Consider the following 72089-nt stretch of genomic DNA (forward strand, 5'->3'; position numbering starts at 1 on the left):
TTATTTTGTAATGATAATATGTATTAATGACAATGTACAACCACCAATGTATAGTGAAGAACAATGATTATTGTAGTATACATAAATTCTACCCAACATACATAGATTGTACACGTAATCATTACTTTTATGTAATGGATTGCGGCAAGAGCTAACCAGCCTGCCATAGGGCATTTAATGTCTCTATGGTGGATGGTTCACATACATACTTCATAACCTGATTTTACAGCACATGCGGATTCAACCATATGACCCATACATCCGATAGCTCTATCTTTCCGACGTCCTCAGGCCAGAACAATCTGACTCAACTTTTCTAACATCCTGCCAAACCAATCTGACTTAACTGTTCTGACGCACGTAGTTAATGCAGTAAATGTAGTTGGTGGGACATATATTTCAAACTTGGCTAGCCAAGCCAGAAATTTCAAAATTTGAAATGAAATATAAGAGGGAGGACAACATAAAAAATTTAGAAATCCGCACCGATGACCCCACATATTGTGTTTTAGAAAATCAAAATCTGTAGCTTGGCTTACCTTCGCGACTAGCCAACGCCAAGCTGGAACATCAACAACTGCTGCAAGTTCCAGATTCCCATGTATTGGGAGAAGTATAATAGTCTGGTTCATCCACCTCTCTCGAGAAAAAAATCAAAAAGTGGAATTACTTGCACCGCGCCTGCTCTATAAAGAATAATGATATTCGTTGCATAGTTTCATGCAAAGTGAGTGATGAGAATTCATTGTGCCAAAAAGATTATGAGCGGAAAATCATTCAGAAAGCAGTGCATTTCATTCTTTTTTTTTATTGTGAACAAAGGAGTGTGTTCATAAAATACTTAAGGACCAGAGATTGTCGTTTAGCCATGGATCTCATCTCCCAAATCTCCTTAGCATTCTCATCACTACTGCAGAAGCAAATTGGAAGAGTTTCCCCTCTTTTCTCTTCAAAGGGGAAGAGAAGAGCTAGCCCAAAGCAGCTCATTGTAAAAGCTACAAGCTATAGCGAATAGAAATTTGGTTCAAGTAGCTTTTTAAATATTCATCACAAGTTTATCATTATTTTTCTGCAAAACGCCATGGCCATGATTGGCCCTCCAAACATTGTTGAATTGTTTTGAATGCATCCAACCCTAATATAGGTAAAGAAAATACGATACTTCCGAGGAAGAAAATTTTGGATCTCAAAATGTGAGAGAACCACCATACGACCATAGAGGAGTACATGGAATGGAAGAAAGAATGGAGGAGTACATACATGGGATTACAGAGCGTTCGACGACTGTACTAGCTATGCATACAAAGTGTCTAAAGTTTGAATTGAATTAAAGAGGGAGAAAAAGCCCGCCAATGATGAGGTGACATCGTCGTGTTTGGATTTAAATATTCAATTTGAAATCGACTATGGATTTTGGATTTAAGTGGACTAGATTGCAGTTCGCTGCTAGGGAAGACACATTTTCTAAGCCAATATTGTATTCGCATCCACTGCCCAAGCCACCAAACATAAATAGTACCTACATGTTTGGAGATGCATGGTGGTACCCTGCACATCTCAAGGTGTTTTTATGAAGGTGGGTCGCATGTGTTGAGGAGTTGGTGGAAACTATGTGAAAAAAATGTTGCAGCTAGGTTAGCCACATGGGAAATATTGTTCTGTGAGGTTGAAAAAAAATTGTAGTAGGGTGCCTAGTACGACCTTGAATTTTTACACTGATAGGCATCCCCCCTATGAGAATCAGCGAGTTAATAATTTTCTTAATTAATTTTTTTGATCAGATGGCCTGAATTGAAAGATGCCAGTATATTCTTGTAGTCGTCACTAAATCAATGGATGAAATTAGCTACAGTAACTTTCTTGCATGTCTAGAACACATACTTAGACCATACATAAATTAATTTTTTACAAAGCATGATTAAAAATTTATTGTGCCTCTTGTTGATAACCACGTATGTAGGATTAAGAAAAAATGAAATAAAAAAATTACTGTAGAACACCAGTCTTTCACAGTGGCTTTGAAAGTGTTCTCTTTGCATTCTAAAATGTATGCATGGTTGAAACATAAGGACATGTTTTGATCGATTACAACGACGGTTGAAGGATTTATGCCCAACAATCATCCATAACCATGACAATGAGGTATGTAGGCATAAATTCAAGTAATAAGGAGACATTTGATGCATTACAATGAGGGTTGAACCATTTGTGCGTGACAATCATCAATAACCATGACAATGAGGTAAGTAGGCATCGATCGATGAAACATTTCCTTAATTCAGTTAAGTACAGTCGAAATGTGAAACGTTCTGCCTATTCGTATTCTCCTCCACAAGGCATTTTGAGCTTTTAGTTACGTTACAAAAGTTCAAACCTCATATTATGGCCCATTCGATATATTATAATCAAATGGTCCATGGATGCATGCATTTCTTTCTTAGTGCTTAAGGTTGTTGGAATTGTTGAAGGATAATTAGAATACTGGCATCTCTCGGCTTCTATCTGGTAAAAAAGGTGGCAAATCTCATTGCGTTTTTTATTGTTTCGAAGTTGTCGCGGCTGTCTGTGATAATTTAGTGTAGTTCATGTCTGATTCAATTATTCCCTACTATTCTTTTAGGTTTCCGCATTGGAGAAACACTTTCTCAGTGATTGTCAAATGCTCTATGGATGCATGCATTTCTTTCTTAGCACTTAAGGTTGTTGGAATTACTATTTTTTCAGGTTTCAAAGGCATTCAAAAATTGATCTTATAGGTATGTACAGTTTTTCTTTCTGCGATATTTTTCCACTTTAATTCAAATGAGATGACTAGCCCGTGGAAAAAAAAATAAGGGAATCGATTGTGTATAAACCATTTACAAAGGAAAATGCCCGCATAAGCATACATTTCCGCCCTTCCATACAGCCTTGTCACGTTTCCCGAGGTTTAACCTCATTGCAATCGGCCATCGGTCATACCACGTTTGAATACGTATATATATGTATCTTCATCACCCCTTCCACTCCGATATGCGATATCGGAGAGTTAACGTGTGTTTTAGCATTAAACGACTTTAACTAAAATATATGGATTGCACAGGAAACCCGCTCCGAATCATATATATAGCGGATATCAAATTTTATAGATTCACCACTATATGCCCATCGTTCTGGGTCTCCAAGCCTTTCCATTGCGCACTTTGATCTTCTCTTCCTCCGATTGCGATTTGCTATCAGATCCTGACCGTCGATCCAATCTATGATCCGACGATTGAGATTAAGTCGTGCGATCGCATATTGCTCAAGCTCAATGCTAGAATCCTTCCGGTTCCATATGCCGATGTGATATCTTTACAGACCTGATAGGGATATAAACCATTCCCTATAATATTTCAAGTTCGGCAGTTGATTCCTACTGTGTTTTTCACCGTTTGTTTGTGTAATTGAGTTTTCCACTTGCGGGAGTTAAACTATATAATGAGCCCACCGATGTGATATTTTACCTTCCTAATTCGATCTGTGATCCAATGGTTCAGATTAACTCACGCGATTGCATATCGCTCAACCTCAATGCCTTCGTGATATCCTGGCCCGTAGAAAAAAGAAGGTTCTGGTCTTTTTTTTAAACGCTCTCCCAAAATTTATTCCTTCTCTGGCGTTGATCTTCTCCCTAAAGATCGGGACTTAAAACCACTTCACAACCTTTATAAAACCTTATATCACACATATATAAGCTTCCCCTTACAAAACCTTTGGTTACATATGTTTTTAACACATAAATCTCTTATCGGCGCATATTTCCTTATAAACAATTCACAATGGAAAATGCCCACATAAACATAGCTTTCCGCCTTTCCGTCTAGCCTTATCACGTTTCCCAAGGTTTAACCTCATCGCAATCGGCCATCGGTCCTTCCATGGTATATATCTATATATATATATATATATATATATATATATATATATATATATATATATATATATATATATATATATATATATGTATATATGTATGTATGTTCATCGCCCCTTCTGCTCCGATATGCAATATCAGAGCGTTAACGTATGTTTTAGCATTAAACCACTTTAACGAAAATATATGGATTGCATAGGAAACCCACTCCTAATCATATATATAGCGGATATCAAATTTTATAGGTTCGCCACTATACACCCATCAGTTTTGAGTCTCCAAGCCTTTGCATTGTGCACTCCGATATGCACTTCCTCCGATTGCGATTTGTGATCAGATCTTGACTGTCAATCTAATCCGCGATCCGACGATTGAGATTAAGTCACGCAATCACATATCGCTCAAGCTCAATGCCAGACTCCTTCCACTTCCATATGCCGATGCGATATCTTTACGGACCCGATAGGGATATAAACCATTCCCTATAATATTTCAAGTCCGACAGTTGATTCCTATTGTGTTTTCACCGTTTGCTTGTGTAATTGGGTTTTCCACTTGTGAGAGTCAAACTATATAATGAACCTAATGATGCAATATTTTGCCTTCCTGATTCAATCTGCAATCCGACGGTTCAGATTAACTCGTACGATTGCATATCGCTCAACCTCAATGCCTTCGTGATATCCTGGCCTATAGAAAAAAGAAGGTTCTGCTCTTTTTTTTAAACGCTCTTACAAGATTTATTCCTTCTCTGGCGTTGATCTTCTCCTAAAAGATCAGGACTTAAAACCACTTCACAGCCTTTACAAAACCTTATATCACACATATATAATCTTCCCCTTACAAAATATTTGGTTACATATGTTTTTAACACATAAATCTCTTATCGACACATATTTCCTTATAAACGATTCACAATGGAAAATGCCCACATAAACATATCTTTCCGCCCTTCTGACATCCTTGTCACGTTTCCCGAGGTTTAACCTCATCACATCAGCCATCAGTCCTTCCACGGTGATACATATATATATGTATGTTCATCGCCCCTTCTGTCGATATCAGAGCATTAACGTATGTTTTAGCATTAAACCACTTTAACAGAAATATATGGATTACACAAGAAACCCACTCTGAATCATATATATAGCGGATCTCAAAATTTATAGGTTCGCCACTATACGCCCATTGGTTCCAGGTCTTCAAGCCTTTGCATTGGGTAATGCGATATGTGCTTCCTCCAATTGCGATTTGCGATCAGATCTTGACCATGGATCTGATCCGTGATTCGATGCTTGATATTAAGTCGCACGATCGCATATTGTTCAAGCTCAATGCCAGACTCCTTCCACTTCCATACGCTGATCCGATATCTTTACGAACCTGATAGGGATATAAACCATTCCCTATAATATTTCAAGTTCGGCAGTTGATTCCTACTATGTTTTTTCACCATTTGTTTGTGTAATTGGGTTTTCCTTCCTTCTTAAGATCTTTCAGTAGAAAATGGAAAATTGTGTGTGGTAAATTATGTATTTATGTTACTTTTAATTTTATTCAACATTAAATTGTTTTGTTGATATTGAATGCCGTTTTTTTTTACTATTAGGTGGTTTCATTGTTTCATCATGGATCGAGCTATTTGGAGTTCTCTTCCATTCGAAGTTCTTGAACTTGTGTTGTTGTGGCTCCCTTTATCGGTTGTGATAAAGTTTGGCACTGTGTGTAAAATATGGAAGAATGCTTTGCAGGACCCTTCTTTCTTTTTACGTTGCAAGAATGTCTCAATGAACCAATTTGGATTTCTTGTTCACTTTCTCAATAGTGAAGACAATTATTTTGTTGTGCAATACCTTAATCTGAATGGCCACATATATCAATTTCACTTGGGATTCATATATTCAAGATACAGAGTAGAGTGTGTTGTTGGACCAATGGTGGTTTTATCCTTACCAACAGAATGCTCCCGAACACATAACTATTTTGTAGTGAATCCATTTACAAACGCATTTAAAAACATAGGGTTAATACGAATTGGAGACTCGGGGTTCTTTTCATTATTGGAAAATGTAAGCAGTAGAAAATATGACTGGGTTGTTCTAAACCATATCTATGACGAAATGCACGCTGAATTTTATGTTTGTAGTAGTCTTGATAAGATATGGCAAAGGGTTGGTGTTCCATTTGTTGGCACTTCACCCCCCACGAATGTAGTGTTTTATAAAAGTAAAATGTTTTGGTTTTATCTCGACAAGGAATATGAAGACTATCCTCGGTACAGGTATACAATATACTGGTTTGATGTAAGAAAAAATGAGTGGGGCTTTTCATTTGTTCCAACCACTAACATATTTTATGTGTCGTTAGCAATATACATGAATCAGTTTATATGCCTTGTCAATGATGGGTCCACTTTTGTATGGTCAATTGAAGAAATAGATCATTTCAAATTTGGTCAACCATGTTTGGAACGAAGAATTGACTACTTTGAAGATGATTAGGGTTTCAGATGGAAGTTGTTGGAATAAATTTCTGCAGATATAAATAGCAAATGTCCTGGATATCTTCCGTTCCAAACAGTCCATGGTTTGGTTCTTATGTGCAAGAGAAGTGAAGTTCCTTTCATATTATATGACATGGTGACTCACATATGTTTTCCAATAGATATTGATAGTTCAACTAATGGGTAGATGTGTCGGTTTTGGTACCCAACACAAGAGGACTGCAATGATCTGATTGAGTATGGAGATGTTTTTCCAATTGCTGCCCTTATGGATTCTGTTGATGAGATTCCACCATTGGATATGGTGATGGAATCTCAGGATATTAGTATTCTTGGGACTTCTTATAAATATTTCCATTTTATATACTCTCTGTGGTTGTGGAAAATATTTCCATTTTTTCCTGTATACATATTGTGTGTCTTTATGGTAATACATTAAAATTATGTTTGTATCGATCTTTGTGATGTAAAATATTTAATATTGTTTTTGCTAAATTTTTCTTATTTACATGTAGATGTTTCTTGATGTTATGCTTTTTTCTTTGTTTTTATAATGATAATTTCTATGATTTATGTTATACATTATATTTGTAATGGTTTTTGTCATTGATTCTCAAACAATTTTATATGTTTATGTTCATTTTAATATTTATATTTATATTTTGATAGTATATATAGTTCCAAAGTTTTAGATTCTTGTGTCAAAATAATGTGGGTTCCATTTTGATCATAATATGATACACGGAAATTTAGGCTTCTTTTTTTGTTTGGGCCATTTGGAAAAATTCATTTGTTTTTTTTTTTTGCCATTTTGAAACTATTTGTTTTTATTTTTAGGCATTTGGAAAAATCCTTATACATTTTCATAAGTTTCTATGCCTGGAAAAAAAAAAGATATACACTTTTTATGTTCGATGTTTATGATTGCATAATGAATAATTATTAATCATTGTAGACATGTCATCTGAAGGAACAAGCGTGCGTGGAAGAAAAATAATTTTGTCATCACAATCACATGAGAGGTCTAATGAAAGTCGTCGTTTGCAGTATCAATAAAATAAGGAAGCGATAAATGAGCATAGTAGAGCTGCATACAAGAGAAAAAAGAGTGAAGCCACTCTTCATAATGATTCTATAGTTCCTTGTAAGTATCATAGTATGGATGATATAATGGAAAGAACATTTCCTGTTGATATTTCATTATCAGGATATGCTCCTCCTCAGCATATCCTTGTTGTTCGATGCTCATCTCAAAAGGATCATAACATTGGAGAAACATCTTGCAATTGGGAAGAACGCCTCATCGATATTGTGCATGCAAATGTCCACCCTAACCCTTCCGTGTGTCCAATTGCATGCTCTGATGGCCAAAGGTTGCAAATAAGCAATGGTCGAGGTAATGATGACATTTTCTGTGATGATTTGAATGATAGTTTACTTGGCAATTTGTTTGATAATTTGGATTCAGCTGCTCAAAACAAAAGACCTTGAAATCTAGCTTCTCAAAGTAATGTCGTCCCACCAACAGAATTAGTCATCCTTAATAGCATTTCACGCGGAACAATGGAGGTAACATAGTTATATTTTGGTTTTTGCTCCAATAGTGGTTGTTCAGCTACATTTTAGACTGATGTAAATTTTCAGTGTTTTTTTATTTGCTTTTCATTTTTTAAATTTCTAATTGCTTAGACGATGAATTTTATTTTCTTTCAACGAGACAGAAGTTATTCCAATAGAGGCGTAGAAATTAACTCCGTAGATGTTACATCTAATGATGTTAGAAATGAAGAGGAACTATCTCATAGCATTCATCCACATCACCAAACAAATGTAAATGTTGAGTGGATTTGATATTTTTCTCATTTTCTCATTTACAATTGCCTTGAAATTGTGCTTTCTAACATTTCATGGAGAAACCATGATGTCATTTCGTTAGGTTGGCCAATTGGAATCTAAAAGATAAAATTGTAAAACTATTGTAGATGTATTTGATTTATTTTCATTTTGAATCTTTATTTTTTGGACATTTATTTTTATAACGTGTTTTATTTCTTTGAAACAAGAAACAACTCATTTGAATAGAGGCAAAAAAACTACATGCAAAAATGTTCAGTCCACTGTTCTTAGAATCTAAGAGCAACCATCTGATAACCCTCATCCACGTGAAGACAAAAATGTAAATTTTGAATGCATTTGATTCTTTTCCATTTTCTTCATTTATAGTTAGTTGCAAATTAAATTTTAAAGTCTTTTATGATAGAGAGACCTTTACATCCTCTCATATTTGCGAAATGCACACCATAAATTTGGAAAGACATTCTCATAGATGTATTCCACGTGGTCCAAATTTGCAAAGGGAATCTCATGTTCTTGAAGATGAAGTAAATGTTACAAGAGATTTTACACATTGAAATGGTTTTCAACATGGTTCGGCGAGTAGAGATCATATTGATTTTGATGAAAACATGATTGCAACGCATAAAAGGTTTCGAGCAAAGATAGATAGCTTGTCAGTTGTCCAGATGTGCCACATTTGTCAAGAATCATATCTCGGAATCATTGTTGTCAAACATTCTGAAGGACCTCTTTGCAGATTATATAAGAGTGAAAGAGGAGCCCATCGTTTTTGTCAGTATAATAACGTGGATCCTGGTGAGCAACCTCATATTTTAAGAATTCTTACTCAAGTTGAAGAAATGCTAATAGCACGTTTGAATACCATTTTGCAAGTGACACATGCTCGAGGTGGGAAATATAAGTATAGTAGTAATACAATTAGCTTTCCTCAAGATATTTCTACAATTGTACGAAGCCTTCCCCGACGTGTTGAAGATATTGGCTTTCTAATTGTGAGGAGAAATGGTGCTGAGTCTAAATATTATGAATGTTATGTCAAAATATCTCGAGTGATGGATGCATTGCTTTTCAAAATCCAATGTGATCAATACTATTGAGATGTTGTAATTGATTATGATTCACTGAATGCTCTGCCCGAATGTTTAACAGATGTCTCCTCCAGGCTTAAATTTGTCGATTGTCATATTGAAGAATCTGAGATCAATGAAACTAATAATGAAGAGTTTCATGCTGAGCATTTGCCCTCTCATCCTTCTTCCTTTGTTGCTCGCCTACCAAATGAATGGAGAGAAGTGGAAGAAATTAGAAATTTCCTGTGAATGAATATAATACAGAGGGGTTGCTTGATATGGCATTCCTGACATTGTTCCCCACTAGTGATGCTGATTGGTTTCAACCACGTGTTTGTAGTGTTGAACTTCATGAATATGCAATGCATATTCTTAGGTATTATGATCAGAGATTTGGAAGCCATCCTCTGTTTTGATATTACCTATTAAACATGATAACGCGGCATCGGAGCCAAGAAACTACTGCAGTTTTTGAAAAAAAACATTTACATGATAACTCACCTACAACAGTTGAGGAGTTGCGTCACCAACTATCTGATTTACCAGATAATAAGTTGGTTGAGCATCTTATGCGGTTTGGTTCTTCTTTGAGAAGTACAAGGGTATACTGGACTATGTGTCGATCTGAATTGACAGACATGATTACTCAGTTAGGATGTCCATCTTTATTTTTTAATTTGAGTGCAGCTGAGACAAAGTGGCCAGAGTTGCATAACCTAATGCCCATACATTCACATTCTCATTCTTCAAATGAGCATCATATGAAAATTGAGAATGTTATCTAGTACACCCATATTGTTGCAGCATTTATGCACCACAGATTCAATATTTTTCATGAGGAAGTTATCCAAAAATACCTTAAAGCTAAAGACTTTTGGTACAGGTTTGTGTTGAATTTTTCTTCTATACTTTTTCAACTTTTATTGTGGTTCTATTTATATTTTTTGTAGGAACTATATGTTCATTTATTTCAGATATGAATGGAAACAAAGAGGTTCAGCACATATCCATGGTTTCCTATGGTTAGAAGGTGCTCCTGACATGGAAATACTTGATTAGTCAAATAGTTCTAATGTACAACTTGCAAAGATGTTCTTCGACAAATATGTAACTACATGGAATCTGCGTGACATCCATCGTCGCAACATAATGGTTTCACGAGGCCTAAATGATGACCCTTGCCTATTGAATACAGGTCAGGTTTTCTCTTATGATCTTCATAATGATTACGAAGAATTGTTAAACCGTGTCCAAAGGCACACAAAGTGTACTATGGGTTCTTGTTTGTGCAAAAAGGGCACTATTCTAACATGTCGGTATAATGCTCCATGGGATCTTTGTGGTGAATCAAGATTTTTCATAGATGATCAGGGACGAAAAAAATATGAGCCAGCAAGAAATGACGATAGGCTTAACGTACATAACATTGACCTCCTAACAATATCGCGTGCAAATGTTGATTTCTAGCCAGTGCTTTTTTGCTACGTTGTGTTGAAATACATTGCTAAGTATGCATTGAAAGTAGAAAAAAGGTTTGAAAGTTATCATCATATGTTAACTAGAATTTCAAATTCTATTGGCCCTGAGGTTCCTACTTTATGTGCATATAGAAAGTTTCTTGCAGAAACGATTGTTGACCGTGACATTGGAGCACAAGAAACATGCCATATGTTGCTTAAGCTTCCTCTTGTTGTTTGTAGTCAGAAATTTGTTTCCTTAAATGTTGGAAGAAAGGCTTTTAGGAAAATATCAAGGGATGGCTTGCAATGTTCATCTGAGAATTCTTTTGTTCAACATTATCAGAAGGGACCTTTTTTCCTTGAACATCTATCTCTGATAGAAAAAACAAGATCTTGGACATTTGATAGCAAGCGTAAACAAGATCCATGGAAGCCTAGCGATGTTCATGCTATTGTTTGGGTTTGGCCACGGTTTTATTCTATTCCCGATGAGGCTTCAGAGGAATTTGAAACCTTTTGCTAGTCAAAACTGCTATTGTACAAGCCATTTCGTGACATTTCTACAGAAATTGGCCTTACAAGTGAAGTTATTATTGAAAGTTGGAGAAATTTTCAGTATCGAGCATGGCATGTTGATCAACAACCATCAACTATAGACAATGTTGAAGATGAAGAACACGGTGATTTTTCTAACCATGAAATGAATGTTGAAGATGATTTTCAAGAATGGCAGATTTTCTCTCATTTGGTTCCACCAAACGATGTGAAGGTTTCTAATCTTCACACCCTTGGTCGAAGGGACTTTGATATATCCTTTGACTGGGAATGTACAACTATTTCTGATAATGTTGCAGAGGAAGCTACTTATTTTATAAGGAATGCAAAATCAACGGCTGATATTGTTGACCTTTCAAACATAACATTTGCATCTCCAGATTCTTTGTCAGGAAAACAACGACTTGCTTTTGAGATTTTGTTAAGGAAGTTTGCTAAATATGAAATTCGTGAAGCTCTTCTTATGATTATTCAAGGCACCGCGGGCACTAGGAAGTCTTTCCTTATCCATTTTATTTTTGAAGCTCTTTCTAATTTGTTAAGTGATGGAAGAAGCCCTTTACTTCTTCTTGCGCCAACAGGAATAGTTGCTTTTAATACACATGCAAAAATAATACACTCGGCTCTAAAAATCCCAATTAAAGATATGCAACCATTACAGGGGCAGTCACTTGTAGTATTCCAAGAAGAAACGTGACATGTTAGATATATATTGATTGATGAAATGAGCTTTCTTGGATCAAGTTTGTTTATGCAAATAGATGCTCGATTATGAGAAGCATTTCCAGAGAAAAAGAATTGTCCTTTTGGTGGGAGATCGATCATCCTTGTGGGTGACCTTCGCAACTGCCTCCTATTAGAGATAAGCCTTTGTATGCAGGTAATACAGTAGGGAAATTCTTGTGGAACAAATTCAACATTGTTGTCACTCTTGATACAACATTTCGCCAACAAGGGAATAATCAGAAACAATCTTGTTTTCGTAGAGTCCTCAATGACATAAGAAATGTAGAACTTGTTCTTGAAGATTGGGACTTTCTTATGTCTCAGTTTGATATGAGGTTGCATCCTACAGAAAGATATTTATTTAATGCAGCAGTTCACATGTTTCCAATAAATAATTTGGTGTCCTTACATAATAGGCATATGTTAAAATCATTAAATTCTCCAATTGCATAATGTGTTGCTGAATATTCAAGGCGTTCAGAAATCGGTGGTGTTGATGATGATCAATTGGACCGTGAATTTTCGTTGTGTCATAGTCAGCGTGTTATGTTGACATGTAATTTATGGGTTGAAGCTGGCTTGGTGAATGGTGCACTTGGTTTTGGAAAGCTTTCAAGGCTTCTAGAATTAGATCACAGGTGGATTGGTAAGAGCTAGGGTTTACAGAAATAAATCAAGTGTTGGATGCCATGGAGGGGTGTAAGGGGGGGAGCACCACTCCCTCCTACAGTCAAGCAGTCTCCAGCCGCAACAAGAAACCGCTAGAGGCTGGAAAAGGTTTTTTAGGAGGAGGGAAACTAGACAACAGAGACTCATAGGAGCAGAATAATAGAAGGGAGGAAGCCAAAAGAGAAAAAGGAGAAGAGAAAAAGAATCAAGAAGCAGAAAACAAAAAACAAAATGGTCCATGTAAGCCTAAGACCATTATCACACCTAGAGTGGTGTTAAGTGATCCAACGTTGCAGGCGCATACGTATCACATGATGACTTACGCAATCATTTGTAAATTCATGGGGTTATGGCCAATGGAGAAGGAACTACAGGAACATATTAAAAATCACTGGAAACCTAAAGGGGACGTAGACCTACACCTTGGATCGAAGGGTCTCTTCACTATAGTTTTCACTAACATTGAGGATAAAGACAAGGTGTTTGAAGGAGGGCCCTACTTCTATGCAGCTACAGGCCTCTATATGTGGCCTTGGATTATTAATTTTGTCCCGGAGCACGAGACCTTCACTTCGGTCCTGGTTTGGGTACAGCTCTACTCCTTACCACTAGATTACTAGCAACCAGAATCATTATCAGCGATAGGAAACAAACTAGGGAATTTTGTTAAAATATCTAAGGCAACTAGAAGGGGAAAGTACACTTCCTTTGCCCGTATATGTGTGGATATGGATCTCTCTGGAGCTCTATCGGATGAAGTGATCCTGGAAGTTTTTGATGAAGAATGGGTACAAGTAATGGATTATGAACATGTTCCTTTCAGATGCCAAAAATGCCATGAACATGGGCATCTATTCAGGGACTACCCTCTCAACAATACAGAGAGCAGAAGTAAAGTTATAGTAGGGAAAGAAACTGATAGCTTTCACAAGGTGGGAAATAGAGGTAAAGGAGGGAAAAGGTTACAAAAAAAACAACAATGAGGAAAAGCAGACAAGCCAGAATAGGTACAAGGTACTAGAAGAAGAAGAGGAGTTAGAAAAGGAAAATTAGACCATGGAGGACAACCCAATGGAGAAGGAAAAGGAAGAAAATATGGAGGAGATACGGGATATTAACCAACTAAAGGAGACTATGATGAGCAACATGGAACTTGAAATGGACCAAGAAATGACCCCGAGTGAGGTGGAAATCGAGGATCATGAATTGTAGGATATTCTCGAAAGATAACATCTAGATCTGGAAAAATTCTTGAAACAGGGAACCACGAAAGGTATGTATTCATTACCTCAGGAGGAGTTTAATACAGTGCAGTAGTTGTTTCTATGGAGAACTCAAGCAAAAGGGTTGGGAGGTAAAAGAAACCTCAAGAGACAGGACAACGAATGGGTGAAAACCTTGAAAACTGCATCAGGACTCGTTCCCAGAAACCCAGGAAGGAAAAGGGGTAGAAAGAAATAGAACAAGTTACTAATAGAATGTGGAAAATTGATGATAGATTTAGGTAAGATGAAAGATCTAACCGGCTACTCTTTTACAAATCTTTCTTAATGAAGCTGACATCTTGGAATATTAGAGGTATAGGAAGTAAAAGGAAACAAAGGAATCTTAACAATAGAATGAAAGAAGAAACACCAGACATGATTTTCATCTAGGAAACTACATGTTCAATTCCAAAAATAAGAGAAATACACAGCAAATGACTTAATAGATATGAATTTCTAGAAGTCAAAGTAGACAAAACAGCAGGAGGTATTCTCACACTTTGGAACCCTGAAAGAATAGGCATAGTGGATGCTGAAGCATCTAGGAATTATTTATCAGTGGTTATTCAGCCTTTGGGAGACAGGGAAATTTGTTGAATTGCAAACGTTTATGGTCCACAGAAGCCTGATCACAAACTCAGACTACTTAATTCTCTAGAGGACCTAAGAGATAGACATTTAGGAATACCATGGATTCTGGGAGGGGACTTTAACATGATCAAATCCCTGTCAGAAAAAAGGGTGGGACCAGAACTCTAGGCAGAGACTCTATAGCATTTCAGAATTTTATAAACAACATGAAGCTAGTTGACACAGATACAAGTAATGGCCTCTTTACCTAGAACAACAAAAGAGGAGGAGAGTCTCAAGTAGCCTCAAAGCTAGACAGATTCATTATCTCAAAGGACCTTATGCTCACAGGCCTTGATATGACAGTGAGGATTCTCCCCTTTGGTGGCTCGGACCATTGGCCTGTTCAACTTGAGGCATCCTGTATAGGAACCCCAAAAAACAGACCTTTTCAGTTTGAAAATATCTGGCTCACCCATCCAGACTTTATTAGCAACATTGAAAAATGGTGGAAAGAAGATTTGTAGATCCAAGGGACGAGAATGTTTCTATTACACAAAAGATTGAAACATATCAAAATCAGGCTCAAATATTGGAATAAGAATGAGTTTGGTAATATTTTTGAAACTAAAATTGTTGTTGAAAGGAAAATGCAGGAAAATAATCAGACCTTATTCACCGATGGCTTTGATAGGGAAAGAAATGAACAAGCTAACAAACATCAACAGGAATGGGAGGAGTTATGTAAACAAGAAGAAATATTTTTGAGACAAAAATCAAGAGTACAATGGCTAAAAGAAGGCGATAGAAACACAAGGTTTTTCCACAGATCTACAATGGAGAACAGGTCTCACAACAGGATCTCAACAATCAAGGATTCTAGAGGCAACATCTCAATACCCACAAAGAAATAGAAGCTATGCTGGTTCAACATTTTCAAGGCATAGCAGAGGAACCTCTCTTAGATAGATCACAATTTATCAATGACTTCATAAAGCGCATTCCTAAGCTAGTAACAAGAGAAGACAATTATAATCTTAATAGGTTGGTGAATGAAGAAGAGGTTAGTGAATTCATCAACGATATGCAGAATGGAAAAACACCAGGCCCGGATGGTTTCAATGTAGATTACTTTAAAGCATGTTGGAGTATTGTCAAGCAAGATATACTGAATGTGGTCGAGGAATCTAGGAATAATAGAACAGTATTGAAGGCGCTCAACACATCCCTCATCTCCTTGATTCCAAAACAGGAAAATTCTATGACACCAGACAGATTCAGACCCATAGCTTTATGCAATGTAGTGTATAAAGTAATTTCCAAAATAATTTCCAAAAGACTTAAACCCCTTCTTCCCACTCTGGTTTCTATGGAGCAAACAGGATATGTGGAGGGCAGACAAATTCTCAATAATATCGTTCAAGCTTATGAGGTGGTTCACTCAATGATAAGTAAAAGGCAGGCAGGAATGGTTATGCAATTGGACCTAGAAAAGGCTTATGATAAGTTGAATTGGGCCTACATCAGGAAGGTCCTTCTAGCTTATGGATTTGACCACAACTGGGTAAGATGGGTAATGGCCTTGGTGACTACCTCTAGTTTTTCAATTCTAGTAAATGGTTCTCCATCAAAGACCTTTAATCCTTCAAGAGGCCTCAGGAAGGGAGATCCTCTCTCCCCCTTTCTCTTTATTCTTATGATGGAAGGACTAGGCCGAACTATCAAGTCTGCTAAAGAAGAAGGTAAGATCTAGGGTCTCAAACTATCTGAGAACAAGCAGGCTTTAACCCATCAACAATTTGTAGATGACACCATGCTACAGGGCATTCCCACAGTCAAGGAAGAACTAGCTTAGAAACAAATCCTGCGAGACTTTTCTATGCTGGTGGGTACAGAGGTAAGCCTCTCCAAATCAAAGATTTTCTTTTTCAACACTAACATTGCTATTCAAAGAAACATTTCTAGAATTCTGGGCTTTCAAAGAGATATGCTACTGTCCAAATATTTGGGAGTACCGCTCACAGACAAACCTATGAACAAGACAGTATGGGAGCCTGTGATTAATAAGTTGCAGGACAAGACTCGAAAATGGACAAGCAGGTCTTTGAACTTGGCAAGCAAGCTGGTGCTTACAAAATTTGTCTTTCAATCAGTTCCCATCTTCATGTTTTCAACCCTTCCAGCTCCAAAAGGAGTTATGCAACAATGCAGAAATATCCAAAGAGATTTTCTTTGGGGCAAAGGGGAAGAAAAGAAGAAATGGGCCTTGGTAGCCTGGGAAAAGATATGTAAACCTAAAACACACGAAGGTTTAGGACTGGATGATCCTGAAGTGCTAAACAAGATTTAGAGGGAAAAATTATGGTGGAGATGGATAAAAGATTTAGATGCTCTTTGGGCACAAATTTGGAACCAGAAATATGCAAGTAATTGGCAAGACAAGGACCATACAAGAATGTTTGGAATCATAAAAGGCTCCCACCTCTGGAATAAAGCTTGCGAAAATAGAGGCATAGTTAAGAAAAATAACTTTTGGGAAATTAGAGCTGGAGACCTTGCATGGTTTTGGGAGGATAAATGGTAACAGGAACCTAAGTTGTTAAGAGAAGACATTGCAAATCTCAAGCATGATACTTACACCAAAGGGTTAGTCCAAGTAAATGAATTTTGGGATCAGACAAATAGCGAATGAAAATGGAGAACTTGGAGGGAAATGGATTACATGGATAATGGCCCCTTGAAAGCATAGGCTGATGCTTTAATAGCCATCCTGGATCAAAGAAAGATCCTGATATTAGCTAATTCTGACCAGCTAAGATAGGGCAATAAGAGTGAAGGCACCTTTAACCTTAAAGAGGCAAAACGCATAGCCCTTGAGCTTGATTCTACAAAACTGGATGGGGTTTCGAAGAATCTTTGGAAGAACCAAGGATGGATGAAAACCAAGTTGTTCACGTGGCTAGTGCATCATAAGAAAATTCTGACCTATGAGAACATCTGGGAAAGGGGTGTTTCTGGCCCATCGAGATGCCAGCTATGTGAATCACAAGATGAAACTATGGAGCACCTTCTCAACCTCTACATATTTACTTCCATGTTGTGGGATGGAATTGCCTCAATATTCAAAAAAATAGATAGGGACAGAGGAAGCATTACCAACACCCTAAGGAATTGGAGGAGAAACTTCTCTGATTATAAAAGGGTAAACAAAGCTTGGGCTTTAGCTCCCAGCTTCCTAATTTGGGACGTCTGGAAAGAACACAACAATAGAATTTTCAAAAATCAAAAGAGTTCCTCCCAAAGTATCATGGAACACATTTTAAAACAACTCAAGGAGACGGTTGGGACTTTAATGCAAACACCCCCTAAGAACCCCCCCTCAAATGCTGATGTGCAGATACTACTTCAATTGGGTATACAGGGGCTTATTCCTCAGGGCAATAACAGATTGGTAGAGCAACCAATCATCCTCCCCCTTAGGGATATATGAAATGTAACATAGATGGGGACTAAAAAGGAAATCTAGGCATGGCTGGTTATGGGGGAGTGATAAGGGATGAAAAGGGTTGTATACAATACATTTTTCATTGTAATTTGGGAAGAGCCACAAACAATATGGCGGAGCTAATGGCCCTAGAGCAATGTTTAGAAATCCTGAAGAACAACAATCATTAGAACATCATAATTGAAGCAGACTCTGAGTTGATTATCAATTCGGTCAAGAGAATCTGTTGTGGTTCAGCTCTGGAAAAAGTCTCGAGACATTGGAGGCTTCTTCTGGTCTATCAAAGAATCCATCTCCACCTTTAGAACATGAGAACCTTAAGGTTCACACATGTGCGCAGAACTAGAAATAAATTAGTGGATATACTAGCCAATAAAGGCGCTCTCTGTGGTAAGAGCAGCAATAAGTATAGATGGAAAGAGGTTTCCCAGGGTATATTGAAGGATGATTGTCTAAGCTGGGTGATTTATAAACAATGCGATCTTTGATTATTCCTAAAAGACAAATAAGCATATAGATGGCTTACTTATCGAATAGAAAGATGCATTCATATAATGGTTACTTTGTTTAAAAAATTATACATACATATATATATATATATATATATATATATATATATATATATATATATATATATATATATATATATATATATATATATATATATATCGCTGATATATATCCTCTGAAATATAACAATTCTCAATCTTTAGAAATGATATGATAAAGAATTATTTGAGAAAAAATACATATATCAACAGTAACAATTTTTAAACAATTGTTCATTCACATAAGGAAATAAGACAAAAACATTGATAGAAGTAGTGCGTCCATTTGAATCCTTCCAGTGTGAACAACACTTCGATTCCACTTTTCTATTTGAGAAAAACCTCCAAAAGATGCAAAAGTGCAAGTCTTGAAAAAGCTTCTTGATAAAAATGTGAAACCTTGATGTAGTTTTTGATAAAAAAATATATTTAGAAGTACATTAGTGCAACTTCCCAAGTCAAAATTTTATAAAAATTGAGGACCCTTTCTAAATACGTGAAAGGGTCTTAAATAATAAAAATAAAAACTACTATCAACAAAAAATCGCTATAAGATGTTGAAACCGTGACATGAAAATTCGGGATTTGGTATAAAATTAGCAGTGCGATGGTGGTTGACCTAATCCATTGAATCGACTTATTCTCTTGTGCTTGCAGCTCACACATTGCTAGCATTGGCTGGATTTCCGGAGGCTGGCTCATCCTACAATGTAGTTGGGTTGTGTAGGTGGCATCGAAGAGTTCGAGAACCATGCAGTTGACCACGTCAGATAGGCATTTCATGGCCATTTGCTGGCTATGAGGCTTGACTGGAAGAAACTAGAATGCATCCCATGTTAAGTTTTGAACTTCTCTAATCTATTTTTCTCTGCTTTCCAACTCCTGTCTCCATTGATGTTCCAGTTCCTTTGCTTTCGGGAGTTTGCCTGGAGAGCAATTGGAAATCAAATTAGACATATATAAACTCTTATTTACTAATTCGATTAAAACATTCATTGTAGCTCTGGCTCTAGAAGTTGCCCTTTCGGGTTTCATTAGCTGAGATTTCCATTCCAAAAATAGGATTTCCTTGTGCGATTCTTGTATTTTTGGCAGATTTTCAACCATTCCTTCCTCTAAATTTTGCCAAGAGAGAAAGTTTGTAATTTTTTCATTTGATTTCTCCACTTCCAATCTCCTGTCAACTGCCTTGTCAATCAATGATGTAGAGATGTTGCATAATGGGTTGGCCAATGATATATTATGGGAAAGGATGTTCAATTGTCGGGACAAGGCTTTGGTTATCTCCAAGGCTTCTTGTTTGAATTTAGTAACCTGTGGATAACCCTTGTATTTTTCTATCTGTAATTGTAGTTGTGCAATTTGATCATCCTTAGCCTTGTTTTCTTGCTCAATCGTTATCTAAAGGTTGCTTAGTTCTTGAGATAACTTCTGTTGTTTCTGGAGAGCCTGCTTATCAATTTTCTGTTTCTCCAGATTAAACTATTCTTTGAGTTTCTCATTGTCTTGCCTTTGTTCTGCTAGTTGTTGTTCTAGTTGATTAGTCTTTTGCTATTCTTCTGCCGATTGCATCTTAATCTGAGTGATCCTTTGATCTTTATCCCTGATTAGTTGACTGACCTCTGAGGCTTTGTCCATTGTTGTTGCTGTATAAGCACCTACATACTAAGATAATTTAGTTAAATACTTGGAGGGATTGACTTCTGACTTTCATACCACATGCATCATTTCATCTTGAGGAGTTAAAAGAGGTCCTCGATCGGTTTACCTCTTTTTCCTCTGTCTTTTAACTACAGGCTTGTGTTTTAGACTATAGAATACATCAAGGGGTGGTATTTCTTCTATTTTTAGTACAATCCCTTCTGTGGGATTCTCGAGAATGATTTCTATATCCTGCTACATTTTGGGTGGGCCGCTTGTCCTTTCAATCGGCACACTAATAACCTCAGACTATTGTGTTGTGGGTGGTTTTGGTGTAGTGAGGTTTTGGGAGTCATTTTTCTTTGTCCTCTGCCTTTCAGGGATCTTCTGTTTTTCAGGAATCTTCCGGGTAGTTTTTCCTTCACTTTTGCCTTCATGTTGCAGCATAGGGGTGGTATTTAATAAGTCCATTAGTAGAGTTTGAAACCTCATTGTTCTGAAGCTTAGAAATGATTCTACTCCCTCTGCTCCCAATTTGATTTTTGCAAGTTGTTTTACTTGAGAAAATAACTCAGTTGAGGTGAACAAATCATCATAATCGTCTTTCTCATGTTTAAACCTGGCAATTTTGACATGAGATGTGAAGTTATAGGCTATTGCTTTTGGATCATATTGTCTCTTTGGAATGATTGCTAACTTTAGCGCTTTTATTTTCTCTGCTTCTTTCTCTGCATGTTTGAAGTCATGCAGTACTATGAAAGTACCACATCGGAGAGGAAATACAGGCCAGATTTGCTTTTTGGAGTAGCAGTGCTTCCAAAAATTCTAATGTAGGTGAACTTTTCTTCACCAAACCAATTACCAATTGATGTTAAGTCGGCAGTGGCTTCATCGGATAACCGAGGAGCAGGTTTATTGGATATAGCATAATGAACAGGCAAGACAAAACCATGACAGATTCTATAAATATGGTTTTTATAATGGGTTTGCCACAATTCCTTATGATAGATGTGAATAGGGTTTGGGTCTTGTGGAGTTCATTTTCAACTTAGAATGGGGTAATTGGAATTGAAACAAATAGTGTCCATAATGTAGGCACTCATATAAAACGGAGGTATTATCCGGGTAGTCATGAACCTGTTTCTTCAATAATTGAGGATATGGTTGGCCATTTTATCAGATGAAATGGTTGCACAATCCATAATATACGAGTTAAATGCTGCCTCCATTAAAGGAACCATTTCAATTGAAAACCTAGTGGAATCTGAGACTCCAAAGTGTCTACATATCATAGCACCAGCATAGTAGTAAGGAGATGTTAAGGAGTTAATGGAATACATACCCGATTATTCATGCTTGTGTTTGTTTGGGTAATGCCTCCACTACCTGATAGGATCTGATTCCATGTCATTTTGTTTGGAAAAGGCTTCGATAAATGCCTTATTGTAATGCTTCTCCGATTCTGCCAAATGGTACATATTTTTGATATCTTCTACTCTGAACAAGCCGAACATCCTTCCATCAGCCGTAAAAATTCTCTGTTTGTTATGTTGATGCTCTTGATTACCCATATAACTAAGTCATTGTGGGGTAATATTCTGGGGTGGACAGCTATTCTGTGGAGAAAAGAGCAGGCCAAATCCTTGAGAGTATTCTTTGATTTGTCACTAGAATCAGTTGTTCCCTTTTCTTCTTCAATTACTTCTAGATCTTCAACTTCCAATAAGTTGTAGATGCTTTCCCATGAAGCTTTTCCCAAGCCGACACAGGTAGTATCACGTATCAAGCCCTTATTTATCGGTTCCTCTTTGGTTAAGACTGGAATCTTTACTTTCTTTGATTTCTTCGACATTTCTCCTAAATTGATGAATTCAAACCTACTCTACAAAAGAAATAGATGATCGTAACATAGCAGAAAATCTGTTCCAAGATAATGCACAATACACAAGATTAACAGCAATTAAGGGCAATAAGTGATATGAATTTGATATATTATGTTACCACAGATGAAATCCTCGAAGGATTCAACCATAACTGCTTTACTAATGATTTTGGCAACTACCCATCATGATCATTAAATGCCATAATGATATGTCGCATCGCACATATTCATAATGGTTCTCTAAAGTAAATATGGTGAGTTTCCCGATCAACAATTAGTAATAATTGCATATCACAGATCGATAGGCCCAACTTTATGCTTTAGTCGTTTCCTTCGTATAGCTCCAATTGCGATAAAGATTGAGTTGTCTGTTGGCATTATGTTTCTGGTATGGCTATATGTTACAGATGTTGTACTTGATGGCAACTCCCGTGGCAAGGCTCTCAATTTGTTGAAAATTAAGAAGGACGCAGGAAATCAGTTCAGAAGGTGCGTACCCGCAGGTACACCATGCATGGACCGCGTCCAGATACGCAGGCCAGCCGTTCAGGAGGTGCGTCCCCCCAGTGCACACATTTCAAGGCAGAGAAAAGCACACGTGGGGTTTCTTATGTTTTACTCTTGGTATTTAGCCGACGGTATTGGGTTATTATGGTGTCGGCTCATGGTATTGTTCCATGATTTTAGGAGGAGCTTGCCTATATAAAGCAAAGGAGATCACTTGGCTAAGCATCTTTTGCAATTGAATATCTTTAGATCTGAAATATTGGGTTATGGTCTTAAAAGCTTGATCTATATGAAAGGGAGGTTGAAGGCGAAATTGTGAAGGGTGATCTCTCGAGCGCATGATCAGATCTGAGCAACTGTGCCACTCTGGTGGACTGCCTATTCGGTCCTAATCAGAAGGACGCAGGTGTTTAACAGAAGAGCTGCGTGGGTACGCAGTGCAGAAACAGGAGATCTGCGTGGGGACGCAGATCAGAAACAGGAGACCTGCGTCGGTACGCAAAGCAGAAACAGGAGACCTGCGTCGGTACGCAGAGCGACTAAGGTTCAGGGGCGTCCGTGCAGTAAAAGTACGCGGCGTGATAGTATTTCCAGGTGCGTCCGTACACGGCGTGATAGTATTTTGGGGTGCGTCCCTGCAGGAATAATACGCAGCGCGGTTCAAGGTACAGTGCATGGGCACGCAGTTCGGCAGAAGGATTCCTGCGGGTATACGCAGGAAAGCAGAAGGTGAACTGTGTCGCGACGCAGACCACAGAAGGGAAAACTGCGTATCTGTATTAAAATGTTCTGTTGACTGAAATTTTCTGTTGATAAGGTGTTCTGGGTTAGTTCTGTTATTGTTGATTTGATAACTCTAGTGGACTGTAACTTTTATGTACTTGATGATCATTTGATGCTTTATGAAAAGAAGTAGGGGGTTGTAGCTCCCTTCCAGGAGAGACTGGAAAACGAGAGAGAGAGAGTTGTAGCTCTCTGCAGGTTGCAGCCTGCGTACTGGTAAAGGACTGCACCAGTACAAAACCATTGTAAAAGAAGTTTCTAAGTTGAAAGAAGATAGAGACATATTGCAGCAGGTGGTTTTCACCCACATTGGGTTTCCACCTTACATCTTGTGTTCTTTGGTGTGACTATCTATTTTTCTTTGTTCATGCTCATTATTTTATGATACTGACATGCAAAAATAATTCAAAGAACAAATAAGGAAGATTTATTAAAAGAATTAGATAATACTGATTCACCCCCCCCCCCCCCCCCTCTCAGTATTATTTCGAACATTGTCATAGGGAGGTGGGATAATCTCTAAGAAATCAATAAATCATTTATTTCTCATTTACTAATGATTTATGCTCTTAAAACCTCCAAGAATCCATTTAACCATACTATTTCCACTTTATTGACAAGCGCGCCTTTATTTATGATGATGAAATCGCATCGGCGGATCTCAAATGGGCATTCGTTATATGTTTCGAGACCTTACTAATGCATGATTACGATCGACTTGTTGCATCGGCGGAGTTGTATGACCCCATGGAATGTTTCCTTAAGAAATTTGTGATATGCACTCTCCAATTGTGTTATCACATTGGGGAATGCCAAAGGAAACGTTAAGTCCATCTTTTAGCTAAAGGATGTGCACGATGCGATATGTTTCATTTATAGTTTATCTTATGACAAGGTTTTGTTTCATGTTTGCATTGGATCAGACCTCATCATAAGGATTTTCATGTATCATATGGATTTTTTGCAAAATGTGATTGTTATTGAAGTTATCCTTAAAGCAAAAAGACTTTTTATTTAGGACTATTGCTTTTAGCTAAGCTTATTAAAAATGGACCCATTTCTTGTTAACTTTTTTATATAAAAATTTTGAAATAGGGAGGGTTGTTGGTTTAATATTATTCCATTAGGTTCATAATCCCTTGGGCTTTTAGTATTAATCCCTTGGGTTTATCGTTCATTGGGGTTCTAGTATTAATCCATTGGGTTTATTGTTCATTTGAGTGTATAATATCAATCCCTTGGGTTCATTATTGCGTTTGGTTTATAATATCAATCATTGTAAACCATTGTCAATCATAGCCAAACATGGTCAATCATGGTTGAATGTCGCATTGTGACAAGAATTGTCTCACCATCAAAATAAACCATGTTTATTTTAGTGTTTGTAGTATTTATATTTGGGTTTACCAATGTTGTTTTTATAATATTAGTCCCTCGGTTGAATGTTGCAAATATTATTCCTTTGGGTTTATTATTCCCTTGGGTTTATAATCCCTTGGGCTTTTAGTATTAATCCCTTGGGTTTATTATTCATTGGGGTTTTAGTATTAATCCCTTGGGTTTATTGTTCATTTGGGTTTATAATATCAATCCCTTGTGTTCATTATTGCATTTGGTTTATAATATCAATCATTGTAAACGATTTTCATTCATAGCCAAGCATGGTCAATTATGGTTGAATGTCGCATTGTGACAAGAATTGTCTCACCATCAAAATAAACCATATTTATTTTAGTGTTTATAGTATTTATATTTGGGTTTACCAATGTTGGTTTTATAATATTAGTCCCTTGGTTGAATTTCGCAAATATTATTCCTTTGGGTTTATTATATCAATCCCTTGGGTTTATAATTCCCTTGGGTTTATAATCCCTTGGGCTTTTAGTATTAATCCCCTGGGTTTATTTTTCATTGGGGTTTTAGTATTAATCCCTTGGGTTTATTGTTCATTTGGGTTTATAATATCAATGCCTTGGGTTCATTATTCCATTTGGTTTATAATATCAATCATTGTAAACCATTGCCAATCATAGCCAAACATGGTCAATCATGGTTGAATGTCGCACTGTGATAAGAATTGTCTCATCATCAAAATAAACGATGTTTATTTTAGTGTTTGTTGTATTTATATTTGGGTTTAGCAATGTTGGGCTTATAATATTAGTCCCGTGGTTCAACGTTGTTGGGTCTATAGTATTAGGCGCTTCGGTTTATCATTATTCCATTGGGTTCATAATCCCTTAGGCTTTTAGTATTAATCCCTTGGGTTTATTGTTCGTTGGGGTTTTAGTATTAATCCCTTGATTTTATTGTTCATTTGGGTTTATAATATCAATCCCTTGGGTTCATTATTGCATTTGGTTTATAATATTAATCATTGTAAACCATTGTTAATCATAGCCAAACATGGTCAATCGTGGTTGAATGTCGCATTGTGACAAGAATTGTCTCACCATCAAAATAAGCCATGTTTATTTTAATGTTTGTAGTATTTGTATTTGGGTTTACCAATGTTGGTTTTATAATATTATTCCCTTGGTTGAATGTCACATTTTGACAAAGATTGACTCACCATGAAAATAAACCATGTTTATTTTAGTGTCTGTAGTGTTTATATTTGGGTTTAACAATGTTGGGTTTATAATATTAATCCCATGGGTTTAATATTATTTCCTTGGGTTCATAAACCCTCGGGGTCTTTTCCCACTTTTAATACAGCTAGAATGATTGTCGAGGCATACCCCTCATCGTAACTAGCAATCGACATTTCCCCATATATATATACATTATATCATTGATATGACAGACCTGCCACAGTCATGAAACGTAATACATAGGCTTTCAGGTCTAGCTTACCCATATCTCAATCGGCAATCATTTCTATTATAATATCTTTATAATTGAAATATATAAAATGCGCAATCATAAAAAGAATTTTCGACATGCTGAACCTAACAGGACTTACAACCATAATGAATATGCCTTTCAGGTCTGGCTCGTGATCGAAAATCACAATCGTTGATCATTGAATGCACCAACATATGTATTCAATGTTTTACGGAGCGGTCGGGCTGTTAAAACATAACGTAAATATGTTTCAGGGCTAGCTTACCCATATCGCAATAGGAAATCATTGAATGCACCAACATACATATTCAACGCCTTACGGACCCACCAAAATTTTAAACATAATGTAAATATGTTTCAGGTCCGCCACCATTAATTGCAATCAGAAATCTTTATATATGTAGATACATATAACTGTGGACCTGCCGGGACTTTACAACAAAATATAAATGTGTTTCGGTCCGCACTACTCAAATCGGGAATCAGTGATTCCTATGGTAATAACCTGCCTGCTGCACTTTTGCAATTGTGATTTATTTGCACTAGTAATATATATTTAAATGGACCAGTCCATATAACTTCTTATATTATGAGTTGATTTAATTCTTGCATGTATTCAACGCCTTACAGACCTGCTAGGCTTTTAAACATAACGTAAATATGTTTCAGGTCCACCACCATTAATCACAATCGACAATCTTTATATATGTACATACATATAACTGCGGACCCGCCGGGACTTTACAACAAAATATAAATGTTTTTTGGGTCCACACTGCTCATCGCAATCGAGAATTGGTGATTCCTGTGGTAATAACCTACCCGCTGCATTTTTGCAATTGCGATTTATTTGCATTAGTAATATATATATATATATATATATATAGATATATATATATATATATAGATAGATATATATATATATAAGGGGACCACTCCATATAACTTCTTATATTATGAGTTGATTTAATTCTTGCCTCTATTCAGCACCTTACAAACCTGCCTGACTTTTAAACATAACATAAATATGTTTCAGGTCTGCCACATTAATCGCAATCGACAATCTTTATATATGTACATACATATAACTGCGGACCCACCGAGAATTTACAACAAAATATAAATGTGTTTCGGGTCCACACTGCTCATTGCAATCGGGAATCGGTGATTCTTGTGGTAATAACCTGCCTGCTGCACTTTTGTGATTGCGATTTATTTGCATTAGTAACACACACACACACACACATATAAAAGGGGACCACTTCATATAACTTCTTATATTATGAGTTGATTTAATTTTTGCCTATATTATTATAATATTATATTATTTTAATATTATAATAATATAATATTATTATAATATTTATAAACAAATATTATTATTATTATTATTAATTTTTTTATAAGTTTATATTATCATATTATTTTGATAATATAATGATAATCTAATATTATTATGAGCTGTTCTTATTATTAATTAATATATATTAGGAGTTTATATTATTATTATAATATTTATATAATAAGATATAGAAATAATCTCGTTGTTAATATTTATATAGTTATTAATCATCCTTTATGGTTATTTATATAGTTATTAATAATCCTAAATATTGATAATAATTAACCTTATTTATACAAACTCTAAGAAAAATATTAAAAATACCAAAGAATAATAATAATAATTAGTATTATTATTATTATATAATCAAAATTATTATTATTATTATTATTATCAATATAAATATTGTTATTATTATTATTATTATTATTATTATAATACAATATAATTGTTATTATTTTTTTTATTTTATATTATTAGATTATTTAAATAATATAATGATAATCTAATATTATTAATAATCCTATATAGTTATTAATAATCCTAAATACTGATAATAATTAATCCTATGTATACAAACGCTAAGATAAATATTAAAAATACTAATATTATTATGAGTTTATATTATTATAATAATATTAATATAATAATCATAAATATATAAGAATATAGTTGTTATTATTTGTATAGTTATTAATTATCATAAATAATAAATAATTGGTCTTTATTGTTCTTATTATATAATATTGATTATATTATTATTATTATAATAATTATATTTGTATATTATTATAATAATATAATAATAATAATATAATATTATTATAATATTATAATCTATTATTATTTATTATTATTATTATGATATTATTTTTTTTTAATTTTATATTATTAAATTATTTTAAAAATATAAAAATAATCCAATATTTTTATTATTAATTAATATGCATTAGGAGTTTATATAATTATTATAATATTTATACAGTAATATATATAAATAATTTTGTTGTTAATATTTATATAGTTATTAATAGTTATATATCATTATTAATAATCCTAAATATCTATAATAATTATTAATATGATTAATATAAGTCTATCGGCCTATATCAACCACATTAAAAAATATGATTAATGTATATACTTAATATATGCTTATTGGTGTATATCAACTATATTTACCTTAATAAATATGATTGTGCTAGTATCTAATGTTAAACTGTGTGCATTCCTCCAACAAATCATATAATGATCTCATTAAATATAGGTAAGAGTTCACATTTCTCAATATTAAGGAAATTAATTGTTTGTTGTTAACCTCACTATATTTGACGTGTGATTTTCATAGCTACTTTGTCAAGTGTTATTTTCATACCTAATGCGTCTTGAATATAATTTTTTTTTTTTTTTTTTCTTTCTGATTCTGGATTACATGCATATACATTTCTCGTAACTAAGTTAATAAACTGTGGATTAATATTTAATATTTAATGTAAATCATTTAATGGACTCCAAATTCACAAAACTTACCTTTAAAATCTTAAATCCTCAACATTATAAAAAAATCAGATGTTATAACATGTTTTCATATTTGGAAATTAAAACGTAATATTAATCCTCAATTATATGGCAAATTTCCATTATTAAACTAAAATGAGGGGTTTTAAAGTGATAAATGTGTGCTGGTTTTGTTGTGAGGTGAGTGATAAATGTGTGCTGGTTTTATTGTGAGGTGAGTGATAAATGTGTTCTGGTTTTGTTGTGAGGTGATCGATGTTTTTGTTTTTTGTGAAGTAAGAGAGGCATTTATAGGTTTTTTTTTTTTAATTGTATTTTTTATATTTAAATGGAATCTATAAGAATTTTTTATAACTTTTTTCATTATACTTGTTATTAATTTTATAATATTTATATTATGTATATTTTTTATTGCTTAATTTAACAAATGTATGATAGTAATTTCTCTTTAACCACGTATATAAATGAAATTCAAATAAAATTTTATAAATTTAACACATTAATTTTAAAGAAATTTATGTAATATTTTATATAAGTTTAAATTTTATTTATATATATATATATTAAAGTTGCATATACTATTTTTAGTTTTGTGAATGTTAATTAATTAAAATGATGCATTTTTCTGTCTTTTAATTTGTTAGTGGGAAATCAAACCAATAGTATAGTTATATAGATTTTGTTTATATTACCAAATTATCCAAAATAATAATGATGTATGTTGATAAGCAGTTTTCCATAAGAAGAACTATTATAGAGGCTATATCTATAAGTAGCATGAGGAGAAGATTCATTGTTTAATGAAATTAAAACGAAATATCTTACTCAAAATTTGTTAATTGTCTTTTGATTCAACTTTTTATTTTTCATATATTTGGAGATCTAGATTTGCAATCTTTTTAGCTTAGTAGAGACACTTTGTTGTCCAAATTTTTTTATTTATAATTGATGTAGGTATTGTTTTTGGAACCATTACAATCCTTTGAAACCCCAGAACATGGTCATGGTCTTGAAAAGAATGTAAGTGAGATGGATGAAGTATATATTTAAATAATTCTTTATGAATGTTAATTAGCTTTTACATCTAATTTGGTTTGAGATTCATAATTATATATCTATTTACTATTTTGTGTCTAGAATAAGGAATATGCATCTCCTCAAAGCCATCCACATATAATAGATAGCTAGCAAGTGATGCAACCAAAGCCACATTGTTCGCAACCATTACGATGTTCAACTCCTCTTCAAGGGGATTTAGGAGAGGTAAGTTGTATACCCTATACCATAGCTCATAATACATTGACATATACTTTATTATACATTATAATTACATAGTTTTTCAATCCATTGTGTATTCTTCCATTTTGCATGGTCACCATCTATTCATTATATCCGAGAGGTAAGTTGTATACCCTATACCATAGCTCATAATACATTGACATATACTTTATTATAAATCTAGAGAAAATCCGGCAAGGATTTTTCTAAATTCAAGTTATAGCAAATTTATAATAGGAAAGGGGAAGAAGGTTGGCAGATTTTGGAGGGGGGTCTAAATGGTAAGTGGTTTGTGAGGGGAGGGGGGTGTGAAATAACATGAAGGTGACACGTAAGGGTGGGATCGATAGGGAGGAAACCACTTTTTAGACCCCCCGTGGATAAAGGTAGGATAGGTTGGGGGGCCGAAAAACCTTGTTGGCCATTGATCTGACGAGGAGTCCATCGAACCATCGGATGGAGCATAGAACTTAATAGATACAAAAATCACCTTTTGTCGCTTGTGGGTTTCATTATATATTAATTAATCGTGTTTAAATTACATGATTAACTTTATTAAAACAAAATTAATTTATGCTAAAACATAATTACTTTATCCTAAGGGCATATTTTGTCTTGCAAGCCCATTTCTTTACTTTTTCTATTTTTTCTTCGAAATAATTTGCAGGATGAAACATTATTTACATCTCTCAAACCCAAATAATCAAGTAAAACAATAACTCATCCTATAAAAGTTATAGGACCCTAACAGTGGCTCCAGCTAGGCATGATACTTTCCTTGTGAAGTGCCAAGAAAATCATAGACTAGTAGCGTGATCCATTGGGATGATCTCAAAACCTGCAACCTATTCTACCATAAAAGCTCTGCTACTTAAATACTCTCAAACTGAAATCAAATCCATTATGCAAAATGAAATTTGAAATACACACTGAACTGAAAGTTGTACTGCTATCTAAAACTGAAACTGACAATAATGCTTGAAAAATATGCTGAAAGTGCTCAACTTATTTGCACACTTCAACCTACTTGACACTGCTAAAAATTATGTTGAATCAAATAATATAAAAATTCCAATGAAGCCCGTCAAGTAGCTACTGAAACAAATGGGCCGCTTGACTGTTTGTTAGCACAATCAAAAGGAGAAACTAACTTCTTTTCCATAAAATCAAAGTTGTAAAGTGCAATGGCAACTATTGTTGGATCTAGTCATGAAAACATGATTGAACACTTGACCTGAAAAGAGCCTCCATGTAGTTTTTTATAGGATAAGTAAAGACATGATTAATTAGTTTACCTTGCAGGCCTTCATTGAACAATTGAGCATGGAAGATTTCATTAGTTGTATTCTCAAGGTTAAACCCTGATTCCCATTGTTCAGTTTCAACCTTGTACTCGAAAACATAATTCTCAACAATTTGTAAATCAAAAGGCAATACAATCTCATCTTGTTTTGGAGAAGGAAGATTTTCCAAGAATTGTTTAGGATCTCAGAAATTATAGGACTGAACCTAATAATCCAAAAGTTCAATATCATTCTCGAATATTTCAGCAATTAACTCAAGAAAAAAAAATTTACCTTCAGGAGAATTTTTTCTCGTTTTCATACAACAAAACACAGTCGTTGAAAAATCTTCATCAACTTGAAAATCAGCTAATTTATCCCTGAATTATTTTAAAACTTCACAAGACAGAGGATTTTCCACATAACTTGTCATATTGTTTAGCAAGAAATCTAATCAACTTGTAGTGGAGTCGCCATGAGCATTCTACAAATATAGATTATTTGACAGTGGAGTCACACTAAAAACTTTGAAGGTCTAGATACTTTGAACGTGGTGTCGCTAGGTGAATGATACAACCTTCTTGTGTCTAATCACTGTCCACCGTCAGTAAACAAATTTGGAACTTGACACACTTTTCTGAGGAATCTGAAAGGTTAGGTCCCTAGTATGGTCGCCACTATGTTGTCGTTATGTATTTTTGAGGTTGAGGGAGTAAACACATATGATCACATCAAAACCACTTTGGAAGCTAGGACCTAGCCCTTCCAGATTCAGAGACGGATCTTTATGTAAAATTTAACTATGTTTGATGTGAATTTTAGGCTAGTTATGATTGTACTGATTTATTTTTATTTGATTACTTGGTTGATTAAATTGTTATAATTCCATTGGGTTATGCAGTCTAAATATCAACTGGATTTGCATCAAATTTTGAAGGAGTTTCATAGGGAAAGCTAGGTTGCACTAGTTGGGTCTTTCAGAATTTTAAATGGATTATGACACAAAAGAGATGTAAGATTCAGTAGAAACTAAGGAGCAATGAAGGATTCCTTAATTTGACTTCAATAGAAAACATATAAATTACTAACTGCCAGAATACGGTGTTTTGTACAACATATCTTATTCATCACATTTTATGTTATGTAATTAAGATTTTCATAAATGACAAATAAAGAAGACAATGGTTAAACATATAAACAGAAGAAAAACTTCACCAATTCGTACACCACATGAATCATGTGAAGAATGTCCTTGTATTATTGATGCTTCCAGCAACTAGAAAATTACAATTCGCAGAAGAAATTATATTCAACAATCAACCTCTGTTACTTCAAATGATGAAGTATTTGTAAAAATCCTAAGCTAAAATATCTTGAAAAAATATCAAGATCTGTTACAAATATCTCCAACTATATTACACAAATAGAATTGAAATATAGGAAATTCAAAACTAATGAATCTACTTGGCACTATCTTTATGGATTTTTGGTGACAAAGAAGAGAAATTCAAATTTGATTTCAAATCTTATTTGATGAGGTGGCATCTGAGTCACTAATTGTCTTTGCACTTTTTCCTGCTAAAATTCTGAAAAATAGGGTCCTATAATCCCTTTGTATGTACCCAAACAAAATAGTTGTTAAAAACTAGGAGAGGTTTTTGTAAATTATGATGTTGGAAACAAAAACCTCTTTCAGTTTTTAAAAATTCATTTCCACCTGCTCGGAAACCGCATTTGAAAACACTAACCAAAAACAGGAAAATTCAGGAAAACATGCCTACAAAGATTCATCTGAATCTCCCAACCGTCAAAGCTATTAGAAAACAGAGAGAATTTTTGGTCATGAAGATGTTATCAGCAAAAACCCCTTTCACTTTTTGAAAATTCATTCTCAGTTTTTCGTAAACCATGCTTTAAATGACTGTGTTGTATATGAAAAAACATATTTTTCACTGACCATGAAACGAACATATGACGTGGAGGCGGGAGGTGCCATGGAGGTGGGGGATGATGTGGAGACATGACGTGGAGGTGAGCGGGGACAGAAGTCCAAGTGGCAGGAAGTGAGTGGTGTGGGAGTGACAATGAGGTCAAATGTTAATTACGTAACAAACATGGTCAGGTGTCAAGATAGGAGTGGAGGGGAGCACGCAGGAAGAGATAGCAGGAAAGGGGGAGAAGGTTGGCAGATTACGAAGGGATGTCAAAATGGTAAGTGGTTTGTTCCGGGGGGGGGGCGAGCGGCTGCGAAATAACATGGAGGTGACACATAAGGGTGGGACCGACAAGGAGGAAACCACTTTTCGGACTCCCCCGTGCGGATAAAGGTAAGATGGTTGGGGGGCCGAAAAACCTTGCCTTCCATTCATCTCACGAGGAGTCCATCGAACCGTCATATGGAGCATAGAACTTATCAAATACGACAATCTCTTTTTGTCACTTGCGGTTTTATTACATATTAACTAATCGTGTTTAAATTACATGATTAACTTTATTAAAACAAAATTAATTTATGCCAAAACATAATTACTTTATCCAAAGGGCACATTTTGTCTTGCAAGCCCATTTCTTTACTTTTTCTATTTTTTCTTGGAAATAATTTGTAGGTTGAAATATTATTTACATCTCTCAAACCCAAATAATCAGGTAAAACAATAAATCATCCTATATAATTTATAGGACCCTAACTAATCTGAATTGGATCCATAGAGAAGTGTTAAAGAGCCATGACTATGTCAGGTCAAGGACAAACACTAAGAATTCCAAAACAATGATAAAAAAACACCCCTGAACTAGTTGCAATGGCAGGTAGCGTGGAATGACAAGGACCTCGGTCAAAGCGTGCTGACCAAGGCCCATGGAGACTGCGCAGGAGGCTGAATTGGCCCCTGGGAGCCCCGGATCGGGAAATGAAGGTGGATTTTGATGCGCAATTAGCGCTAATCGCGCATCGCTGGTTGAAAATGGCCAAAATGGAGTGGCCTCGAGCACTCGGTCGTGTGGGGCGCCGGAGACCTGTAGGCCAAAAGGCAAAAAGGTTAAAGGACAAGGCGAGACCCGCGCTCCGAGAAACCGGAAGTATTGATTAGGGGCTCCTCAAACGGTAAGTGGTTTTGGACAAAATTGGAGCGATTCCACTCAACGATCGACGCGTGGCAAGAGGAGGGGAGAGAAAACTGTCGTTGATCGCGCTCTAAAGGTCGAGCAAGTCAAACGCATGAAACGTGCGTATGGCATCGGATCTAGAGGCCCTAGATCCAACGGCTGAGATCGCGCCCAATGGGGGAAGCAGAATCGATGAAGGAATGAGCCATGATTTAGAAGGATTTGGAGTCCGTTTTGACCGCCATGATGCAAGAAGACTTCATCCACGATGTAACCGAAGAATTGAACCGACGAAGCAGGTTGGCGCCGTTTACAGGAGAACATGTGGCCACTCCCTGAGCACTGATGATGACGTCGAACAGGGAACTCCAAGCGCAGCTGCAGAAGGCGATTCGATGGAGGCGGAAGAGGAACCGAACAGGCATGGGAACGAATGGCTTCAAAGCCATGAACAGAGACAGAAAACACAGCTAGAGAAGAGAGAAAGTCTCAAGAGGAGGACAAAAGACAGAGAGATCAGAACCCCGAGAGGAGGACAGAACACAAAGAACAATGAAGCAAAAGCAGAAGACAGAAGATAGAGGGCCGAGCTGACCAAAGATAACATCAAGCTCAAGAGAGCTTGAGAGATTCAAGCCATCCCAGAGAGGATCTGTCTGGACCGAACACCACATTGGGCTCTCTCCATTATAGACCAGAAGGTCACAGAGATGGTAGGCAATAGACTCTGTGCACTCCGGTGGCTTGGGGAATCCAAGAGCCACCCTGCCAAGGAAATCTGTTTCAAGTGACTCATATTGAGCTCCTGCATTATAATTCTCTACTTAAGACACAATAAAATAAGACCACCACCGAAAGCTGGACCGGAGATGTAGCCCTGAAGGATAGGTTGAACTCCTTATTAATTTCTTGTGTTCTTGTAATTGCTTACTGTATTTCTCTGTTGTCTTTCCATTTCAATTGTCTACATATTGGTAATCTGATCGATCTGTTGCTTCAATAACATAGACACACACACCAGAACATGAGTATGTAATACATTTATTTAATAAATCCTTAAGTGAGGTCACTCATAGGGTGATTATCAGATCACTAACACAATGACTCCGTTATGAGATCCGTCCGTAGCGGGTTCATGTCCTAGCGATGACACTTGTGTTGGATCTGATGTCTAGATCATATCAACTGGAGAGGGAATAATCGCTGACCCTGCCATCGCACTACCTTCCTTCGTCTTCGCGAGAGAGAGCACAAAGCTAAAGCTTATTTTTTTTTAAATATAAGTCTTCATTTAAACAATTTTTTTAATAAATCAGTCCATAGAAATTATAAAAAAAAAATAGTTTTGCTAAAATTGAAATAGTAATGTTTAATAATTTCAGTGTTAATGCTATCTGAACCTAGGGAAGGTAATTGAGTTTCCTATTTGATATCTTTATAAATATGTAAAATCTCGTTCGAAATGACTAAGGAGTTGAAAATATATAAATTTCATGGCTTGACATTATTATTCAAGGCCACCATTGATATCAACATATCAAATCATCGGCAGATTTCTACATCTCACCATTATTCTATTTTAAATGTTATGCAAAAACTCGAGATAATTAGGCCGATAGGCTTTCCCTCTATTTTAAATGTTATGCAAAAACTCGAGATAATTAGGCCGATAGGCCTTCCCTTTGAAAGAGACTTTCGTCGTCCCTTTCATTCTAAGGTTGACACCTGGCATTTTTTCATCTTTGCAGTTTCGCATTTGTTAATGACCCTGTATGCGCTGTTAATCCGTGGATTGTGGAACCTCTGCCCAACAACCTGCGTGTGGTGCGGTGCGGTGGATTGTCGAAACTCTGCCCAACAACACTCTGCAACCTGCAAGTTTGGTTGTCTCGTTTGCAGCTATACCGAGTATGTTGCCTGTTGTATATTTTGAAGAGATTAGACTTCCTGATTTTTCCCTCGTTGACGGTTATATCTATTTAGAAGCCCTAATTTGTTGCACTGTCAATGCAGGGGGTTCTTACAGGTTTCGGCCTTGCATCCACAGGTGAAGGAAAGGCTATGGTCAGCTTCCTTCCTCAGGTAATGGTTGGAAACCGTTTTCTCTGGAAACAGTATCGAATCCTTTGCAAGAGAAAGGAAACTGATAAATGCTTATGGCATTTAATTACAGAGTCTTGTTTCACTGACTCAGGCGTGCATTGTGACCCCACCACCACTCTACAGGTACTATATTGTTACAGGCCTGTTTTTCTTTACTTCTTTAACAGTCTCCGCTGGAATTTCTCTAACTTGACTCTTAAATCTGATTGCAGGTTAAGTATCGCCCAGCAACTCCTTTTCTCAACAGTTCGGAGTCCTGCAGTGGCAACCACTTATGATTTTTCTCTTCCATGCTCCAGGTTGGTTACTCTAGTCACTGAGGGTTTTTCTTTACGCAAAGTCACCTTTTGAACTTCCGGAGATGATTAAATAGAGTTAATCTATGGCCGGTCTTGCCGACATTTCAATTGATAATGTTGTTCTGCTTCTAGCTTAGGGTTACAAGACAGTAATTGTATGAACTGAGAACCGAATAGGTGATTCGGCTGCCATATTACTCTCATTACTGGAATGAGCAATCCTGTTGCAATGTCTTTTAAACAATACAAATTAATCTATGTTTCCCCTTCTCTATATGGTAACTTTTTCTGGGTTTAACCCCAATTCGTTCTTACGGGTTTTAGTTATAGCATGTATTAAAGTTTTTCATGCGTCTGAACATGAGAGCGGATTCTTGAAATGTTGAGGGTTCAATCCACATATGTTCGACTGTTTGAATGTAAAAAGTTTCCTTAGTTATCAACCACTGTCGTGAATTTACATAAAGCGCCATTGATATTCATGGAATTTAGTGGGCAAGTTTACCTGTGCGTCTGTAACATTTCTGAATTGGTTTCTGAGAATTTCTTGGCTGTACCAAACGGTGTTTTCGTTCCACATTTGTTTGTTTGTATCCAGAATCGAGTTTGGAAGAGGACCGGACCCGGCTTCTATTACCCCTCAGTTGCCAGGTCTCAACCTTTTCGATCCTCTGTTGTACAAATAATCCATAACATTGATCTAATTTCTATTTAATTTCTGCAATAGATTATTTAAGCATGCTGCTGGTAAATAGTTCTATTTTTTTATTTAGTTCTATTTTTTTTTCTTTTAAATTGTTTTCCACTTTTTTATTTTAGTTAACAAATTCCTAAATCAAGAAATTACTCGTTACCCTATCTTGCCAGCCTTGTTCTGGATCTGATGTCATAGATTTTACAATCTTTATGTTTATCCCTGTTGGGTAATCTTTTCCACCATTCCTGGGGGATAATTTTTAAAACAAGCTTAATAGGAATAATTTGATAACAGGGAAGAGCAGTCACCCAAACTTGTTCACCCAGAACTTTACAGGTTCTTTCACGCGTAATGTTTTCCCTTAGCCTAACTCAACAACCCAGTCTAATTGTTATCTGCTGAGGTAACTGTTTCCTTACTACGGTAATTAAATGGAAGATATTTTTCCGTTTGTTTCTAAGGGTCTCATTCTGGGCCTTAGCAGATGACCCACACTGCACTGCAGCAACTTAATTATTGTTCAAGATTATTACCTTCCATCATCCACATTATTAATTCTAGGATTAATAGAAATTTGCCATCTATAATCATTATGCTTATCTCAAAAATAATTCACAGAAGTAGGATTCCAGGCTTCGCTCATTATTCCATCTATAATCATTATGCTTATCTCAAAAAATCTCAAAAACATTTCACAGAAGGAAGTAGGATTCCAGGATTAACTCATTACTTCATTAAAACAAAAGTGAACACAAGAAACATAAGCAGCTACTACTTAATTGTTCACTCGATTCTCCAGAATTACTGTAAGACTGAATCTGATCGTCCCTACCTACTGTGAGAAGGGCAATTACGTCCTCTTCTCCCGAGCTTCCACTCCAGAGCAGTATGTACATCTTGTCAGACTCAAGAATCTAGCATCAGCACCACCGTCCAGCCAATACCATCTGAATATGATCTGTTCCGGAGTCTATACTGGCACATGCCCAGCACAGGAATTACTCCTTGGCAGCGTCCTCCCAGTTCCACAGACCTTTCTTTCTGTCCCCTTGGACTTTTCAGAAAGAAGAACCCTTCTTTCCCTTGAGATCCCTCTTTTATCAGCAAGAAGGGGGTAACTGTCATAACTGTCTCACAGTTGAAATTAGTTTCAACCAAGGGTGTTACAGACAATGGCACGAGACCAGATTAAGGTAAAGTTGTGCTTGACTGTTTCTGTGGTTGCACCACTCATCCCTTCTGCCATTTAAAATGTAAATTCTTCTGATTCCTTTTTCAAGAAAACAGTGGGAATTTATAGATTGTGTTTCTTTGTTTACATTAATGATAAAAGATCCAGACGAAATTCCCTGAAGGCTTGTTCTTTTTCAGGGTTTGAGTGAAAAATGTCGCTGCGTATGTATCCTACTTATGGAAAAGGGTATAAACAGTAAACAGTTTTGGGGCAGCAATAGCTTTTAACAGATCAGAAAAAGATTCCTCCGCTCCTCTTGCTTGTGAGCAGCCTGGAACCCGTTCAACACCTCTGAAAAGGAAGGCAGAGGAAGCCAATTTGGATGATGACCTCACTCAAGGTTTTCAATCTCCACAGTCCCTTGTACTCTCTACACCTGCCAAATCCGGTGAATGGGGTAACTCTGTGGATTCATTTAAGTCATCACCTTTGAGGAGGGCTGCAAATCCATTTGCCATATCGAAAAAGAATGAGAAGGTGATGCAAAACTCTACATATCCTCAGCATGATAGAAAAACATTCAGCTTGGAGAACACTCCAGTGAAAGGGTTCCCTAATACTCCACCCTTGCATGCTTCAAAGTTCAAAGCAATTCAGATTCGGTGTAGATGAATCCCAGACACTGCAAGTTGACACAACTAAGAATTGCTCTGAAACAAGCCTACTGTGCTTACGATCTCCTAAGAAAAGCAATGCTGAACCTTGCAAGCTGGACATTGGTAGAGAATCGAATGTTTCAGAGCCAGCTGAAAAGACAAGTAACAATATTCAGGAGGCTTGCAAGATACATATCGATGGAATGTCTCAATCAGATCAGGAAATCATTGACTCCATCATAATGCCAGTGTTGCAAGAGGTAAGTTCTTGTCATTATCTTTCGTGGTTTTACTTTGTTCATAATTAGTTGATTCAAGTCAATGACATTAAATTGCTTTTCAGACCAAGCTTTACCCCATGTTCGTTAGTGCCTTGGAAATTGCATTGGCATATCATGTCAAATTGCAATGACTTTTCTTTGTGATGTTCTTTGTAGTTGCTAATACTTTATCTGCTCTGGCTGATTCTGGGTTGGTTGCATGCTGTGTTGTAAACTGAATGCATGTTATACGTCAAAATATATTGTAGCAGAGATCATACTGCAGGTCACTTTGAAATTGTAAAGTTTTTTGAGCTTCTGAGTAAAATTTTCCCCTTTGAGTACTAAAGACTGTTTGTAACTTTGTAGGTCTATGAAAAAGAGTTGAAGACGATAGAGGAGTGCAAGTCGGGTGTATCTGCTGCTAATATGCGTCAGCAGATGATTGGATGCTTAATATTTTGTACTCGCAGGTGAAGTTGAGGAGCAGTTGCACCTCCTTGGACAAATAGCTCCTGAATGGATTTCTGGAAGGATAGCTTCCACTGGTGACTTTCTATACAGGTATGCTATGCATGAGTTGATTGAGATAAATGGAATCAACTAAAATGTGAAAGGTATTATTCTTGTGTTATGTATAACTCGTTTTAATTTTTTTACTTGGGCTCAGTGTCAAAAGTAACATAGATCTGTCAATGATCCATGCAAGAATTGCAAGCGCCTTGTAAACACATGCACTATGAAAGCTGGTGGGAACATGGAATATGTGTGGGAGTGCTAAACTACGCAGGCCAGTCTTTCAGACTCTGCAGCTGTACTCGTTGAAGAAATGCTTTCAAACATCACTTCTGTGGATTGGTACTGTCATTTATATCTATTTTTGATAGAAAGTGAGGTAACCTCTCCAATGCTTTTCCATGAGAATAAGGATTGCCTTGTTAAACACATGTTTTGTCACTTTGCCATGTGGTTGGAAATTATTATCAGGATATCCTTATGTTAAATATTTAAGTTGTCATTATTGCAAATCTAGGCTTGTAGTGGACGTGGCCGACCCACACTGGTTAAAAGAAACATATGACTTGCTTCCAAATTTCTATTGAGCATGTAACTGAAAAAATCATGAGAGAATCTGCCCATATTGCAGCTAAAAGGAAGGAGGGGTAACTGTTTAATAGGCAGTTTTTCATGCAGATGGTTTTTTTTTTCATCAAAATTGAATTGTGGCAAGGGAAAGAAAGCACTGCACTGTTTCTAAAAATTTAGTGTTGTGAGAAGACTATAGGAATGTTGAAAAGAGCAAGGGAGACTCTGCCTTGTGTTATAGTCCTCCCAGTTTTAGTCATGTAAACAGTCTATTCTGTAAATACTGCCAGTCAGTTGTGTTCCTTGCTTCCGTTGTTTGGTTTCCCTACATATTTTCTGCCAAGGTCGCACTGTTAGTTTCTCAAACAGAGTCATTATCATGACATCCAACCTTAGAGCAGAGCACTTGCTTGCTGCATTGTCTGGCCACACAACAATAAAAACCGCAAGAGAGAATGTCATGCAAGAAGTATGCACACGCATTCCTGGACTCTGTGTATGCATCTTTTTCATATAATTTTATCACGAAGTTGGCTGCGGTGCTTTGACATGCCTTTGAATATTGTTGCAGGTTAGAAGACATTTCAGGCCAGAGTTATTGAATAGACTTGATGAGATAGTTGTATTTGATCCTCTTTCTCATGATGAGCTCAAGAAAGTTGCTAGACTACAGATGAAAGATGTAGCAATTCGTCTTGCAGAGAGAGGTGTTGCTTTAGGGTTTACAGATGCCGCTCTGGATCTTCTTGTTCACGAAGCCTATGATCCTGTAAGTAATCACTTTGTTTCTTGTTTTATTCAGTCTAACTTGCCAGGGGATGTGCCCCCTACCCTAATAAACTTGACACTGCATCTCCTTCACCAGTCCTCCCTTTCCCTATTGCAGGGGACATGACCCACTCCTTGGACACATGTCTCCACATCGTAAGAGATGTTGAGTTAGGGTTCCCTCACTAAATTGGACTTACCTCCCTTTGAAACAATCTAGAATTGCGATTTATATGATCTATTCTGATGCCTGGTATTTTTCATTCATAATGTTTGCTCGGTGTTCTCCATGTACAATGATTTTATTCAAGGTCTTATTTCTATTTTCCATGCCCTGTCATATAAACCTGTGTGGAAAGTTATTCTAGGAGTTTGATGTTTTCCAGAGTTTTGGTTGTGGTGGCCAACAGTGAATATTAAAAGCGCAGGACTTTTCAGTTTACAATTTCATTTTCTCATATTTTCAATGGTCTATCATATATTTTGCATGAACCTGTCTAGGGAGTAATTTTAGTCTGATATTTTTGCTGGCAGTTGGTTGTGGTGGCCAACGGTTGATCTTTAAGAGCTGTGAACTCTTCAGTTTACAGAGTTGCTTTCTGAGATTTTCAATTTTCTCAATTTTCACATTCAGTTTCGGAGTTTCTAATTTTCACATGATCTTCTTCCTTCTGTATGGATCCCATCGATATAAATTTCAGTTCTGTTCTTTAAATTTTAACATTTTCCTCTGGCACTTGAACTTTAAAAATGGGGTGCTGCCTGTCTCTGCGTACTCGGCGAACTTAGTTCAAAGTATATAGTAAAGGGATGTTTTTGGTGTGTTTGCTGATTAATATAAATTAATGCATTGTTTACTTGTTAATACTAGTGAAGCAGGCATGATCATTATTAGCCTTTGTGGTTTACGGGTAATTTAGGTCAAAATTTGTGAGTAAAATGCAAGACTAGTTGGGGATTCTCATTTAAAACCTCTAAATGGATAACGTGGTAACGTGGTACTTGCAGGTTTATGGTGCTCGCCCCTTGTGACGATGGTTGAAAAGTAAAGTTCTCACTCTGCTATCTTGGATGCTCATCAGTGGGGAGATTGATGAGAACAATAAAATATACATTGATGCAGTGCCTGAGTAGCAGACATTATCTTATCGCTTAAAATATTTGTCATGTTCTTTATTTTATAGAACTGCAGACAATGGATGATGGTCTCTACCTTTCTTGATCGTCATTGTCCTTCTTAGGCTCATCTTCGTTATTCTCCAGTCCCTCAAAAAGGCACCCAAAATGATCGGTTGAAGGAAAATTGTTGAAATTACTACGAGGAGAAGGAGATGATCTACCTTATTGGACCAAGAGGTAATTGACAATGTCCATGGAATTAAATGAATTGATTGAGAATGTATCTGGAGCAAACTCTGGGAGTTGTGACATCCAAACTCATCTATCACTTGCAATGCTTGGAGTTGATGATGATTTGGTATCAAATAGCAGTCCAGATTTTAAATCTACTTCTCTGAGCTTCATAATTTTTCTTACTGCTTGCTTCTGTAAAAGCTTCAATATTTTATATTTGGTGTATTACTGTGAGCCAATGTCACTACTTAGTTGTGTTCAATTTCAATCACTCTGCATAATGGCTGAAGCTGTGTCTGAAGTTGAGTGGAGTCCATGTAAAGTCCCTTGCCCACTTGATCTACTTGGAGCAAACTTTTAGAGAACAAGAACATGATAATAACAAACCTAGGGGCAAAACCTTCTGCTTTGAAAATTCCAGTTGGGGACCTTAATAAATATAGTTAAAGTCTATAAGCACTTTTTAAGGCATTTCAACACACCTTAGTAACTAATTTAATCATTTGCACATCTCTTGTCTTTTGGCGAGCATTTCTTGTCTTTTCTCTTGTGTTTCTTTACTTGTTTAAAATTTTTGAACAATTGATATCATTCAACGTTTTTGTGAATTAATTAAAGTCTGGCCAATTTTCACTGATGAATCCATTGCTACTGCGTTGTAGCATTTCTTTTTGCATTCTGGTCAGGTGAAGCACTAAAGCTTGATGCATATTTAGCTATAATGGCCCTAGTGTCTTTTAACTCCTCAATTTATATTTTATGCGACAGCAAAAGAACTGGTAGCTTCTTAATTGAAAAGAAAAACTTATTGCTGGATGATACAGCTTGACATTATTCTTGTGGTTGATCTCTATTGGATGAGTTTATGGTTACACTCCATTGGCTGACATTGGAATGATGGCCATCTTAATTACACTTCATTGGCTCACTGAAGAGTAAAATATGTAAACAACTTAATAGTGATTATGGATGAGAGGATGAGATTTACTGTTTTGTTCTTTATGTTATCTGCAAAACATAAAACACATATAGTTGAATAGAAAATATTGATTGTGAACCAAAACAAGTTCTAATTGATCTAATAAAATTGAAACTTGAATGGCCACTGTAAACGCATGTGATAACAAACACTACTTATGAGAACAATAGTGTTTGACAATAGATTTCTAATTAGCAACTCTGTATTTTCTTTCAATTAATCCAATTGTGTCTCTTCTTGTGGTCACTCGTTTTAGTGACCCACTGGTGCTCACTAGAGCTGAAAATTTTCTTGTCCTTGCCTTTGGAGCAATTGTATGTATGTGGAAGGAAAAGTAAGTATGATATCGCTACTGATTTGCCAGACCATTGTTATGTACTTTTTTAGGTCTGAAGATGTGTAACTTGTGGTTTAGCTTGATACATTCTCTTTTATACCACTTTACTTTAACTTTGTCTATATCATAAGTCTAGTAGCGATTTAAGTGTATGTCTGCATGGCAGAACTGCATTGAACTCCAAACATCAAATCTCTTTGCTCCTTGTAGGCTTCAACCAATATCTCTTTTAGAGAAATTCAACAACTCTAATTTAATAATCCTATCGGCCTCTCTTTGTACCTTTTGGGACAATTGCTAGTATACTCTTTATATTGGGAACGAAAGAAAAGCACACTTCGCTGCGTTGTTAATATAACACTTTGCAACTTCTCAAATCAGTAAATTTTTCAAAATGCAATAATTTAGCTACGTGTTCCATATGTGAATGCATTCCATAATCACATGTATCACATGTCTTTGTCTCCATTGGTTATGAATTTCTTTTTTGTTTTTGTTTTTCAATTACGATTTATTTCTGAATATATCCACAACTTGGAACCTTGCTTAAACAACTTTTTTGTCACGTGGAACCTTACTTAAATAAGGATATGCAATAATAGCTGATTAATACCTTATCCCCATGAAAATCAAAGTCCTCGCGCTTCAATACAGGAAATACATAAATATGCTTGAAATCTACTCACACCAACAGACATGATATTTATATGTCCACAGCGGGGCAATTATTGTTTTAAGCTTCATACTTATTTACTGTTTTTAATACTCCACACTGCATGAATCAAATCCTATTATAATGCGATTAATTATCCATTCTTTCAAACTTATTTACTGTTTCTAGTACTCCATACTGCATCAATCAAATCCTATTATAATGCGATTAATCATCCATTTGTTCTTGAGGATGTAGACGGGTCGGAAAGCCTTTAGTCAGGTGAGAAACAGGAAAGTAGGAGATCTTATCATCATCCAGTGGCTCCCATCTGCAAATATTAAGACAATTTTAGCACATTCTTGTAAAATACAATGTACATGTACAGCGTTCATAAAATTGATGTGTTATTTATCTTGCTGTGAATGAAGTATAAGAATGAAGCACATGACCTGAATTTGGTGATGAAGTGATGGAGAAAGAGGCCCAGCTCAAGTTTTGCCAGATGCATTCCTGGACAGAGCCTGAGCCCCCCTCCAAAAGGCATAAAAGAGGGGTTCTTTTAGAGCTCCTGCAATATAAAGTCCGAAAGATTACTAACAGAATTAGACACAGAAAGATTACTAAGAGAATTGGGGTTCCACAAAACATGAAGCGACGGTTTTGATACTAATTAATTACATTATTTTCCAGAATCTGTTGCCAACGCCATGGGTCAAATGTGAGCGCAGAAGAATGGTACTTGTCGTCCAGATGGATGCCGTTCAGAAGCACCAAGACTGTCCACCCTCTTGGAATCACAAAGCCTCCTGAGAACACAAGTTTATGATGATCAGATTTGCACCGAAAAAATTAAAAGAAATGCTGGAATTGGAAGTATCAGTTGAGATTTTATACATTTCAAACCTTACAGAAAAATTATATATAAATAATTGTAAGCCTTACTATATATGTATAAAATTGTAAATTTCACTAGAAACATGAATATCAACCAAGAAGAGTAAAAACATATTATTAAATGCCTTTAATTTTAATGTCTTCTTTTGCTTCTCTGAAAACCGCTGGAGCAACGTTGGCGAGACGAAGTGTTTCATTTATGACCTGGGAATTGAACAAATACAAACACGATCAATCATCTCGACACCATATATCTGGTCTCAAATATAACAAATATCAAAGTTCAGGGTAACTGAGAAAAAAAACCTAAGGCAACACAAACTGATAAAAGCTACGGGGAAATTTTAAATGATCTTCATGAATTCATTTATATATATAAACATATGTTACAAAATTTGTAACGAGGATAAAAAAATTCTAACAACCTATCACCAAACAGAAATCGTATGGTTTGTCATGAAAGCAGTAACTAATTACATACACACTGGGTGAATTTCAGTGACTGGTAGTCATCCCAAGTGAGGTTTTGGTTTCTTGGACTCCCCTTTCTCTTTAACAGAGCGTTGTGTTCCGCCTGTGTGGTGCATATTCCACCATCAGTGCAGTCCAAGATATGAAATGCTTTTATTTAGAATACCAATACCAATACGAAATATGAAATGCTTTTATTTATAATACATTGACACACCTTCAGCTCCCGAAGTGCCTGGGGACAGTCCGTGAGAAATTTGATAGCAAATGCCATCGTTGAGGCTGAGGTCTCGTGACCAGCGAAGAGCAGGAACAGTACAAAATCTGCTATAATTTCTTCTGAATGCAAGTCTTCTTTCAAGAGTTCTCCTAAGAAATCATTATGGACAACTTCTGGATGCTCCCTTCTGTACTTTATACTCGCATAAATCTTTTTCATCAGAAAATCTCTGGCCTGCAGCGATACTAGTCATTACTCATCCGGTAAGAACCAATTAAATTAGTTATCAGTAAAATAAGGGAGAAAAGTATTGAGTACCTTCAATCCTTTCCAGTACGCTGTACCCGGGATTCTAATGGGAAGGACAACGAAAGATTTAGAAAAATCGCCGAATGCTTTACCGATCTCTTCCGTCTCCTTGGACGGAGATAAGTCCAGCAATTGTTTTGCCATCAAGTTCAGAACAAACTGTAACAAATATCACATGTGAGACAAATCCAATTTAAACGGAAAACAGTTAGTTCACCACCATACATACCACATGGGAGACAAATCCAATCTGATACCAGTAATAAAAGGCAGGTTTCGTAGTTCAATTTGGTTTGATTTCGATAAATGTTTAATAAATCCATAAAGATTAATGCTTAAATAATGCGTAGCTTTTCTGCACTTTAAAGAATGCTTAAAGAGTGCATAGCTTTTCTAGAATTTAAAGAATGCTTAAAGGATGCATAGATTTTTCTAAAATTCAAAGAATGCTTAAAGAATGCATAGATTTTGTAAAATTCAAAAACTGTATAGATTTTTTTAGAATTTGAAGAATGCATTTAAATTTAAAGAATGTATAGATCGAAGATTTTCATAGTTATTTATATTTGAAGAAATTTTCCTGATGGAATTGTGTATGGGATTGTGAAATTTTTCTGATGGAGAGTCTACCCTAAGAATTGAGAGCATGTTCCTATACACAGTTACATCAGGAAGTTTTCTTTAAATATACAGATTTCCTAAAATTCAGAAAGTTGTATATTTTCTAAAATTCAAAAAAATACACAACTTCTCTAGAACTTAAAAAATGCTTGAAGAATGGATAGATTTTCTAAACTTCAAAGAATGCTTATTCATATTTTTGGAATCGGTTTCTTGATGGTGCTCACCTGATGGCACTCATGATAAAGATGGATATGCCCCTTGGCTTGCCACTGGGCGAAGGTGCTGTGCATAAGGTTCTGTATGTCCTCCATGAAGTGCACACTCAGCCTCTCGAACCTCAGGAAATTTACGGCCGTTCCGTGGAGCTTCTTCTGGAGATCTCCGTACACCGAAAGCAAACCGTATTTGCCGATGAGTTTTCGAAAAGGTCTCAGATAGCTGGATTGAACCAGCCTGCCTTCGTGTTGCAGAATATACTTGTTGAATTCTGGGTCCACAGACACAATCATTCGAGATCTTCCAAACAAATTTGTTCTGAATATCTTCCCATACCTGCGCAGTTCGCGTTCACAGAATTCACATATTGTATTTGATTTATAAAATACGCGCCAATGTTAAAATTAACAGTACTTTAGCTCTCGATCTTGAACGTTAAAACTAAGAGTACCTTAGCTCTCGATCTTGAACATTAAAATTAAAGAATGCATTAAAGAATTTAAAGAATGCTTTAAAAATGCATAGATTTTCTAAAGAATGCTTAAAGAATTCATAGATTTTCTAAAGAATTAACAGTACCTTTGCTCTCGATCTTGAATGAATTGGCGTGGTTGAGAACTGGAATTAATCCCTCGCATGAAGCTCAAGGTCTCTCCAATCAATGGCCACCCACTGGAACCGGGAGGCAAATTGTGGCCTCGACTGTCCTCCCTCCACACTATTCTGTAGAGTTGAAGCAGTAACATCGTCAGAACGAAACAGACGAAGCCCACCAGCCATAATTCCGGCATTATCCCCAATTCAATGCTTTCCTCGGAGCACAACTATCCCTTCTCTCACTTTGAATGCTATAAATGGGCTTATCAATTAATATACGCTACGCTTAGATTGGTCCCCACTGTCCCCTACGATTCCGTATTCTGGCATAGGATTCCAAATGTTTTTGTCCACTTCCCATGCTCCGCCCACTACTTTGATTGGATTCTCCTTTTTGTTGTGTGCACGGGCTAATTCATCCTGAAACCAGTACACCATCTGACTGAATAACCTTGTGATCCTAATGCCAGCCTGAGCAACCACTTGCAAATGGTTCCAGTTTGATGGTTACATTGCGTTGGTGTGCTATCGTTTTCTACTTTACGCCAGAATTTCAAAATGTACCCCAGAATTTCAAAATTTATTAGATTTGATGTGAAATCTATATAAACTTCATTACAAAAGGAGAACCTTTTTTTTACACACAACACTAATTCTCCTTTTTACACAAAACACTAATTAAAGCACTAAATGTATTCAAGCTAAACATAGTGAGTTGTTTTAGTTCTAAAAGCGGTAAGCCTAGTGGACTTAGTAAGAGCAATACTAGTTGAGCATATATGCTCTATGTATTGTTTTGGAGACTTGAACCCACATGCTTTCAATTCATTTGATGTAATTTTAGTTCTTTTTTCAACATCATTTTCTGTTTGTTCCTTCTACCAAATTTAGAACATAATCAATAAACATGCAAATTGATATCGACATATGAAAAAAATGGATGAATAAAATCCAAAATAGTTAGATATAATGAATAGATGGTAACCATGCAAAATGGAAGAATACACAATGCATTGAAAAACTATGTAATTATAATGTATAATAAAGTATATGTCAATGTATTATGAGCTATGGTGTAGGGTCTACAACTTACCTCTTGGATATAATGAATAGATGGTGACCATGCAAAATGGAAGGATACACAATGCATTGAAAAACTATATAATTATAATGTATAATAAAGTATATGTCAGTTATGAGCTATGGTATAGGGTATACAACTTAGCTCTCCTAAATCCCCTTGAAGAGGAGTTGAAAATTGTAATGGTTGCTAACAATGTGGCTTTGGCTGCATCACTTGCTAGCTATCTATTATATGTGGATGGCTTTGAGGAGATGCAGATTCCTTATTATATACACAAAATAGTAAATAGATATATAATTATGAATCTCAAACCAAATTAGATGTAAAAGCTAAATCACATTCATAGAGAATTATTTAAATATATACTTCATCCATCTCACTTACATTCTTTTTAAGACCATGACCATGTTCTGGGGTTTCAAAGGATTGTAATGGTTCCAAAAACAATACCTACTTCCATTCTCCTTCTTATTAAAAAATACCTACATCAATTATAAATAATAAAAGAATGGACAACAAAGTGTCTCTACTAAGCTAAAAAGATTGCAAATCAAGATCTCTAAATATATGAAAAATAAAAGTTTGAATCAAAAGACAATTAACAAATTTTGAATAAGATATTTTGTTTTAGTTTCATTAAACAATGAATCTTCTCCTCATACTACTTATAGATATAGCCTTTATAATAGTTCTTCTTATGGAAAACCATTTATCAACATACATCATTATTATTTTGGATAATTTGATAATATAGACAAAAGCTATATAACTATACTCCCTCATCATTTTAATTAATTAACATTCACAAAATTAAAAATAGTATATTCAACTTTTGTTTATATATATAATTTAAAAATATATAAAATACTACATAAATTTATTTAGAATTAATGTGTTAAGTTTATCATTTATATACTCAATTAATAAAAAATTACTAATTGAGTTAAGAAAAAAAATATATATAATATAAGTATTATAAAATTAATAAGAAGTATAATGAAAAAAGGTTATTAAAAAATCTTATAGATTCCATTTAAATATAAAAATACAATTAAAAAAAAAAATCGTATAAATGCCTCTCCTACTTCCCAAAAAAGCAAAAACATCGATCACTTCACAACGAAACCAGAACACATTTGTCACTTAAAAACCCCTCATTTTAGTTTAAAATAATTGCCATATAATTGAGGATTAATATTACGTTTCAATTTCCAAATATGAAAACATGTTATAACGACGTCTGATTTTTTAATAATGTTGAGGATTTAAGATTATAAAGGTAAGTTTTCTGAATTTTGATTCCATTAAATGATTTAATGGAAATATTAAATATTAATCCACCGTTTATTAACTTAGTGACAGGAAATGCATATGCATGTAATCCAGAATCAGACAGAAAAAAGATTATATTCAAGACGCATTAGGTATGAAAATAACACTTGAGAAGGTAGCTATGAAAATCACACGCAAATATAGCGAGGTTAACAACAATTAATTTCCTTAATATTGAGAAACGTGAACTCTTACCTGTATTTAATCAGATCATTATATGATTTGTTGGGAGGAATGCACACAGTTCAACATAGCAGCGATATATATCAATTATATATCAATCACATTAATAATTATTACGAGTATTTAGGATTTTTAATAATTATATAAGACTATTAATAACTATATAAATATTAACAACTAAATTATTTATATATATTACTGTATCAATATTATATTAATATTATAATAATTATATAAACTCTTAATATATTAATTAATAATAAGCATAGTTCATAATAATATTAGATTATTTTTATATTATTTAAATAACCTAATAATAATAATATTGGATTATAATATTATAATAATATAATATTATTATTATATTATTATTATAATAATAATATAATCAATATTATTATAATATATTATTATAATAATAAGAACAATATAGACCAATTATTTATTATTTATGATAATTAATGCCTATACAAATAATAGCAACTATATTCTTATATATTTATTATTATTATATTAATATTATTATAATAATATAAACTCATAATAATATTAGTATTTTTAATATTTATCTTAGCATTTGTATACATAGGGTTATTATTAACAGTATTTAGGATTATTAATAACTATATAGGATTATTAATAATATTAGATTATCATTATATTATTTAAATAATCTAATAATATAAAATTATCGCGCCTCCCTATGACAACTCACTCTTTATTGCAATCTAAGCTATATGAAGGAAATGGTTAAAGCATAAAGTTGGGCCTATTGATCTACAATATGCAATTATTGCTAATCGCTGATCAGTAAACTCACCATATTTACTTTGAAGAACCGTTATGAATATGTGTGATGCCACATATCATTATGGCATTTAATAATCACGATGGGTAGTTGCTAAAATCATTAATAAAGCAGTTATGGTTGAATCCTTCGAGGATTTCATCCGTGGTAACATAATATATCAAATTCATATCACTTATTTCCCTTAATTGTTGTTAATCTTGTGTATTGTTCATTATCCTGGAACGGATTTTCTCCTCTGTTACGACCATCTGTTTCTTTTGCAGAGTAAGTTTGAATTCACCAATTCAGGAGAAATTTTGAAGAAATCAAAGAAAGTAAAGATTATAGTCTTAACCAAAGAGGAACCAGTAAAGAAGGGCTTGATACGTGATACTACCTGCATCGGCCTGGGTAAAGCTTCATGGAAAAGCATATACAATTTATTGGAAGCTGAAGATCCACAAGTAATTGAAGAAGAAAAGGGAACAACTCATTCCAGTAACAAATCAGAGAATACTCTCAAGGATTTGGCCTGCTCTTTTCTCCACAGAATAGCTCCCCGCCCCAGAATATTACCCTACAGTGACTTAGTTAGATGGGTAATCGAGAGCATCAACATAACAGAAAGAGCATCTTTTATGACTGATGGAAGGATGTTCGACTCATTCAGAGCATAAGATATCAAAAAGATGTACCATTTGGCAGAACCAGAGAAGCATTACAACAAGGCATTTATCAAAGCCTTTACCAAACAAGATAATGTGGAATCGGACCTCTTAGGTAGTGGAGGCATTACTCAAACAAACACAAACATGAATCATCGGGTGTGTATTCTGTTGACTCCTTAGCATCTCCTTACTGCTAGTTGGTGCTATGATATGTAGACTCTTTGGAGTCTTCAATTCCACTAGGTTTTCAATTGGAATGGTTCCTTTAATGGAGGTAGCGGTTAACTCGTATATCATGGATTGGGCAACCATTTTGTCTGATAAAATGGCCAACCATATCCTCAATTATAGAAGAAACAAGTTCGTGACTACCCAGGTAATACCCCCGTTTTATATGAGTGCCTACATTATGGACACCATCTGTTTCAATTCCGATTACCCCATTCTAGGTTGGAAATGGACTCCACAAGACCCAACCCCCATTCACATCTATCATAAGGAATTGCATAAAACTAATTATAAAAACCATCTTTATAGAATCTTTCTATATATATATATATATATATATATATATATATATCTATCTATATATATTGATGAATGTGATAATGTTTTCATAACTACTTTGTTTAATTTCTTAAACAATGTAACCATTATATGAATGCATCTTTCTATTTGATAGGTAAGCCATCTATATGCTTATTTGTCTTTTAGGAATAATCAAAGATCACATTGTTTATAAATCACCCGGCTTAGATAAGAATATTTATATATTTTCCAGTTCTAGGATAAAGACATTGTCATAGACCCATTCCACATGCTTCAAATTTGTGAAGCGAATCTCATGTTCTTGAAAATGAAGTAAATGTTACTCTGTTGTTTAAGATGCTTGTGCCAATATTAATATTTCCTATAAAAGAGTTAGAAAAGATTAGTTCCATAGTGATCTAAACCAAAACCAATATAAGAACCACATTGAAAACAAAAAAGCTCTTTCAAAACTTGCACTTTTGCATCTTTTGGAGGTTTTCTCAAATAGAAAACTGGAATCGAATTGTTGTTCACATCGAAAGTATTCAAATGCATGCAATAATTCTATCATTGTTTTTGTCTTATTCCTTATGTAAATGAACACTTCTTTAAAAATTGCTATTGTTGATATATGTATTTTTTCTCAAATAATTCTTTATCATATAATTTATGATAATGATAAACCATGACTACATTAATAATAACACATTTATATCACTACATTGTAAACATTAAATAGAATTCAGGCCATAAATACCTTGATATCAATACATGAATATATTAATACTATAAATGTCAAGAATATTGATATAAACACCTAGAACATGAAATCACAACAACAATATTATAAATGTAAACAATATTTTCATTTATGGATCCTGGTGAACAAAGTGAAGGGATCCACACAAAAGACCGCAACAATCAGAAATGCAAGAGAAAGATATAAAATATAACACTCCCATTGGAGCAAAGCAACATAAATGAAAAAAACACATCTAAATCGGACACATTGGATTTAAAGAAGAACAACATAATAGGACATTCTAAGACCAGAGATATATAATTTTGCACATAAAAACAACACTAGTGTTTAAAATAATCACAATTCAACCAACATTGAAACCACAGAAAGAACATTGAGTCTTAACATATATTTTTTGTTTTGTCTACATTAAATAATCCACTACAAAATTGAAGCTCAAAACTATAAAGGAGGCCACAATGTTATTAGGTGTATTTCATAGTGATATGGACTTCAATCGCTCCTCTTCCTTCTTCCTAATTGTAACATATGCACTATCTTTCATCTTGGCATAACATTGGAATGTAAAATGCGGTGCAATGAGTAAACCATCTATTGATTTCACTCTTGATATGGCTATGAAGGTAAGGCCTTGCTACTCTTTATTCCCGATATCAACTGACGCTCGTTCTAAAGTCAATCCCAGTGACTTGTGGATTGTAAAATCCCATTCCATCTTCAAAGGAATTTGTTTTCGATTTCCTCTTATCACTCGGGTGATAGGGACAATGTTTGGATTGCTCGCATCAAATGGAACACCAACATACTTATAAAAAAAAACAGTTGTGAACATTGGAAGTGTAGGTGGCTTAGAGGTAGGCGCATAGAATGTATCCTTAACAAAACCAAGTGCCCCATTCACAAAGCCATCTTTAACCCATAAATTACATGTCAGCATAGCACGCTGACCACGACATAACAAAAATTCACGGTCCAATTGATCATCATCAACACCATCGACTTCTGAACGCCTTGAATATTCAGCAACACATCGTGCAATTGGAGAATTTAATGATTTTAACATAATCCTATTATGCAAGGACTCCAAATTATTTGTTGGAATCATGTGAACTTCTGCATTAAGTAAATCTCTTTCTTTAGGATGCAACCTCATATCATCCCGAGATATAAGAAAGTCCCAATCTTCAAGAACAGGTTCTACGCTTCTTATGTTATTGAGGACTCTACGAAAACAAGATTGTTTCTGATTATTCCCTTGTTGGTGAAAGATTGTGTCAAGAGTGACAACAATGTTGAATTTGTTCAACAATACTTTCCCTATTGTATTACCTGCATACAAAGGCTTATCTCTGACAGGAGGCAATTGGCCAAGGTCACCCACAAGGATGATGGATCTCCCACCAAATGGACAATTCTTTTTCTCTGGAAATGCTACTCGTAACCAAGCATCTATTTGCATAAACAACCTTGATCCCAGAAAACTCATTTCATAAATCAATATATATCTAACATGTCGCATTTCTTCTTGGAATACTGCAAGTGACTGCCCCTGTAGTGGCTGCATATCTTTAATTGGGATTTTTAGAGCTGAGTGTATTGTTTTCACATGTATGTTAAAAGCAGCTATTCCTATTGGCGCAAGAAGAAGCAAAAGGCTTCTTGCATCACTTGACGAATTAGAAAGAGATTCAACAATACAATGGATAAGGAAAGACTTCCCAATGCCTATAGTGCCCTGAATAATCATAAGAAGAGCTTCATGAATTTCATATTTAGCAAAGTGCCTTAACACAATCTCAAAATTAAGTAGTTGTTTTTCCGACAAAGAATCTAGAGATGCAAATGTTCTGTTTGAAAGGTCAACAATATCACTCGATGATTTTGAATTCCTTATAAAATTAGTAGCTTCCTCTACGACATCATCAGAAATAGTTGTACTTTCTCAGTCAAAGGATATATCAAAGTCCCTTCGACAAAGGGTGTGAAGATCAGAAACATTCACATCGTTTGGTGGAACTAAATGAGAGAAAGTCTGCCATTCTTGAAAATCATCTTAAACATTCATTTCGTGGTTAGAAAAATCACCATGTTCTTCATCTTCAATATTGTCTATAGTTGATGGGTTTTGATCAACATGCCATGCTCGATATCAAAAATTTCTCCAACTTTTAATAATAACTTTAGCTGTAAGACCAATTTCTACAGAAATGTCACGAAATGGCTTGTACAATAGCAATTCTGATCAGCGAAAGGTTTCAAATTCCTTTGAAGCCTCATCAGGAATAGAATAAAACCGTGGCCAAACCTGAACAACAGCATGAACATCTCTAGCCTTCCATGCATCTTGTTTACGATTGCTATCAAATGTCCAAGATCTTGTTGTTTCTCTCAAAGATAGATGTTCAAGGAAAAAAGGTCTCTTCTTATAATGTTGAACGAAAGTATTCTCAGATGAACATTGCAAACCATCCCTTGATATTTTCCTAAAAACGTTTCTTCCAACATTTAAGGAAACAAATTTCCAACTACAAACAACAAGAGGAAGCTTAAGCAACATATGGCATGTTTCTTGTGCTCCAATGTCATGGTCAAAAATCGTTTCTGCAAGAAACTTTCTATATGCACATAAAGCAAGATCCTCATGGCCAAGAGAATTTGAAATTATAGTTAACCTATGATGATAACTTTCAGAGCTTTTTTCTTCTTTCGATGCATACTTAGCAATGTATTTCAACACATCATAGCGAGAAAGCACTGGCTAGCAATCAACATTTTCACACCGCATTGTTAGAAGGTCAATGTTAGGTGAATTAAGCCTATCACCATTTCTTGCTGGCTCATATTTTTTTCTTCCCTGATCATCTATGAATAATCTTGATTCACCACAAAGATCCCATGGAGAATTGTACAGACATGTTAGAATAGCTCCCTTTTTGTGCAAACAAGAACCCATAGTACACTTTGTGTGCCTTTGGACACGGTTTAACAATTCTTTGTAATCATTATGAGGATCACAAGAGAAAATCTGACCAGTATTCAACAGGCAAGGGTCATCATTGAGGCCTCATGGAACCATTATGTTGCGATGATGGATGTCACGCGGATTCCATGCAATTAAATATTTGTCGAAGAACATCTTTGCAAGTTGTAGATCAGAACTATTTGACCAATCAAGTATTTCCATGTCAGGAGCACCTTATAACCATAGGAAACCATCGATATGCGTTGAACCTCTGTGTTGCCACTCACATCTGAAATAAATGAACATATAGTTACTACAAACAATATAAATAGAACCACAATAAAAGTTGAAAAGGTATAGAAGAAAAGTTCAACATAAACCTATACGAAAAGTTTTTAGCTTTAAGGTATTTTTGGATAACTTCCTCTCCAAAAATATTGAATCTGTGGTGCATAAATTCCGCAACAATATGCGGGTACTGTATAACATTCTCAATTTTCATACGATGCTCATTTGAAGAATGAGAATGTGAATGTATGGGCATAAGGTTATGCAACTCTAGCCACTTTGTGTCAGCTGCACTCAAAGTTAAAAATAAAGATGGACATCCTAACTGAGTAATCATGCCCGTCAATTCAGATCGACACTTAGTCTAGCATGCCCTTGTACCTCTTAGAGAAGAGCCAAACCGCCTAAGATGCTCAACCAACTTATTATCTGGTAAATCAGATAGTTGGTGATGCAACTCCTCAACTGTTGTAGGTGAGTTATCGTGTAAATGTTTTTTTGCAAAAACTACAGTAGTTGCTTGGCTCTGATGCCACATTATCATTTTTAATAGGTAATATCGAAACTGAGGATGGCTTCCAAATCTATAATCATAATACCTAAGAAGATGCAATGCATATTCATGAAGTTCAACACTACAAACACATGGTTTCAACCAATCAGCATCACCAGTGGGGAACAATGTTGGGAATGCCATATCAAATAACCCCTCTGTATTATATTCATTCACAGGAAAGGTTCCAATAGTGGTCCAATCCATGTCTTGAACATGTGAAGAATGAACATTATCAAGAAATGCTCTAATTTCTTCCACTTCTCTCTATTCATTTGGTAGGCGAGCAACAAAGGAAGAAGGATGAGAGGGAAAATGCTCAGCATGAAACTCTTCATTATTAGTTTCATTGATCTCAGATTCTTCAATATGAAAATCAACAAATTTAAGCGCGGAGGAGACATCTATTGAACTTTCAGGCAGAGCATTCAGTGAATCATAATCAATTAAAGCATCTTAATAGTATTGATCACGCTAGATTTTGAAAAGCAATGCATCCATCACTCAAGATCTTTTGACATACCATTCATAATATTTAGACTCAGCACCATGTCTCCTCACAATTAGAAAGTCAATATCTTCAACACATCGGGGAAGGCTTTGTACAGTTGTAGAAAGATCTTGAGGAAAGCTAATTGTATGACCACTATACTTATATTGCACACCTTGAGCATGTGTCACTTTCAAAATGTGATTCACATGTGCTATTAGCATTTCTTCAACTTGAGTAAGAATTCTTAAAATATTAGGTTGCTCACCAGGATTCATGCTATTATACCAACAAAAACGATGGGCTCCTCTTTCACTCTTACATTGTCTGCAAAGAGGTCCTTTAGAATGTCTGACAACAACGATTCCAGGATATGATTCTTGGCAAATGTGGCACATTTGGACAACTGACAAGCTATCTATATTTGCTCGAAACCTTTTATGCACTGCAATCATGTTTTCATCAAAATGAATATGATCTCTACTCGCCAAACCATGTTGAAAACGATTTCTATGAGTAAAATCTCTTCTAACATTTACTTCATGTTCAAGAACATGAGATTCCCTTCAAAAATTTGAACCACATGGGATGCATCTATGAGAATGTCTTTCCAAATTTATGGTGTGAATTTCGTGAATCTGGGAGGATGTAAAGGTCTCTCTGTCATAAAAGACTTTAAAATTTAATTTGCAACTAACTATAAATGAAGAAAATGAAAAAGAATCAAATGCATTCAAAATTTACATTTCTGTCTTCACGTGGATGAGGGTTATCAAATGGTTGCTCTTGGATTCTAAGAACAGTGGACGGAACATTTTTGCATGTAGTTTTTTTGCGTATATTCAAATGAGTTGTTTCCTATTTCAAAGAAATTAAACACGTTATAAAACTAAATGTCCAAAAAATAAAGATTCAAAAATTGAAAATAAATCAAATACATCTACAATAGTTTTACAATTTGATCTTTTGGATTCCAATTGGCCAACCTAACGAGATGACATCATGGTTTCTCCATGAAATGTTAGAAAACACAATTTCAAGGCAGTTGTAAATGAGAAAATGAGAAAAATATCAAATCCAATCAACATTTACATTTGTTTGGCGATGTGGATGAACGGTATGAGATAGTTCCTATTCACTTCTAACATCAGTAGATGTAACATCTACGAAGTTAATTTCTACGCCTCTACTGGGATGACTTCCGTCCTGTTCAAAGAAAAAAAAAATCATTGTCTAAGCAATTCGAAATTTAAAAAACGAAAAGCAAATAAAAAAACACTGAAAATTTACATCAGTTTGGAATGTAGTTGAATAACCACTATTGCAGCAAAAACCAAAATATAATTGTGTTACCTCCGTTGTGCCACGCGAAATGCTATTAGGGATGACTGATTCTCTTGGTGGGACCACATTACTTTGAGAAGCGGGATTTGAAGGTCTTTTGTTTCGAGCAGCTGAATCCAAATTATCAAACAAATGGCCAAGTAAACTATCATTCAAATCATCACAGAAAATGTCATCATTACCTCGACCATCACTTATTTTCAACCTTTGGCCATCAGAGCATGCAATTGGACAAACAGAAGGGTTAGGGTGGACATTTGCATGCACAATATCGATATGGCGTTCTTCCCATGCAAGATGTTTCCCCAATGTTATGAACATTTTCAGATGAGCATCAAACAACAAGGTTATGCTGAGGAGGAGCATATCCTGATAATGAACTATCAACAAGAAATGTTCTTTCCATTATATCGTCCATACTACGATACTTACAAGGAAATATAGAATCATTTTGAAGAGTGTCTTCACTCATTTTTCTCTTATATGCAGCTCTCCTACGCTCATTTATCGCATCCTTATTTTGTTGATACTGCAAACGACGACTTTCATTAGACCTATCACGTGATTGTGATGAAAAAGTTCTTTTTCTTCCATGCACGCTTTTGCCTTCAAATGACATGTCTACAATGAATAACAATTATTCATTATGCAATCATAAACATTGAACATAAAAAGTGCATATCTTTTTTTTTCCAAGCATATAAACTTATGAAAATGTATAAGGCTTTTTCCAAATGCCTAAAAACAAAAACAAATAATTTCAAAATGGCAAAAAAAACAAATGAATTCTTCCAAATGGCCCAAACAAAAAAAGAAGCCTAAATTTCCACGTATCATATTATAATCAAAATGGAACCCACACTATTGTGACACAAGAATCTAAAAATTTGGAACTATATATACTATCAAAATATAAATATAAATATTAAAATGAACATAAACATATAAAATTGTTTGAGAATCAATGACAAAAACCATTACAAATATAATGTATAACATAAATCATAGAAATTATCATTATACAAACAAAGAAAAAGCATAACATCGAGAAACATCTACATGTAAATAAGAAAACTTTAGCGGAAACAATATTAAATATTTTACATCACAAAGATTGATACAAACATAATTTTAAAGTATTACCATAAAGACACATAGTATGTGTAGAGGCAAAAATGGAAATATTTTCCACAACCACAGAGAGTATATAAAACGGAAATATTTATCAGAACTCCCAAGAATAATAATATCATAAGAATCCATCACCATATCCAATGGTGGAATCTCATCAACAGAATCCATACGGGCAACAATTGCAAAAACATCTCCATACTCAATCAGATCATTGCAGTCCTCTTGTGCTGGGTACCAAAACCAAGACATCTGCCCATTAGTTGAACTATCAATATCTATTGGAAAACAGATGCAAGTCACCATGTCATATAATAGGAAAGGAACTTCACTGCTGTTGCACATAAGAACCAGACCATGGAATGTTTGGAACAAAAGATAGCCAGGACATTTGCTATTTATATCTGCATAAATTTCTTCCAACAACTTCCATTTGAAACCCCAATCATCTTCAATGTAGTCAATTCTTCATTCAAAACACGGTTGACCAAATTGGAAATGATATAATTCTTCAATTGACCATACAGAAGTGGACCCATCATTGACAAGGCATATCAACTGATTCATGTATATTGCTCATTACATACAACGTATGTCAATGATTGGAACAAATGAAAAACCCCACTCATTTTTTATTACGTCAAACTAGTTTATTGTATACCCATACCGAGGATAATCTTCATACTCCATGTCAAGATACAGCCAAAACATTTTACTTTTATAAAACACTACATTCTTGGGGGGTGAAGTGCCACCAAATGGAACACCAACCCTTTGCCATACCCTATCAAGACTACTACAAACATAAAATTAAGCATGCATTTCATCATAGATATGTTTTAGAACAACCGAGTCATATTTTCTGCTGCTTACATTTTCCAATAATGAAAAGAACCCCGAGTCTGTAATTCATACTAGTCCTATGTTTTTAAATGCCTTTGTAAATGGATTAGCTACAAAATAATTGTGTGTTTGGGAGCATTCTGTTGTTAAGGATAAAACCACCATTGGTCCAACAAAACACTCTACTCTATATCTTGAATCTATGAATCCCAATGAAATTAACATATGTGGCCATTCTGATTAAGGTATTGCGCAGCAAAACAATTGTCTTCACTATTGAAAAAACGAACAAGAAATCCAAATTGGTTCGTGGAGACATTCTTGCAACATAAAAAGAAAGACGGGTTTTGCAAAGCATTCTTCCATTTTTTACACACAGTGCCAAACTTTATCACAACCGATAAAGGGAGCCACAACAACTGACAAGTTCAATAACTTTGAATGGAAGAGAACTCCAAATAGCTAGATCCATGATGAAATAGTGAAACCACCTAACAGTAATAAAAAAGGAATTTGATATCAACAAATCGATTTAATGTTGAATAAAATTAAAAGTAACATAAATACATAATTTACCACACACAATTTTCCATTATGCAAAGCAATTTTCCATTTTCTACTGAAATATCTTAAGAAGGAAGGAAAACCCAATTACACAAACAAACGGTGAAAAAACATAGTAGGAATCAACTGTCGGACTTGAAATATTATAGGGAATGCTTTATATCCCTATCGGGTCTGTAAAGATATCAGATCGGCATATGGAAGCAGAAGGAGTCTGGCATTGAGCCTGAACAATATGCGATCATGCAAATTAATCTCAAGCGTCGGATTGATGATCAAGATCTGATCGCAAATTGCAATCGGAGGAAGCACAGATCACAGTGCCCAATGCAAAGGCTTAGAGACACGGAACTGATGGGCGTATAGTGGCGAATCTATAAAATTTGAGATCCGCTATATATATGATTCAGAGTGGGTTTCCTATGTAAGTCATATATTTCCATTAAAGTGGTTTAATGCTAAAACATACGTTAACGCTCTAATATTACATATCGGAGTGGAAGGGGCGATGAACATACATATATATACGTATCACTGTGGAAGGACTGATGGCCAATTTCGATGAGGTTAAACCTTAGGAAACGTGACAAGGATGTATGGAAGGGCAGAAAGCTATGTTTATGTGGGCATTTTCCATTGTGAATCGTTTATAAGGAAATATGCGTCGATAAGAGATTTATGTGTTAAAAACATATGTTACAAAGGTTTTGTAAGGGGAAGCTTATATATGCATGATATAAGGTTTTGTAAAGGTTGTGAAGTGGTTTTAAGTCCCGATCTTTCGGTAGAAGATCAATGCCAGAGAAGGAATAAATTTTGGGAGAGTGTTTAAAAAAAAGACCAGAACCTTCTCCTTTCTACAGGCAAGGATATCACGAAGGCATTGAGGTTGAGTGATATATGATCGCGTGAGTTAATATGAACCGTCAAATCGCAGATTGAATCGGGAAGGGGAAATTTCACATCAGTGAGCTCATTATACAGTTTAAATCTCGCAAGTGGAAAACCCAATTACACAAACAAACAGTGAAAACCACTGTAGGAATCAACTTCCGGACTTGAAATATTATAGGGAATGGTTTATATCCCTATCAGGTCCGTAAAGATATCACATCGGGGTATGGAAGCGGAAGGAGTCTGGCATTGAGCTTGAGCAACATGCAATCACGCGACTTAATCTTAATCTTTGGGTCGCGGATCAGATTGATTGTCAAGATCTCATCGCAAATTGCAATCGAAGGAAGTGCAGATTGAAGAGTGCAATGCAAAGGCTTGGAGACCCGGAACCGATGGGCGTATAGTGGCGAATTTATAAAATTTGTTATCCTCTATATATATGATTTGGAGCGGGTTTCCTGTGCAATCCATATATTTTCGTTAAAGTGGTTTAATGCTAAACATACGTCGGAAGGGGCGATGAACATACATATCTATACATATCACCGTGGAAGGACCGATGGCCGATTGCAATCAGGTTAAACCTCGGGAAACGTGACAAGGATGTACAGAAGGGTGGAAAGCTATGTTTATGCGGGAATTTTCCATTGTGAATTATTTATAATGAAATATGCACTGATAAGAGATCTATGTGTTAAAAACATATGTAACCAAAGGTTTTGTAAGGGGAAGCTTATATATGTGTGATATAAGGTTTTGTAAAGGTTGGGAAGTGATTTTAAGCCCCGATCTTTTGGGAGAAGATCAACGCAAAAGAAGGAATAAATTTTGGGAGAGTGTCTAAAAAAAATACCAGAACCTTCCTTTTTCTACGGGCGAGGATATCACGAAGGCATTGAGGTTGAGCGACATGCAATTGCATGAGTTAATCTCAACCGTTGGATCGCAGATTGAATCAGGAAGGCGAAATATTGCATTGGCGGGCTCATTATACAGTTTAACTCCCGCAAGTGGAAAACCCAATTACACAAACAAACAGTGAAAAACACAGTAGGAATGGTTTATATCCCTATCGGGTCTGTAAAGATATTTCATCGACGTATGGAAGCGAAAGGAGTCTGGCATTGAGCTTGAGTGATGTAAGATCACACGACTTAATCTCAACCATCGGAATATGGATCGGATCGATCGTCAAGATCTGATCGCAAATCGCAATCGGAGGAAGCGCAGACCACAATGTGCAATGCAAAGGCTTGGAGACTCAGAACCGATGGGTGTCTAGTGGCGAATCTATAAAATTTGATATCCGCTATATATATGATTCAGAGCGGGTTTCCTCTACAATCCATATATTTTCGTTAAAGTGGTTTAATGTTAAAACATACATTAATGCTCTGATATCACATATCAGAGCGGAAGGGGTGATGAAGATACATATATATATATATATATATATATATATATATATATATATATATATATATATATATATACGTATGACTGTGGTAGGACCGATGGCCGATTGCGATGAGGTTAAACCTCAGGAAATGTGACAAGGTTGTACGGAAGGGTGGAAAGGTATGTTTATGCGGGCATTTTCCTTTGTAAATGGTTTATACACAATTGATTCCCTTCTTTTTTTTCCACGGGCTAGTCATCTCATTTGAATTAAAGTGGAAAAATATCGCGGAAAGAAAAACTATACATACCTGTAAGATTGATTTCTGAACGCCTTTGAAACCTGAAAAAATAGTAATTCCAACAACCTTAAGTTCTAAGAAACAAATGCATGCATCCACGGAGCATTTAACAATCACTGAGAAAGAGTTTCTCCAATGCTGAAACCTGAAAAAATAGTAGGGAATAATTCAATCAAACACGAACTACACCAAATTATTATAGAGAGCCGTGACAACTTGGAAACAATTAAAAACACAATGAGATTTGCCACCTTTTTTACCAGATAGAAGCCAAGAGATGCTATCATTCCAGTTATCCTTCAACAATTCCAACAACCTTAAGCAGTAACAAAGAAATGCATGCATCCACGGACTATTTGATTATAATATATTGAATGGGCCATACTATGAGGTTCAAACTTTTGTAACGTAACTAAAAACTCAAAATGCGTCGTGGAGGAGAATAAGAATAGGCAGAACGTTTCACATTTTGACTGTACTTAACTGAATTAAAGAAATGTTCAGTGATCGATGCCTACATACCTCATTGTCATGGTTATTGATGATTGTAGTGCACAAATGGTTCAACCCTCATTGTAAAGCATGAAACGTCTCCTTATTACTTGAATTTATTCCTACATACCTCATTGTCATGGTTATGGATGATTTTCGGGCATAAATCATTGTAATCGATCAAAACGTGTCCTTATGCTTCAACCATGCATATGTTTTAGAATGCAAAGAGACCACTTTCAAAGCCACTGTGAAAGAGTGGTGTTCGACATTAATTTTTTTATTTGATTTTTTCCTAATCCTACATATGTGGTTATCAACGAGAGGCACAATATATTTTTAATCATGCTTTGTAAAAAATTAATTTAAGTATGGTCTAACTATGTGTTCTAGACATGCAAGAAAGTTATTGTAGCTAATTTCATCCATTGATTTACTGACGACTACAAGAATATACTGGCATCTTTAAATTCAGGCCATGTGATCAAAAAGATTAATTAAAAAAATGATTAACTCGCGGGGGACGCCTATCGCCATAAAAATTCAAGGTCGTACTACGCACCCTGCTACAATTTTTTTCAACCCCACAGAACAATATTTCCCCTGTGGCTAACCTAGCTGCAACATTTTTTTCACATCGTTTCCAGACTACCTTCATGAAAACACCTTGAGATGTGCAGGGTACCACCATACGTCTCCAAACATGTAGGTACTATTTATGTTCGGTGGCTTCGGTAGTGGATGCGAATACAATATTGTCTTAGAAAATGCGTCTTCCCCAGCAGGGAACTGCAATCTACTCCACTTAAATCCAAAATCCATATTCGAATTCAAATTGAATATTGAAATCCAAACACAATGATGTCACCTCAGCATTGGCAGGCTTTTTCTCCCGCTTAAATTCAATTCAAACTTCAGACACTTTGTATGCATAGCTGGTATAGTCGTCGAACGCTCTGTAAGCCCATGTATGTACTCCTCCATTCTTTCTGCCATTCCATGTACTCCTCTGGGGTCGTATGGTGGTTCTCTCACATTCTGAGATCCAAAATTTGCTTCCTCGGAAGTATCGTATTTGCTTTACCTATATTAGGGTCGGCTGCATTCAAAACAATTCAACAACGTTTGGAGGGCCAATCATGGCCATGGCGTTTTGCACAAAAATAATGATAAACTTGTGATGAATATTTAAAAAGCTACCTGAACCGAATTTCTATTCGCCACAGCTTGCAGCTTTTACAACGAGCTGCTTTGGGCTAGCTCTTCTCTTCCCCTTTGAAGAAAAAAGAGGGGAAACTCTTCCAATCTGCTTCTGCAGTAGTGGTGAGAATGCTAAGGAGATTTGGGAGATGAGATCCATGGCTAAACGACAATCTCTGGTCCTTAAGTATTTTATGAACGCACTCCTTTGTTCACAAGCAACAGAAAGAATGAAATGCACAGCTTTCTGAATGATTTTCCGCTCGTAATCTTTTTGGCACAATGAATTCCCGTCACTCACTTTGCATGAAACTGTGCAGCGAATATCATTATTCTTTATAGAGTAGGCACAGTGCAAGTAATTCCACTTTTTGATTTTTTTTTTCTCCAGAGAGGTGGACGAACCAGACTGTTATACTTCCCCCAATACATGGGAATCTGGAACTTGCAGCAGTCGTTGGTGTTCTGGCTTGGCGTTGGCTAGTCGTGAAGGTAAGCCAAGCTACACATTTCGATTTTCTAAAACACAATATGTGGGGGTGATCGGTGCGGATTTCTAAATTTTTATGCTGTCCTCCCTCTTATATTTCATTTCAAATTTTGAAATTTCTGGCTTGGCTAACTAAGTTTGAAATATATGTCCCACGAACTACATTTACTGCATTAACTATGTACGTCAGAACAGTTAAGTCAGATTGGTCTGGCAGGACGTCAAAAAAGTTGAGTCAGATTGGTCTGGCTTAAAGATGTCGGAAAGATAGAGCTATCGGATGTATGGGTCATATGGTTGAATCCGCATGCAATGTAAAATTAGGTTGTAAAGTATGTATGTGAATCAACCACCATAGAGGCATTAAATGCCGTATGGCAGGTAGGTTAGTTCTCGCCATAATCCATTATATAAAAATAATGATTATGAGTACAATATATGTATATTGGGTAGAATTTATGTATGGCAATAATCATTGCTCTTTACTGTATATTGGTGGCTATACATTTTTATTAATACATATTATCATTACAAAATAAGACTCTAACCAATCAAAATATAAAAAAATTACATTTAAAAAAAATTAATTTTTTATCAAAAGTAAATATTATTTAAGATCATTTAATTCATAGTAAATTTACAATTAATGTCAACATCAATATTTTTTGAATACATTATTACCCTTCCGCCGCAGGGAACCTCATCTAATTTTCGGAGCTCTTTTGTATATTAAAAGTCAACGGAAAAATGAAATTTAAAAAAAAAAAGAAAAATTCAATTCAATTTTTTTTAAATAACATTTTATTACGCATACATTTTAAATCAAGGAAGATATTCTGCATGGTTCGGAGGGTTTAATGATAACCTGAAATCAAGGAAGATATCATGGGTGGTTGGGAGGGTTTAATGATAACCTCTCCACTGGGTTCCAATCACATCATGACATGGTTATGTTGTAATATGTTGAAAATGTACTTGTGTGAATTCAGTGGGAAACGAGTTTTTTTTTTCATAGGTTCAAAAAATTAGAACCTGAGATGGCTATGCTGTAATATGTTGAAGATGTACTTTCGTAAATTAAACTAAAACAAGTTTCTTTTATAGATTCAAAAAATTAAAATCCTGACATGGACATGGCTATGTTGTAATATGTTGAAAATGTACTTCCATGAATTATGCCAGAAGGGGTTTCCTTCAAGATTCAAAAAATTAGAATCAGTTCTGTTTTTTTAAATTAAAGTAAGACTTTATTTACACTTTCTTTATAAATCATATAACTTTTATTAAATTTGTGAAAAAGTACATATTTTTATAAAAATTAGTATGATTTTTATGTTTTGACTTGTAATTTTGTTATTAATAAATGATAAATCATTTATAATGTGTTTGTTGGGCCTGGCTTATTTGAGGAAAGATGAATATTTTGCCATCTGCTATTATTTTATTAATAAAATATAGAATAAGTGCAACCATTTGAAGTGAGCTAGACAATTAAGTTTCTTTAGTAATTAAACTTTTACTGTTTTACGTGAACGCTGACGCTAAACATTTAGCTTTATTAGTAATTCAGCGTTACTGTTTTCAGAGAATGATTATGCTAAATAATTTTACGTGAGATCCGATTTAATTTTTACGTAATTCATTTCTGTATCTATATGCTGAACTTTTTGCAATCATGTAGCGTGAGTTAAATTCCACTACGATCCTTCATCGATATAATATTGAATCTTGAAGCAAATACATTGTATTTGTTCAACTACAGTTGCAGTCTCTGAATTTCTTTTCTTCAATATACGAAAGGTCGGACGTACTCTGATGGGATGGGTTTTTATTATAAAAAATTTATTATAATTTAGTTGTCAAATCAATAATAGGATAATTAATAATAATAATAATTTTTATTTTTTTATTATTATTATTTATGAAAAAAATTGAGATTAGATTTTTATTAATTATTATTGTAATTGAGTGAAATTTTTTATTAAAGTTAGTTGTCAAATCAATAGTAAGATAATTAATAATTATTATTATTTGTCTACATCTGCTAACTTTTTATTTAATAAAACAAAACAAAAAACAATAAATCATGCTTTTTTGGAATAATTGGTTTGTTGTTTGGTTGTTCTTAAAGGATAGATTTAGGGACCAAATTTGAATGAAAGGATTACATTTCAATTTGAAGGGTTAACTTCATTTTAGCTTTTCAATATTGACAAGTTATAATAAATTATTCTTTTCATAGGAAAATGAAAAATAATTGTAACTTTCATATACACCTCACACATACCTTAAATTAATAATATTATCTATAGACTAAAACTTTAAGTATACCTAGAATGAGTACACAGAGAGGACACAAACTCACCATTACTATTCTCTCTCTCTCTCTCTCTCTCTCTATATATATATATACATCATATGGAGGAAATTTAATAACTCACCATTACTATTCTCTCTCTCTCTCTCTCTATATATATACATCATATGGAGGAAATTTAATAGTACCCTTTACTCATACATTACATATGAATCATATGGGGAGAATTATATTGGGCCCTTTACTTATAATAGATATAAGAAACATATGGAGGGAATTTAATAAGACTTTACTCTCATGGACACCATTTTTTAAATACAATGAACTATTTTTCTTTCTTAGAGGATAACTAGTCCAATCATTCAAAAAATAACAATGAATTTTTTAAATCAAATCGAAATATAGAATTAGTTTATGAATATAATTGAAGTTTCCAATAGAAGAAAAATAAGAAGAACTATTTAAAATCTCCAATAACATAACTTCCATAATATATATATATATATCTTTTAAGAATCTTTTTCCATAAGAACTATAGGCTTAATGATTAGTGCACATGCACATTATCATGCATCATACGACCACAAAAGACCACAAATAACACTATTTTTTCAGTAAAGATGAATAAATACTACTTATTATTTAACATTGAATCAATTTTGATCCCTAGTGCTTATTGTTGTGTCTTCATATTAAGTAGGCTTAAAATGTACATGAAGGTAATATTCATAAATGTAAGCAAGTAGAGCAAGTTGTAAATGCAAGTAGAATATGTAAACAATAAATACAAGCAGACGAGCCATGGGGGATTGGTAGGTACCATTTGTAAATCCAAATCCCAAGAGGTTAGGGAGCTGATTAAAATTGGAATTGTATTTCCTCTCTTAGCAGCAAAAGGATTCACCATGAACAAAGCTTTTAATCTTCAATTTCCACTACTAAAATATAATTTCAATAAATAGTTGAAACATGGATGCATGAGATCTATAACAATAAGATCATATTATATAAAAAATGACGAAATTGTGTTTTTAGAACTATCGTGATATAGATAGAAATTATTAATTTTTTTTTTTTTTTTTTAATGTTATGGTACATAGAACAATAGTTAACAGAGAAAAAAATATTAAAATAATGACAAGTAAAAGATATTTTGAAAAGTTTCTTTACCCTTCAATTGAAAAACTTAGAAACAATTTCCATTTCAAATTTAACAAGTAATTTTTCATCTTAATTTTGATTTGCATAGGAAATAATTTTATGCCTTTTTATGACAACTTCAAATTTGAACCCTGGTATTCTATTTTAGTATTATTATTTATAAAACCAATTGTGATTTTTTATTAATTATTATTTTAATAAAGTGGAAAAACTTATTATAATTTAGTTAAGTTTCAGCTAGCAAGTGTGACTCAATGAGTGTGACTTATTGTCCTCATTATGAGCCATACTTGTTAGCTCAAAACTAAATGTGAATGTAATGGATGAGAAAGAGTTCAATCAAATTTATTCATATCACAAAATTCTTAATTTAGAGATATAATTTAGCTGTCAAATCAGTTGTGGGATATTTCTTAATGGTTATTATTTACCAATGTGGTACAACCTTTTATTGAATAAAACAAACAAATAAAAACAAATCATACTTGAGTTAATAAAACAAACAAATAAAAACAAATCATATTTAATAAACTAATCATAATTTATTAGTTTGTTTATGGTGTTTGATAAAAATCTCTACTTGAGTGTTTGTTTCACTTGTGTAGACCATATATTTTTGTTCATATTTAGTATATTCATATATATTTGTGATGTCTATCTTGAGCATATTCATATGTATTCGAACAAATGTAATATTGTGTAAAAATAGAATTTGATGAGAGGTTATATGTGTGTGTGTGTGTGTGTATGTTAGCACTTTTAGTTAGCATATTTCCAATGCAAGATAGCAATATTCTTTTTACTACTTTTGGTAGAAACATTTTTTGGTTTGGAAGTATGGTTTTAGAATTTTGGTTTCAACGTTCGATATCAATATTTTTTTACCACTTTTGGTAGAAACATTTTTTTGTTTGGAAGTATGGTTCTAGAATTTTGGTTTCAACATTCAAGTACTAAGTCTCAAGTCATTAGCAGTATTTTATGGCTACTAAAAACACTTTATTCATTCATTCATGTATGTTTTATTTGTTTCTTACTCTAATTTAAGGATACTTAAAATAAACAAGAATATCTACAAAGCAGTCCTTGTTCAAATACAATAGTTAGTTCATACATTTCAAAATTCAATAATTGAACTAAGCAGCAGGGAAATGGGGCCTTGTTAATATTAAAAAGTTTAAATGGTTAATATTTTGTTATTATGTAGATTTAATTATAACTTTTATTTTGGTTAAAATTGCAATAATTGTTAATGATTTAAATTGTATAACTTAATATTAAGAGAGATTTTAAAAGTATCAAATCTATTTATATATTGAAAAATATAATTTCAATAATAAAGAAATAAAAATATATAATTAAGTTGGGATGATGATATGAACAAGAAATCCAAATTTTATAATGTTTTGAGCTTTTTTTCTCAAATTGGCTTTTTAAATAAAAGTAATTTAATTTTTTAGATTCTGACAGAATTACACATATTGGTTTGTTCTAGTCTACTTAGCGAAATCAAATTAATAACGAGTGGCTTTTTAGAACAGTTATGAACTGAAAACTAGAAAAAAAAGTAAGGAAAGTAAATAGAAGTAGTATTAGCATAAATAGCTAATCATTTTTGGGGGAGTATGATTCCTTAATAGCTATTGGTTCTTTGTTGCTTCTTGGATCAAGTGGGAGGTCCAGATGTGCATAAATTCACTATAGCCTTCACACCATTTCCCATGTCGTGAGTTGAATTTCATCGAGTAGTAGCACAATTTCATCTTAGACCACATTATGATCCAATAGGACTCCTCCTA

At 34.8% G+C, this 72089-nt stretch overlaps 1 long non-coding RNA gene and 1 pseudogene across 2 annotated transcripts; one reads left to right on the forward strand and one right to left on the reverse strand.

Annotated features, from left to right (window-relative positions):
• Window positions 1-36555: 36555 nt before the first annotated feature.
• On the forward strand, window positions 36556-43452 carry LOC149226083 (uncharacterized). The gene is made up of 10 exons (XR_016247715.1): window positions 36556-36717; window positions 36823-36891; window positions 36983-37035; window positions 37125-37211; window positions 37810-37862; window positions 39280-39998; window positions 40368-40562; window positions 40669-40893; window positions 41656-41853; window positions 42861-43452. It is a non-coding gene; the product is annotated as an uncharacterized LOC149226083 (long non-coding RNA).
• Window positions 43453-45099: 1647 nt separating this feature from the next.
• LOC149226084 (cytochrome P450 720B2-like) lies at window positions 45100-48752 on the reverse strand (annotated as a pseudogene). The gene is made up of 9 exons (XR_016247716.1): window positions 48490-48752; window positions 47919-48246; window positions 47080-47229; window positions 46759-46995; window positions 46552-46644; window positions 46196-46274; window positions 45855-45982; window positions 45626-45744; window positions 45100-45504 (listed from the first exon to the last, which is right to left on the reverse strand). The product of XR_016247716.1 is annotated as a cytochrome P450 720B2-like (transcript).
• Window positions 48753-72089: the final 23337 nt, after the last annotated feature.

The sequence above is a fragment of the Pinus tabuliformis genome, chromosome J, assembly GCF_031772625.1.
Source record: "Pinus tabuliformis cultivar Carrire ecotype Pingquan chromosome J, CPIR1, whole genome shotgun sequence".
Taxonomy (NCBI): Eukaryota; Viridiplantae; Streptophyta; class Pinopsida; order Pinales; family Pinaceae; genus Pinus; species Pinus tabuliformis.